Source organism: Trachypithecus francoisi, unplaced genomic scaffold, assembly GCF_009764315.1.
Source record: "Trachypithecus francoisi isolate TF-2019V2 unplaced genomic scaffold, Tfra_2.0 Lachesis_group5, whole genome shotgun sequence".
NCBI lineage: Eukaryota > Metazoa > Chordata > Mammalia > Primates > Cercopithecidae > Trachypithecus > Trachypithecus francoisi.
The window spans coordinates 10,390,145-10,462,233 of NW_022681470.1; the positions used below are offsets into that span (position 1 = coordinate 10,390,145).

The following is a 72,089-nucleotide window of genomic DNA, read 5'->3' on the forward strand; positions in this document are numbered from 1 at the left end:
GACGAGATCCACCTGCTTCCTCATCCTGCCACAGCCATCACAACCTAACCTAGGGCCAGGTACACCTATAATCCCAGCACTTTGCAAGGCTGAGCCAGAAGGGTTACTTGAGGCCAGGAGTTTGAGAACAGCCTAATCTCATAGCAAAACCTCATCCCTGTAAAAATTTTTAAAAGCAACGAGGCATAGTAGTGTGCTCCTGTAGTCCCAACTACTTGGGAGGCTGAGATCGGAGGTTCACTCGAGCCAAGGAAGTTGAGGTTTCAATGAAAGCGCCACTGCACTCCAGCCTGGGTGACAAAGTGGGATCCTGACTCAAACAAAAACAAAAAGAAAAACACAAAAAAACAAAAACAAATGCTCAAGTCCAGCCTGGAAAACAGAAAAAACTCTCTCTCTCTAAAAAAAAAAAAAAAAGAAGAAGGAGGAGGAGGAGGAGAAGGAGAAGGAGAAGGAGAAGGAGAAGAAGAAGGAGAAGAAGAAGAAACCCCCTAGCCCATACCTGACAAAATATAAAACATAAGTCCCCTGAAGCTTAACTTAGAACCCAAATCTATTGAGATTAAAGTCAGTCATCTAGGCAGAATGGGGTCTTAAAATAAAAACTAAGTTGAATGTTCTTGTTAATAATTTGAATGTGAAAATAAAATTGTCTAAGAGAATGTCTGAGTTTGTTGACCTGATAGAATGTATTATTTACATTTAATAAGTAGTATCTCCCTCTGAACTTGACTTTCTGAAAACATATTTAATAGCTGGAATGATTTTACCCAGGATATGCACAGCATTAAAGAGTTTCTCCCTTCAAAGGGGGGAATATGTCTGCTGAAAAAAACTAGAATATATCAAAACACATCCATCCTGAAAATAACCCAAAAGCAATTAAGTTCATCTTTAACTTTAGCTCATTTGATTCACAAAAGAACTGCAAGAAAAATTCCATGGCCAGCAAAGTCCCACTAGCTGGACCCCTCATTTCCACAATCCAATAGCACCATATGCTTCCTCCTGTGAATGGAATTTCTATTTTCTCTGCCTCTTAAAATGACCTGGAAGTCAAAAAATTTCCTATGAGATGATGTAAGACAACCACTCTGCCTGGATCATGCAGTAATTACACGTTCCCAGCAGGCTTCTCTGCCTGCTCGTTTCTTCACTCAAAAAGTACAATGCTTGACAGATGCAAAGTGGTTATGCCTCTCTGCCTGCCTCCCTCCAGTGAAGCTCCTGGGAGGACACCCTGAAAGTGATTGAATGTCCTCTCCGAAGACAAGGGCTTCCTCAGCAGCCACAGTGAGCTTGCTGTCACACCCTGGATTATAAAGTGTGAATCCTCTATTCTCTGAAAAGCTAATGCTTCCCAACTACCACCCTGATCATAACATTATAACTTTTTAAAAAGTGTTTTACAGTTCAGTAAATCACTTCTATATGTCATCTCATTTCTCCTCACAGTTTAGTGTCCTCATGAGAAAATAAATGGACTAAATCCCATGGCAGGTAACTAGTAAAGGGACACTCAAAGCTTAACCTTCCTGTGTCCTGCCTGATGTTATTCCACCGCAACGTAAATGTAAGCACGTGGTGTGATGGTTAATTTCATATGCCAATTTTGACTGGCCATGAGGTGATTAGATGTTTGGTGTTGAGACGCTAGGTGATCAGATGCTAGGTGTTTCTGTGAGGCTGTTTTCGGATGAGATAAATATTTCCATCAACAGACTGAGTAAAGCACATGCGATGGGCTTCTTCCAAACAGGTGAAGGCCTGAATAGAACGAAAAGGCTGACTCTCCCTCAGATAAGGGGGGACTCCACCTGCCTCAATACTGGGACATCATTTTTTTTCTGCCTTCCTACTTGAGATGAGACATCAGCTTTTCCTGGGTCTCAAGCCTGCCAGCCCTTGGGCTAGAATTTACACTACGAGCTCTCTTGCTTCTCAGGACTTTGGATTTGAACTGGAAAAGTATCACTGGCTTTCTTGGGTCTCCAGCTTCCTGACTCACTCTACAGATCTCGGGGCTTGTCAGCCTCCATAATCACATGAGGCTCTTCCTTACAATAAATCTCTTTCTCTGTATATGTGTATATATACATATATACACATGCATACATATATACACACACATACACATACACACAAATATATATATATTTAAAATTGTGTGTGTGTGCGTGTGTGTATAATTGGTTTTGTTTCCCTGGAGATCCCTGACTAATACACATGGGAACATAGTTTGGAAAGCTGTAACCAAATAGGTTTCCCTTCTTTGGATGCTGTACCTCCTTATCCATGGCCTTCCCTATTTCTGTGCCTTGTGGGGAATTGCCAGCCCACTGTCTCCAGCTGATGGAGGGCGGCCACTGTGCCGTGTCAGTGTTAATGAAGTCTACGCTCCACCAAGAGTCAACTGCTAACCTTACCTTCAGGTAGGAAAGATTCCAACATGCTCTGCTTTGGTTTCTAATTTCTTGAATGATGCATTTGTATTAGCCTACAGAACTCACATCATCTTGTAAACTTGTTTTGTTTGTTTGTTTTGTGTGTGTGTTTGTGTGTGTGTGTTTTTTTCTTTTTCCTGAGACGGAATCTTACTTTATCACCCAGGTTGGAGTACAGTGGCACCATCCCGGCTAATTGCAACTTCTGCCTACTGGGTTCAGGTGATTCTGCTGCCTCAGCCTCCGAGTAGCTGGCATTACAGGCATGCATCACCATGCCTGGTTAATTTTTGTATTTTTAGTAGAGACAGGGTAGCGCTATGTTAGCCAGGCTGGTCTCAAACTCCTGACCTCAGGTGATCCTCTCACCTCAGCCTTCCAAAGTGCTGGGATTAGAGGTGTGAGTCACTGTAATCCTGGCCATTATTGGGTCTTACATTTTAGTTTTCCCTTCGTAGCAGCAAACACCAAAATATCATATAGTGGTGAAAAAATAGAGAGCTTGAGAAAACCAGTTTTAATATCAACTTCCCTCACTTACCAGTTATTTGCCCTTGGTAAACTGCTTCTAGTTGAGCTTCAATTTCCTCCCATGTGTAACAGTGTTAAGTATGTCTCCTTTGCAGAACTGTTTTGAAAACTAAATGGAAATAACTAAGGTAAAAAGCCTCACATACAAAAGAAACCAAAAGAACACTGGTTCCTATCCTTTCTCGACAGTAGTTTTGAGCAAGTTTCAGGTATGTTGCTTGCTCTGGAGACATTTAATAGCTATAACTATTTTTAAATTAACTTTAACAGCACCTTGGGTTTGAAAATTGAAAAACAAAAAAGTTGACTAATAGGTTATTTTTGTCAGTGTTACCGTTTCGTGTTACACTACTCTTGTGTCTTAAAGGCAAATCAGGAAGAACAACTTATAGTTTGTTTTTATCTTATGCCCTACTTATCATTAAGAGTTCTTATGTTTATTGTTGTAACTTGATACAGATTTCAGTGGTAACCAAGTTCAGTGAGTACTGTTTTTCATTTTCTTGGTGTATAAAACAATATGCTCTGTCTGTATTGTTAAAGTTAAAATTAATTCTCATCATTTACTTCCCCTTCTGAGACCTCGGCTAGAATCAGTGTGAAAATGTTCCTTTTTTATGAAAAGATTACACTTTATAGGAGAGATATATAGAAAGAGTTCATAAAATTTAAAAAAAAAAGTCCGTGAGACAGGAATTGTAGTTGGGAGTTTTTGTGCTGTAGGGAAGTCAGAGTCAGGAACATACAGCCATACCTACAAATACTGAAGGATTTTTTCCTTTCTCATTCAACGGGATATAACTATATTCATCCAAAAAATGTTAGTGATGCTTTGTTATTTTAAATCAGTATTATTTGATCAACACACACAGTTATTTCCATTTTTCATGGCTTTCCCAGTAAAAAGTCTTAGGATCTTCTTACCACCTTGCATGTGGAGGGGTGCTCAGAGACTACCCTTCATTATTTCTGAAGCTTTGCCAGCTACAGGGAAATGAGTTACTCTTAAATTGTCAATATTTGCTTCCAGAAGTATAAAGGTGAAAACTGGATTTTCCAGGGTTGAGTATACATACTTTCTGTTCTGAGAAGGATTCCTTGGCAGAGCTGTCCTGGCCACTGAGAAGTAAGTCAAGTGTGGAATCACTGTCCATGGGGGAGCCCCAGGCACTTGTGAATGAGTCCAAATGCAAATGTTTCAACTAATCAAAGATGAAAATTATGCAAATAACCCATTAATGGCTTGAATAGATTTCTGCAGAAAATATATTTGTATGTTAAGGTATTTTTCCACCCATTTCTATTTATGAGGACCAGAAAGAGAGAAGGAAAGGGGAAATCAGAAGAGAAGGATCTCTCTGAGTAGTAACAGATCCCAGCAACTTGGTAACAGAGAAGAGTAAGAAGCATGGCCTTTGGACTTTAAGGATGTCTGTGTCCAACAGAACAATTCCTTATAAATCAGGTGATGGATCCTCTAAGGCTATTCCTAAATTCCATTCAGTCTGCCTTGACATGGCTGATGTGGAATAAAGAAAAAGGACCTCTGCTTGCCTACCAGAAGTAGAGACCAGGGTAAAGTGACTCAATGAACAGTAGCTTACTCTTCCACGTAAAAACAAGAAGAGCGGTAGGCAGTAAGGCATTGCTGGCACAAATCTACCAGGCCACCAGGGACAAAGGTTGTTTCTATCTTTCTGTTCTGCCATGCTCAATCCTTGTCTTCCACCCTCACATTTGTCCCATAGTCACAGGATGGCTGCTGGCATTCCAGACATCAAGTGTGCATTCAAAGTAAGAAGAGGAAAAGCAATTAGCAAAAAGAGAAAGCTTCCCAAGACAGTTAATTGCCTTTTATATATTTCCCCACTCAAGGAATTCTACTTACGTTTCATTGACCACCTTAGCTACCAGGCGTGGGCTGGGAGAACTAAGAAATATATTGTTTTCCCAAATCAGTCTTCTGTTAAAAAGGAAGCAGGGAGGCTGGATATTGGGTAGGCAACAGTTTCTTCCTAGCTTGTGCAGCTTCCTCCGAGCATGAAGGAATAAAGATAGAAGCTCAAGATAGTGTCAGAGCTCAGGGAGCAAATAGGACAGGGTATTTCCCATGAAGCCAGCAAGACCTCAGACTTCTCCAAGCCTATGAAGCTGAACGCAGAAGAAACATTTAGAATGGGATGACCAGGCAAGTATCCATTTTTCACAGCCCAGAGCAGCACAGGAGCTCAGCGTTTCCTATGTGAGTGAGGACAGATTAGCTCCAAGTTCTAAACGCCTCCTGCCCCCTGCCCACTATTTCCCCATAGGACCAAGGTTACTGTCCTCAGTGATTTGGCACCAGCTCTAGTCTTGGGCTGTGTTTAATCTGTGGTTCAGAAAATGCCCCACATGAGCAGTTTTGGAAATCATTCGACACATGACATGAACTCAATCTCTGTCACATATTCAGGTGTTGAATAAATATAACTTCCTTCCCTTTTTTAAATTAGAAACTCCATTCTATCAGAGTGGATACAGTTAATTGCAATCAATGTGTATTCTCTTTGCCTCAAGTTAGCCTCTAAGATCCAACAAGAAGATATGCGAGCACAGGAGTATTTACAATAAAATATGCCCTTTAACCAGGACAATTTACAAATGCTAAGTAAGGACAAGGGAAGAGTGCCTGATCCATCTTTAGAAGGTCAGGGAAGATCATAGTGGCAATTAGTTTTAATTTTATACTAATATCCAGTATTCCTTTCACCTATAACTATCTGAATCTATGATCTCACAACCTCCAATGCACAAATATTTCAGTCTAAATTCTAGAAATTCAGACCAAATTATTTTTTCTTTCTTTAGCTGAACAATTTTTCCTGGTTGGGTTGCATTACTTAAGAAAAAGGTTACTCTACACATGGACACAGGGAGGGGAACAACACACAACCCCCGGAGCCTGTCAGGGGGTGAGGGATAAGGGGAGGGGGAGAATTAGGACAAATACGTAAAGCATGCAGGGCTTAAAACCTAGATGACAGGTTGATGGGTGCAGCAAACCACCAGGGCACATGTAAACCTATGTAACAAACCTGTACATTCTGCACATGTATCCCAGAACTTAAAGTAAAATAAAATAAAGAAAAAGGTTACTCTAAATGGGTCCTATGGCGGTGTCACCAGGCTCTGATTGATATCTTGCAGATAAGCTTTGGCTTGCAGGGTGGCTTTTTTTTTTTTTTTTTTTTTTTGAGATGGAGTCTCGCTCTTTCGCCAGGCTGGAGTGCAGTGGTGTGATCTCGGCTCACTACAACCTCCGCTCACTGCAACCTCCGCCTCGCGGATTCCAGTGATTCTCCTGCCTCAGCCTCCTGAGTAGCTGAGATTACAGGCGCCCGCCACCACGCCTGGCTAATTTTTGTAATTTTAGTAGGGACAGGGTTTCACCAAGTTGGCCAGGATGGTCTTGATCTCTTGACCTTGTGATCCACCACCTCGGCCTTCCAAAGTGCTGGGATTACAGGCGTGAACCACTGCGCCCAGCCCTGCAGGGTGGCTTTTACAAGCACAGCTCCAATAATGTCTTATGCTTATTTAGTGCTTTTTTGGGTTTCAACATCTCTGATCACACTCTGTTCACACAAAAACCATGTTAAAGTAGCAAGAAAAATGCCTTTTACTCTATTATGCAGTTCTGCTAAATGTAAAAATCATAGGCAGATTAAGTAATTTATCTAAGGCCAAAACATATGTAATTGGTAACATATTCTGATTATCAAGTATTTTAATAAAGTCAGAGAGCTCTAGAAATGTATGGTAGTGATATAGTGTGGCAGTTCACAGCCAGTACCCTGGAGCCTGAATGCCTAGGCTGATGACTCAATGCTACCATTTATGACCTGTGTGACTTTGGGCAAGTTACTTAACCTCTCTGTGGTTCAGTTTCCACATCTGTGAAATAAGGATAGGGTTGTGTCATCAGGATTAAATAGATGTGTATCTGTACATTAGTGCCTGCCAGAAAGTAAATGCTTGTCAACTAAAAGAGTCAAACTCTGCAAGATATTTGAAGAGAAGATTTATTCTGAGCCAAATATGAGTGACCATGACCCATGACATAGCTGTCAGGAGGTCCTGAGAACATGCGCCGAAGTGGTTGAGGTGCAGCTTGGTTTTATATTTTTTTAGAGAGACATGAGATTTCAATCAAATACATTTAAGAGGTGGGACAACTCAAAGTGGAGGCGGGCGTGGGGCTGTAGTTTTTGGGGGGCTTCCAGCTTACAGGTAGATTTTAAAATGTTCTGGTTGACCACTGGTTGAGTTTCTCTAAAGACCTGGCATCAATAGAAAGAAATGTCTGAGTTAAGATAAAGGACTGTGGCGATCAAAGCTCTTTACAGAAGAAGCTTTCAGGTAGCAGGCTTCAGAGAGAATAGGTTGTAACGTGTTTCTTATCAGACTTGAAGTCTGTATTGATGTTATTGCCAGAGAGGTGTATGAGTCATGTGAGACCCCCACTTCCCATCATGGCCTGAACCAGTCTTTCAGGTTACATTTTAAGAATGCCCTGGTTGAGGAGGAAGTCCATGTAGGTGGTTGGGGGAACCTCAGAATTTTATTTTTTTCACATACTATATACGTATTTGCTATCTATTATGAATTTGTATTGAGTATAACAAATTTCACTTATTTTACTTTTTCTTTTATATCCCTCTACAAGTGTGCTAGAAAGTAGTATAATCAATAGGTTATAACCTATTGGCTTATTTTGTTGCCTAGCTCCCTTTATATTCTAAGAAACAGATTTTCTCAAGATACCTTAAAGTAATAGAGACTTTACAGATGAATACTCAGGGATGTAAAGAAACAAGAAACCTTCCCATAAATTGGATTACCTAGTATCATGCAGAACAGGAAACCCATTGAGGACAGTGGAGGCCAAGGACGCTCAAACCATGTTCCCTACAAAAACAATTAGTTCCACCATCCCCATGGCCCATGGTTTCTATACATGGGCTCCTATTTCTGGCTGAAACTAGGATTGCTTCAATTTGGCTGTTCTAAACTGCTACATTCTCTTGGGTCTCCCATTGCAAATTCCAAAGAATAGAGACAAGATTTAGCTTATCAGTCACTATCCAGGATACAGAATTCTGCTGACAAATTTCTCTCACCAAATGTCCTCATGTTTCATTATCATATGGCTACTCCAAGACAGACCCAGGTCCCTAGTCCAAACAATGGTGGCCACAGTATCCAGATTATGTCACAAAGCATAGCACATTTTGAGGAAAGAAATCCTCCTGCAGCTGCTTTTATGAGAGGAGAGCTGTGTACGTGGCAAGCACTTTAAGATATCACTGTTTCCACACACTGTTACTAAACATGTTCTTTTGTTTTGGTTTGTTTTGTTTTTTACCTATTTGCAAATCTGTTCCAATGGAATGACTCCTTAAGTTAAAATATAAAAGACTCTTAAGAATTGTCATTTGAAAGGCCTTAACACGTCTTGAGATAAAGCAACACGTTAACAAAGAGAAACTCCAGGGTGGGCTTCTCTGAAGAACAATGCAGGGGGATTCATCTTCTTTCAGATCTCACTTCTGTTAAGGATCCTGTACTGCAATTGTTCAGTCTTTATGTCCAACCTTTAAAGGCATAGGATAGATGTTACAGCATATCACTTTCTTTTTACAGACTGAAAAATATTCTCAAAAGAATTTCTTTCATGGAAAAAGAGGTCTTTTCCTTCTGGAGTGAAAAACACTACTTGCATTGTGAGAGCCTTCGTCTTAAAACAACATGAGGCAGGAAATATAGAGAAATTAATTTCCTTTTAGCTGTTCAAAACTGGAACACTTTTAATATTCTAGGGCTATCAAAAATGTCCTAGAATTGGTTTAAATTCTTGATTGGTTTAAATCTTGGTTTAAATCTTGACCAATAAAAAAACACTGCTAGTGTTTAACAGACCCTGAGTGACTTTGTCAAAATATTAATCTACTTTGCTACCGATTTTGGGAATGCATTTTACAAAACATAATTCTTTCTTCCATCCTTAGAAGCCAAACCACAGAGATTGAAGACTCGCCACCCCATCCTACTCTTCGACAGAGACTAAAATGACCTTTTTCCACTATGGGGAACTACATCATGAGTTTGGACAGCTGGCCAAAACAAACCCTCTTTTAAAATATTTAGATTTTTCATGGATGACCATTCTTGGTACGCACAAAAAAGGAAGGAATCCAATTCCAAAATTCATGTACCCACTGAAGAGGGTTCACCTTTGTATTAGCCAAGACTTTCAGTTGCAAGTGCCAGAACCAAATCACCTAAAAACAGCTTAAGAAAATAAACTGTATTTAATGGAAGGAAACTCGGTTATCTCATATAACCAAAGGAATACTTCAGCATCTAAATGGAATAGACAGATGTCTCATGGTGGCTGAAAGTAGGGTCTGACAGGCCACCAGCACACTACATATATGTTCATTTACCTTCATTTACTGTCTCCGCTTTTCTTGGCTTCTAGGCTTTGTTCTCTCCCTCACAAAGGAGGAAAACATGGCCTCACACAAAGCATTCCACCTCCACCACTACCACCAGCACACACCCCTTTCCAAATCCCATCCAGAGACTCCTGGTTCAGTTGCCCACCATCAGCCAATGAGCTATAGGCAAAATCAGGGCATGCATCCATTTCTGGGTCAATCCACTGTGGTTAGGGACTTAAAGCATGTCAAAACATGGTAATCCCCAAAACACTGGAGGGAGAAGATGTTTCCTAGAATACATTAGGTGTTCAGAAGACGAGAGTGTACTGAGCAGACAAAGCAGATTTCTGCTCCAACCTCGAAAATAAAAGACCTCAAGGCTCAATGTGAAACCAATTTGACTCTGGTGGTAACAATTAACTGTGTGGATTAGGAGAAACAATTTGTTCTCTCCACTTGGTGCTACCATAAGCATTTCTTCTTTTCGTTGCCAAGAACTAAAAGATGCCCACCAAGAAAACAACTGTGGGAAGTAAATTTTTAATAATATCAAATAAAATTGTGTATTTTCCTCTAAGCCAATAAACAAATACTATACCAAATGCCTATAAACACTAACATATTACTGTCATTTTAAAATATCAAGCAACTGTCCAAATTCGTATACCACCCTTGGTTGTCTTGCATGTCTCTGGCATCCTCACCAGCTTAACCAGTTACTTAAACATTAGAAATCTCAATTTACCAGTAGAGTTCATGGTTATATAAGGATTTTAACCTCTGTTTATTTCTCCCAGCTCCACCATCTCTACCTGCTCCTTTGTGGTAAGAACTAGGAAAATCAGAAAGTGTTTCTCAATGGTTTTTGTTCTTTGTAAAAAAACAAGATGGGCCACTTTAGATTCTTCTCAAAAAAGAAAAGACAAGAATTCTAATCTTTACAATAAACACAGCATAACATTGGAAGGGAAATTGATTCCCAGTTTTTAAAAAGTGAGAAACATAAAACTCAGACGCCATAGTGACCAATAGTTTGTAAGCCTAAATAAACATTTATCTCTTGAATCTCAAGTAGGTTTAATCTAACTTGGTTTTCATATATTGTTGCATTATTTTGTATTTTTTGGAAAAATAGGTATAGAGGAAAAAATAAATCTTTTTGATCATACTAAAATATACTTAAGATAAAATTTACCACTTTATTTCTAAGTACATGTTTTCGTGGTGTTAAGTACATTCACACTCACATGCAGCCATCACCACCATCTATCTCAGAAAGAGAAAGAAATCTCACATTTAGTAAAATCTTACCCTTTCCCAAAAGACCATTTTCCAATATTGTGGTTATTGAGAGGAAACAATCGTTTTTTTCTCAAACATTTTAAGGACAGTTCCAGAGAGGGTCATTCTCCTACCCTTCTCCAAATTATTACTTGGCACCAGACAAAAATGCATTCTGATCAAGTTGCCCCATCTTTATGTTGGAAATCACATTGCTTACTTTTTGAAAGCTCCAAATTCTTAAAGGGATACATGCATTCTCTCGCTTCAGGTTTCCACCAATACATGTCAGTTAATTACAATTTTATGTTGGCTCTGACAGGCTGCACTGTTGAGCAGGTTCCCACACAAAGTATTGATGGGAAAAGAAATGGAGCAAAGGCATCAATTACAAGGATAGATGATGCCCTCTTCATGCAGTAAGGAATTAACTTCTGAATCCTAAATGGCACTCAATGCAGAACCGTGAGGAATAACAAAGAGATAATTGATCCATCTTTCCTCTGCATTTTAAAACATACATAATTGTTTATTGGTTGACTGGATTTAGCAATCTCTCCTGTCAAGTAAATATCCGAGCTGTCCTTTAGAAATTAAACCAAAGAAATTAACATCCCTCAAAGCTGTTGCTGTAATGCATTTCACACTCAGTAGTCCACAGATTTAACCTGCTTGGGTGATGACAATGTCTTAGCCAACAGTGCTTACTAGAAATAACATATTGTAACCATTATCATGCCAGTATACTAAAAGGTATATTGTGTAAACTCATTTCAGTTTTTCCCTAGAATGTAATGAGAAAATGGCATGATAATCTTTATAAAAATTGTATCCTGTTTGCCATCCTGACCTCCAGTTTCTGATAAAAAAAAATAACATTCAAAGTCACAGGAATAATTGCAGAAATTAAATAGCTGGGTAAAATGAGAGTAGGAAGGATAATGTTTTTTTCTTTGCTTTTGTTTTCTGGCTGGAGGTTCGAGTCTTCTTCTTAAGCCAAAACGTTGTCTCCAACTAAAGCAAGTGTGTACCCAAATGCTGATTATCATCAGCATTTTAACATTCTAGCATTATCCCAGTTGCTTTTGTTACTTTCACAAACAGGCAGCTGAAGCTATTACAGCCTTGGATTTCAACAAGGTGAACTTGCAAAAACAATAGGAAATAATTTGCATGATTGTGCATGGATTTCCCCAGGAACACAGCACCCCAAAGAAAAGAAGTACTCAGGAAAAATGCCATTTTTGTTTAAAACTTGGGCATTTTCTTTTTTATCACCACAAAGATGCATTTTTAGGATTATTCACCCATCATAAGTCTCAGAGAACTACAGAACACTGGAGTTAGAATGTTATGCAGGTCAACCCTAAATCCCTCATTTACTGGTGAGAAAATGGAGACCCAGAGATGAAGAGTGACCTAACTAGGTCACATCCAGCAAGAATGAGAACAGCAGAACTTGAATAATTATACGAGTTATTTCCAAAGCACCATTCCTCCATGTCACCACGTCCAGCCTCAGGTTTGCAGTGTATTTCCTTGAGTCCCAGCATGCAGGTTGGGTCAATGCTAATTAAGCTAGTGCAAGGAGAGTTAAAATCATCAGCCAGCCTCACTCACTGCCCCCCATCATTCTGACCCAACTACAAAGCAAGGTGGGACTAAAGAGAGGCTTGAAGGGTGGAGCTAACGGTGAAAGTGAGCCCAGGAACAGGTTTAAGGCAGCTGGGGAGTCTCAGACCCAGGGGCTGGGGCATCCTAATCTGAGTTCAAAGGCTGGGTCTTTCATAAATAAGCATTGCCTAATTTCACTGGCTCTCGATTCATATATATATTTATATATATATGAATGTTTATATGTTATATGAATATAAACATGAATATACATATGAGTTGTACTTTATCTGAATATATACATATGAATATATATATTTGGCCTGGCATGGTACTGAACATCTTCATTTTCTGCCCTGGGATTCTCCTGACACCACAGGCATGGAGAAGAAGCTCTAGAATGGCAGGAACGTGAAGCTCAGAAGTGAGGGGAGTAACCCCTCCCACAGGCAACCTTCACTTTTCAGGAAATGGGAGCCGAGCAGGGCGCACGCTCCTCCTCACATCCTCTGGCAGACAATGCTGGGAAGTACTCTGAGGCTTCAAGGAGTCCTGGTAGGATTTAGCTTTCAGCCTGCAAATTCAGGAACAGCCCTCCCATGGGTTTTAACTCTTTCCTGCTCTCCCTCTCTCCTGCTCCTCACTCCTACACCTTGAGCTTCTCTGTTTCCCACGTAAACCACCTGCACACAAGTTCTTTCCTCGGACCACGTTTTCAGGGCAACTCAGACTGAGACAACCTTTTCCTAGCTGTGTGATCCTGAGAAAATTACTCATATTCTCGCAAATTCCATTTCCCCCTTTCAAAGCGACAATAATAGTACATTCAGAGAACTTTTGTAAGGACCAAAGAAGGCTCTGTGTACAAAAGGACCTAACCCTACCTGGAGCAGCTCTTCCTGCGGTGGCCCCATCTTGATTATGCCACTATTCCATCTGCTTGGGACAAACACGTCAGTCATCCTTCAGCTGTCTCTCACTCACATACTGCGCATCCAATTTTGCAGCAAATCTGCAAGGTCTTAACCTTCAAAATATGTCCAAACACCACCTCTTCTCACCAACCCCACAGCTACCACCCCCAGCGTAAGGTCACATCATTCCTCTGCCTACATTATTGTAATAGCTCCAAAGTGGTCTCCCTGGCCCTACCCTTGTTTTCCTAAATATTTTCCCTTCAAAACAGCAGCTATTTTTGAGCATAAGCCATGCAGTTAACTCCTCTACCCTGAAGACTCCTCTGATTCCCTCCTCCATCCCATTCAAAGCGTCAGCCCAAGTCTTCCTGACAGCTTATAAGGCACCACAGGACCTGACTGACTCCTTATCACCTCTCAAACATTCACCTCTGTCTTCCTGCTCCACTCTGTTCTTCCATGTGGCCTCATCCATGCGTTTACGCTCCTATCTCTGCCCATACAGACTATTCCCTCTGCATAAAAAGTTCATCCACTGCAGATCCACACAGCTAACTCTCTCACATCACTTAATCCTCTGCCCAAATATGACATGTGTCAAAAATTTTTGTTCTGATCACATTCTATAAAATAACACATACCCTGACCTGCCAAACTCTCTGACTCCTTACCCTCTACTTGTTAAAATAAAATTGCATCAGGTAAGATAAGCAAATAGAAGTTGATTTTATTCCAGTATTATTGCCAACAAAGGGAAGGCAGCACAGCCCAGCTCTAGATGAAGTGAAGGGTTGGAGAATCGTTAAAATCTGGGATGAGGGACCTTAGACCACATCTGTTTTTGCTAATTGGCTTTACCCAAAGGAAAAGTAAATTTTCTCATGTCCTTGTGACAAGAGGCAGTTTTACAACTTGGAGCAAGGTGCCCCACCAAGGCTAGGCTCTTGCCTTCTCATAGAGGCTAGTAGACAGGGATGCTGACTTCCTTGACAATTGGATTTCAAAGAGATGGTTCCCAGGTCTTTGAAAAAGATATTCCTAGGTTGCAAAACTGGCAGAAGGCATTTATAATATCTCAAAAAGTCAGATAAGGAATTTACAAATTAAACACATTTTCAAGAAAAGGGAGATTAGGGAACAAAAGTCAGGAAGAAGCCTGTCTAAAGCTGAATCAAGCTGAGGGCAGCATTAAGGTTGTCTTGGGCACGTTAGCACCACTGTATACATCATATGTCTGCCTGCCTGTTTCCCCTCTCTTCTCACTAAAATTCAAGTTCCAGGAGAATGGATGTGTTCTGCTTTGTTTTCTGCTCTACCACATCACCTATACTATATATAGTATTTGCTCAGTTAATAGTAAATGCACAGAACATTCCAGAATATTACAAATTTAAGTTTTAGAATTAAGTCATTTTCTTTTTTCAGTGGTCTCATTAATGATAGCACTTTTTTTTTATATAATCAGTTTTTCTTCTCTACAATTATTTTGAGATTACATTTTCTGGGAGCAATTTAAAATGTCTTTCCTAGTCATGACTCAGAGCCATTTATTGAATGTGTATGTCTGTGTATGTGTGTGAGAAAATGTGTGCATATGTACTGTATATGTATATACACACGTAATAATTCAATATGTACATTTTATGCACAAAATATAGTAAACATATATTTTGCATATATAAACTCACACATATTGCATTATTTTCATCCCTAAGCACATTCAACAAAGTCTCAATAAAATTTACAGACCAAGTTTTAAACTTACCCTCATCTATTCCATACCTTTTTTCAACCTTTTCCCTTCCCAGGCTGGCTTTTCACTACCTGGAAGGCACTAATGAAACAATTTTCAAAATGTTTTAAATGCACTGGGTTGGAGACAGGAGAGTCTGCCTCTGAAGCCCAAAGCAGTCAGAGTGATGGGACTCTGGTGGGTTTCGCAGAGATAAACTGCAGATTTCTAGTTCGTAGATAAGGTTACATACCAGAAACCATTTACTATGCCTTTGTAACAATTGCATGCTCACATTTTTTCTTTTTCTTTGTTTTTTTGTTTTTGTTTTTTTTTTTTTTTTTTTGAGACAGAGTCTCACTCTGTTGCCCAGACTGGAGTGCAATGGCACGATCTCGGCTCACTGCAACCTCTGCCTCCTGGGTTCAAGTGATTCTCCTGCCTCAGCCTCCCAAGTAGCTGAGATAACAGGTGCCCGCCACCACACCTGTGCATGCCCATATTTTAAGAGACAGTTGGCCTGGTGTAGTGACTCACGTCTGTAATTCCAGCACTTTGGGAGGCCAAGGCAGGTGGATTATCTGAGGTGAGGAGTTCGAGACCAGCCTGGCCAACATGGTGAAACCCAGTCTCCACTAAAAATACAAAAAAATAGCCAGGCATGGTCCCGGGTGCCTGTAATCCCAGCTACTGAGGAGGCTGAGGCAGGAGAATTGCTTGAACCCAGGAGGCAGAAGTTGCAGGGCGCCGAGATCATGACACTGCACTCCAGCCTGGGCAACAGAATGAGACTCTGTCTCAAAAAAAAAAAAGGAAAAAAAAAAAAAGATAGTTCAATTTACCACTTTCTGAAGTGTATTGATAGTTTCCCTTTATTTTATGTAAAATATAATCATGATACATACTTGTCCCATCCAGGCAGTGCTGGCCACCACACCATGCAGCCACCCTGCCACAGAGAAGACACCGCAGCAGGCTATCCCCTTGCCCCAAGGCGAAGGTGGTACGATTGCCACAGGTCCACCTGTAGGGCATCTAGAGCAACAGGCAGAAAAGAGATAATAAACACAGCTGATAAAGGACTATCTGGAGAAAGTGAAGCCTAACTTGAGATCCATCTGCCTTCCTATCCTAGTTCTGAAAATGTCAGATATGTATGTAATAGCCAATATAACTGATTGAGAAAGTAAGGTCTTCTTTCCCAAAATGAAGGTAAATTACTTCCATTACCTTGCTGACAAGGCGTGGGATGATGATTGAAAACATAACATAGATAATTCCCAAGGAGCTTGCTTACCAAGAGGCATTTGAAATAAGCAAGGCGGAGATGGGACCCACACAAACAAGTTGGTTGCCTGGGGCTAGCTCTTAACTTAACCGGATTTTACTAGGAGATTTTTTTTTTAAGACGGAGTTTTGCTCTTGTGGCCCAGGCTGGAGTGCAGTGGCACGATCTCAGCTCACCGTAACCTCCACCTCCTGGTTTCAAGCGATTCTCCTGCCTTAGCCTCAGTCTCATGGGCCACCACATCCAGCTAATTTTGTATTTTTAGTAGAAATGGGGTTTCTCCGCCTTGGTCAGGGTGGTCTTGAACTCCTGGCCTCAGGTGATCTGCCCGCCTTGGCCTCCCACAGTGCTGCGATTACAGGCATGAGCCGCCATGGCCGGCCACTAGGCGATCTTTAATAATGCAGAACTTGCTCACACACTGACCAAAATGCCTTCCGACTGAACGAAAACTCCTCATCATTCAGGCCTTAGAATCAACCAAACTTGTAGCAAGTCAGACCATACAGGAGAAGAATGTGCTACAACACAGGGAGAGGAAACTAAATGCATTGGGGGGCATCCTTCTCCGCAAGAAACCCTCTAGACATCTCTATTCCTTATTTCACTGGGATTTCCTGCAGAAAAGAAACCCATTCATGTGTATGGAATTAGCTGTTACAGTCTTTTTCTCATTGCAGCTCTGGGAGACTCCATGCCTTGATTTGTGCTTGTCTCAGTCTTTCTGGTTTATAGTGACTACTGTAGAAAATTATGAATAACCTCATTTCATATAAACATAAGTAACTTCCACACACTTACGTAGAAGACTAAAAATGCATCTGATATTTAAGGAATCTGGACTAGTTCTACAAGTGACTGTGTTTGGTATTACTTCAAATACATGGAAATCTAGCTCATTATAATTAAAGAGTGTTCTAAATGATTTAAGAATTTTTACATTTCCTCCCTTATTATTTTTCAGGGATTTCCTTTCAGTAAGCAACTCTTCCATAATTCTAATGTATTCCCTTGTAACAGGAATCCAGAATATTAGACTGAATGGGAAAGCCTTTGACATTTCTAGGCTGGGAATGACAAATTGAAATGCCTCCTGTATAATATATGTTACAGAGATCATGGATATTTGTGACAGCAGAGTTTTCTAATTTACTTTTTATTTGCTGCTGTTTAAGTTAAAAACTTACCTCCTGCCTTTGAAGTTCTCATATCCACTTTACTATGTAAAAGCAATAACACATCGCTGCCAGAATACAAGCATTGCTTTTGGCAGACCAAAGTGCATATCACTTTCTAATAGACTAGAAAGGGCAAGTTAATTAAAGTACACAGGTCCAAGTCTAAAACTTGAGTATTTTTCTATGGATATTTGTGTGCAGGTGGGAAGGTGTCCAATCTGTCCAGTGATGGCCATGGAGAGAGGTGACCACCATTGAATGCTGCTAAACATCGTTTGTAGTTTAAAAAAGCCTTGGGTAAATGTTACACCCTATGTAACAGCAGAGTAACGTAAAAGGATACTGCACACCAGAAACCATTTACTATGTCTTTGTAACAGCTGCGTGCCCATATTTTAGGGAGTAGTTTAATTTACAGCTTTCTGAAGTTTATTGATAGTTTCCTTTTATTTTATGTAAAATGTAGTCATGATACCATGTTTCTGCATGATGATACACTTGTCTCATGATGCCTTGAAATGTATCAAATCAGACGATGTTTCTTCCAGGAAATGTTTTACAGTGGATCAGTCTCAGGGCTATCTATCCCTCAAAGGTAAATGACATCTGGTTAAGTGTTATATGGAATAAAGTGGGTATTTTAAAACTTGAAAAAAAAAAAACTGGGTTACACGAAGTTAATAGGTTTCTCTACTGCACATCTGTTCAGAGCCCTTTATACACTAATATCTCAGGTGCATTGCAAATTCCCAAAGTGGAATATAGTGTATAGCTTTTACCCACACTCTTCTTTTGAGAAACAGTTTCTCATAGGACATACTCTGTGATGCACGAGAAACATTACTGGAGTGTCATCATGGTGCATAGCTTACTACTTATTTTTTATAAAAATGAAAAATGCCTAGTTTTACCATGTATTCCCAAGACCAGCCTTTCCACTTCTCTGTCTAGAAAAACAGTTGCTTATTTATCAAGCTTTGGTTTCATATTTGTAAGCTCTTGCATTCCACATGAGAAAGTGAGTGTGTTGCATGTTATCTTGAGTGTGAGAACTTTTCGTGAAATTTCTAATGTCTGCATGAATTTATTACAATAAGTATTTCTGATATTTCTCTTCAAAAAATCAATGATTTTTGTTAATATGTTGATTATATTAACTTTCTACCATATATTTCCCATATCTTCCAATTTGGAAGATAAGCCACTGGCCTACGATTTTACAGATTCCCTCTTATTTCCCTTGTCAAGGGGCCAATGGTGGTTTCTGATTTCTACCAAAATCTGATTTCTAACTGTATCCTTCAAGGTCCTCCCTAATCCAGCCCCACTCTGTGGCAAATACAAACATATTTTTAACAACTTCTCAACAAACTGACAACTCCCCCATCCAGCTCACCTCTTGCCTCTCTGAAAAGCAGCCATGCTTCTTCCCATCTCACCTGCTTCACGCATGCTTCAGCTGGGAATTGGAGCCCCTGTGTGTATTTTGGGAATAGCAGATTTATTATAGGAATTATACATTACATAATGGTGAAAGGACCTGGGGAACCTAACCCCTAGGAGGGGGAGTCAGGAAATAAGAGTAATTCTCACTAATCAATCCATCAGAAGCGTAATAATCAGGCTTCCAGGGGATCTCAAGAGTGTTATAGACTGACGAATGTAACTCTTGAAAATTCATACGTTAATACCCTAACCTCCAATGTGACGATGTTCCGAGGTGGGGTCTTTGGGAGCTAATTAGGTCATGAGGATGGAGACTTCATGATAGAATTAGTGTCCCTTATAAGAAGATAAAAAGAGAACAGCTCTCCCTCTCTTCTCTCTTCTCTGTCTCTCTCTTTCTGCCATATGAGAATTCAACAAGAAAACAACCATTTGCAAGCCAGGAGGCAGGCCCTCACCAGGAACCAAATCAGTTGGAGCCTTGGCCTTGGACTTCCCAGCCTTCAGGATTATGAGAAACAAATGTCTGTTGTTTAAGCCACCCAGCCTATGCTATTTTGTTGTAGCAGCCTGAGCAGACTAAGACATAAGCAAGACTAGCTGCCAAGATGGGACAGGGGAGGGGAGCTCATTGAGAGGCCTAGAAGTTGCCATCTCTGTTTGGCCACAGTCTTTAGGGCTTATTGACATGTGTCTGTCTGGTGGTTAGCCCAGGGGTTGCTGTTGGTCAGTAGGGTCATAGTTGGAAAGCCAGTTGAGCATGGAGTAAAGTGTTGGGAGATGCCGTCCCCTGCTGAATCTGCCTATATTCACTTTCTGAGATGAGTGGCTGCTTCTTCCCTTCCTTTATGGCTCTCTAATCCAGATATCTTCAGGGAAGGGTGTTCTAGGAAAAGTAGTTTCCAGCCTTAGCCAAGGTGACCCAGCACAATCCTGCACAACCTGCTCCTTATCAACATGGCATTCACAAACACCTGCTTTACCCATGTTTATCTTCCAGATAAGAGACATGAGCAAAATCACCCTTCCACCCAATATGATGCAACGACCCTTCATACAACCAAACACATACTCATACCCCCAAAAGAGGATACAAAAACATGCACTTTGTCCATCCCTGGTTAATGTTTACTGCTCTTATCACTACCTTTGTTATCCTGTATCTTAAATATTGAAATACAAGGTTATCCATTATTAATACACCACGTTAGATAAAAAGAAAATGGAGGATGGGGAGAAAAAGAATTGGCTAATATATATATACACACAAGTATATTCATATTATAAGAAGGAAAAATACTCACAAATACTTTAGACCTTTTTAAAGAACTGGAAATGTTTTAAAATTGGATGAATATTTATAAAGTTGCCACATTTTCTTCTACCCATTCCATGTTCCTTTTATATTCAGCAGGAATGCTCCGGTTCCCTGCCAGATGGGGGGACCCAAACCTTCACTCTTGAGGACTTGTGTCCTTTGTTGGCATGGTTACTGATATGCTGTGGCTGTGTCCCCACCTAAATCTCATCTTGAATTGTAGCTCTCATAATTCTCACATGTTGTGGGAGGGACCCAGTGGGAGATCACGGAATCATGGGGGTGGTTTTTCCTATACTGTTTTCATCGTAGTAAATAAGTCTCACCAGAGCTGATGGTTATATAAGGGGAAACCCCTCTTTCTTGGCTCTCATTCTGTCTTGCCTGCTGCCATGTAAGAAGTGCCTTTCATCTTCCACCATGATTGTGAGGCCTTCCCAGCCACGTGGAACTGTGAGTCCATTAAACCTCTTTTTCTGTATAAATCACCCAGCCTCAGGTATGTCTTTATCAGCAGCATGAAAATGGATTAATACAGTTACCATGGGACAACAGGGCACTCCGAGGCCTCCTGATTATCTTAACATTTGAGAGACTCTTCCCTGTTGTGCCCCCAATCCCTCTTGAATTTGCCCTTGACAGTGAGAATCAATCAACTCAACCAATTTGATCATCCCCTTCACATCTGTAAATTCAGCAGGAAGATCAATCTAGTCCCACATCCAGAGATGTCTGAAATTTACTGACTTATTTTCTATTCTATTGATAAACTGACTGGGTTCCATTTTTTGAAATTACGTATCTTTGATAAATTTAATGTTTTTGAAAGTCATTAAATAAAAATGACATCTGCTCACATATGCTTACTGCAGTACAGTTCACAATTGCAAAGATATGGAATCAACTTAAGTGCTCATCAACCAATGAGTAGATAAAATATGATACATATACACCATGGAATATTACTGGGTCATAAAAAACCAAAATAATATCATTTGCAGTGACTCATAAAGAACTGGAGGCCATTTTCCTAAGTGATGTAACTCAGAAATGGAAAATCAAATACTGCATGTTCTCATTTATAAGTGGGAGCTAGTCTATGGGTATGCAAAGGCATACAGAGTGGTTAATGGACATTGGAGACTCAGCAGGGGGAAGGGTGATTCGGGGGAAGGGATGAAAAATTACCTGTTAGGTATAATGTACACTATTTGGGTGACAGGTACATTTAAAGCCCAGATCTCACCACTACAAGATTAATTCACGTAACCAAAACCAATTGTACTCCTAACGCTATTGAAATAAAATTTATCTTTAAAGTTAAGGTTTTTGATATAGAACTATAATATCAATTATAGCATACTGCTTTCTATTGGTATTTCAGGTTATCTAGGGTATATGTATACATATTTTTTCTTCTACTGGATTATAATTCTTTAAGGCCTTTTCCCTCTTTATTTCCTAGAGAGGTACTTTCATTAACAAATCCTTTTAAGAAGTATTTAAAAAGTCATTGGAATTCTCTGTGCTTATGCAATGCAACACATTCAAAGTGCAAAATTTTAGGAAGAAAACCTGATACAAATATTGCAACCTTAATTACTTCTGAATTATTCATCCAGGATACATATTGTTCCCTGGAAGATTTTGCCTGTGTCTTAGCAGCCTAAGCTGATGGGGACTTACTAAATGAAAAGTAATCTGATAGCATATTATGGCTGGCAAAACAAACATAAATAAAAGCTGGATTTCCACTTTAGGTAATATAAGTATAAATTTTTAAATTATCTTCTCCACTGATTCCAGGCTTTAAAAGATGATTGAAAACCCTACGAGTATATTAATATATATTCCAGAGATTTCACTGTCTATCTCAAGTTTCCTGTGATAAGAACAGGCCAAAGACACAACTACATAGATTAAAAAAAAAAAAAAAACTGTCATTAAATAATTGTTTAGAAGTTTCACTCATCTTAAGATTCTCTAGGCCAAGGGCTATGTCTTACCAGTCTCTGTAATTCTGTTTTTTAGGACAGTACCTAACACAAAGCCATAACTCTATGAGCAGTAGTATCATTGTTATGATTGTGATTATTCTTTTCTAGAACTAAAGTCAGCATAACAGTGTTGGTAACAAGACATCTAGTCATCTCAAATGTTTCTTTTTCATTATCAGAAATTTCTTTTATTATTATTTTAGTTCCAGTTCCCCCATGGGAAACAGAGTCCATGGAGAATCAGGTGCAATGGCCTTAATGGGGCAGCTCTCAGTATCAACCTGGGAGAAGAAAATCGGCAGGAGAGGAAGCCGAGCTGGGATGCCAGGCTTCACGAAGGCCTCACAACAGCTTCAGCAGAGACCATCTGGAAAGGCCCCCAGAGTTGCTCTTCCCTTAGGCATGAAGATGTGGAACTCACAGAACCAGGCTTTTGGATGCAAGCTGCTTAGGGTGGGGGCCTCCCTCAAGGAGGCAGCCCCCTTTCATCAAGGCAATGCCTAGAGTAGGACTCCACAGAGGGACTTCTAGCCAGCCAGTCGCAGGGGAACAAGCACCTTCATCCTGAAGGGAGAAAAGGACAGGGTACTACATCCTTCAGTACCTTTTCTATCTATATGTTCCAAATAATTTCCTCCATTGTATTTTGTTTTGCATGGTCAGAGCTTGCAAGTATACAGTTTTGCATGGGACTTTTTGGGTTGTTGTTTTGTTTTGTTTTGTTTTGTTTTCTTAGAGACAGAGTCATCCAGGCTGGAGTGCAGTGGCACAATCGTAGCTCACTGCAGCCTCAACCTCCTAGGCACAATTGATCCCCCTGCCTCAGCCTCCCAAAGGGCTAGGATTATAAGCATGAGCCACCGTGGCCAGCTGTATATTTTAAATTTTTCTAAATTAGCCAAAATCTGTTTTTCAGTTACTTGAATTCTGAGCTGTCCATAGGTATATTCTCTAATAGGGTAAACATGATCCTTAAACATTATAAATTGCAAATGTTAAACAAAGTTTTGAGCAAATTGGAAAATGTGGCATCACATGTAGAACATTATCAGCAAATGACAGCACATGCTTCTCCTAGAGAAATGGCTCAGCCTTAGACTCACGTATCTCTTTAATATGCTTCCATTTCCTTTTCAATAATGATTGAAAGAGGATTGTGTGTAGTTCATTTTATGGGAAGGAGGACAGGCAGGCAAGGGCAAGGGAGTGAGTGAAGACAATGAATACTTATGGCCTTCTTATTAACTGTTCAGTCAAGTAAAATTCCGTAGAGCATGTTCAGCATCTTCTAATTCATCTTGTTCTACAGTGAAGGAATCCATCAATAGGATACTATAAAACTTCCTTCCTTTTTCTTCCTATCTTCCCTCCTTTCTTCTCTTTTTCTTTCTCCCTTATGTTCTTTTGACTTAAGATATAAAAGTTGGAAAAAATATATATGCCTCAATTTTTTGCAGTTACCAATTTTTTTGCCATACTTATTGTTCATTATTTACTCACTTATTTTTATTTATTTTATTATTATTATTATTAGTTTGAGATGGAGTCTTGCTCTATTGCCCAGACTGGAGAGCAGTGGCGCGATCTCAGCTCACTGCAAGCTCTGCCTCCCGGGTTCACACCATTCTCCTGCCTCAGCCTCCGGAATAGCTGGGACTACAGGTGACCGCCACCATGCCTGGCTAACTTTTTGTATTTTTAGTAGAGATGGGGTTTCACCGTGTTAGCCAGGATGGTCTCGATCTCCTGACCTCGTGATCCACCCACCTCGACCTCCCAAAGTGCTGGGATTACAGGTGTGAGCCACTGCACCCTGCCACTTATTTGTTTTTAACTCACTCGCATCTCCAAACCTCTCAGACAGAGGTCAATGCCTAATACATTCAATATGTTTGACTGAATTTGCAAAATATATGGAATGTGTGTTTGTTTGATTTGTGCAAATTTTACTGTAGATCTTGCTATGGTTTAAATGTGTCCCCCAAATTTTATGTGTTGGAAACTTAATCCCTGATGTAACAGTGTTGGGGAATGGGCCAATAAGAAGTAATTAGGTCATGAGCACTGAGCCCTCATGAATGGATTGATGTCCTCACGGGAATGGGTTATTACTAGACTAGGTTGCTTAAAAAGCAAGTTCAGGTACCCCTTGCTCTTTTGCTCTCACCCTCTCTCTTGCCCTTCCACCTTCTGCCATAGAATGAGGCAGCATGAAGGACTTCACCAGATGCTAGTGCTATGCTCTTGGACTTCATAGCTTCCAGAACCATGAGTCAAATAAACTTGAACTGTTTATAAATTACCCAGTCTATGATATTCTGTTATAGCAACACAAAATGGATGAAGACAAATCTCATTCTCTTTCTCCTATTCATTTTTCACTCAGCACCATTTTCTGAAAACCAGCCTTCCCTCCTGGCTACCACACATAATTCTGTAACTTACACATTTTTTTTGTTGTTGTTGATATGTGCAAGCAGTTCCTTGGGGATATATATGTCGGAATGAACTTAATATATCACAGCATATTTACTCCTAGCTGAACCATTCTATGCCACCTCCAGTGTATAATGGGATATTCAATTATCAGATGGGTCATAACTTACAATTTCAGTCAAGACTTTAGTGCCCAGAATACACATACACACCAGGCAAGAAATAGTTTCAAAAATGATGATCTCATTGTACATAAGCCTGATATTTTAAGGGAAAGCTAGATTTAGTTCTTTTGGGAAAGAAAAACACACCTCTTTTACTTGCCTAAAAGTAGAGAATTTTTACACTTAGAAGTAAATTTAATTTTCCAGACATGATTTGCCTTTTGCTATTATCTGAATGAGACCTCCAAAATTCATGTGTTGGAAACTTGTTGGGAAGTGGGGCCTTTTAGGAGGTGTTTGGGTCATGAGGGCTCTGCCTCCATTCATGGAGTAATGTCATTATAAGAAGGACTTGCAGGAGTGGATTCTCCCTCTTCTGCCATGTGAGAACACAGAATGCCTCCCCTCTGGAGCATGTAGCAACAAGTCCTGATTTTGGAACCAGTGTCCAAACCTGCCAGTACCTTGGTCTTAGACTTTCCAGCTTCTGAAACGATGAGAAATAAATGTTATTTATAAGTTACCCAGTTTCCAGTATTCTACTATAGCAGCACAAAACACACCAAGACACCTTTATTTCTTTTACGTGGTTGAACAAACAGGAAACCCCCTTTTCTAGGAGAAACTTCTTTCAATATCCCCTAGATATCTAACAAAAAGGCTTCTCTGTTATTTCACTGCAGATGTCTTCTCTATCTGCTCTGCTGTCACTATGGCTTGCACTGTATTTTGTCTTTTGGTTTTTGCTTTGGTCTGAAGAATGGTCCACCCAACATGCATATGTTGAAGCCTAAACAATATCTCTTGAGCTCAGGACTTCATGGTTACTCTGAGTTACGACTGTACCACTGTAGTCCACCCTGTCTCTAAAACAAAAGAAATACTATTTTTTTTTTAAAAAAGAAAAACCTAATTGCCAATGTGATGGCATTAGAAGGCAAGACCTTTGGAGGGTGATTACATCACCCCAAAAAGTGTGTTTTGTTATTTGCTGATATACTCACTAATGTTCTACAAGTAGTCCCTTTTGTTTTATTTTTTTGCTGTGACAATGCACCATATCATATATGTTACATGTTTGAAAAAGCTGTAAGAAGCAGGTGCTGTACCAAACTGAAGAATCGTCACACATCCTACACAAGACAGTGATCAAAGGCAATGATTGAAGCTCTCACAACAAAGTGGGATACTGTCAGTTCCAAAGGTCTAAAGGCTAAATCCAGATGGCTTTTTATACACAGTTTCTTATCAGCAGCCATTTCTAGAAGGGCTGTATGGTTCAAAGCCAACACTACTCCAGTCTGAATAACTAACATAAATAATAATCATGGCCAGGCGTGGTGGCCTATTGGGTCAAAGCAGTCATATATTCTTGGTCTTGGATGCACACAACTTGGAAAGACTGCAAAATATATAATAGGGAACTTCCTATTATTATCTCACAGAATATGCCTTATAAATAATGCTTTTGATTCAAATCTAAAACTACTTGCTATTAACATACATCTAAAATCGAGTGATACTCATTTACAGCACCACACACACCCTAAACTGAGACATGCTGTGTGGATTTAGTGCACTTAAAAGAGGCTCCAGAGGCTGGGCAGGGTGGCTCACACCTGTAATCCCAGCACTTTGGGAGGTCGAGGTGGGAGGATCATCTGAGTTCAGGAGTTTAAGACAACCCCGGTCAACCTGGTGAAACCCCATCTCTACTAAAAATACAAAAATTAGCTGGGCGTGGTGGCGGGCGCCTGTAATTCCAGCTACTCAGGATGTTGAGGCAGGAGAATCACTTGGACCTGGGAGGCGGAGGTTGCAGGGAGCTGAAGATCAAGCTGTTGCACTCCAGCCTAGGTAGGTGGTAAGGGAGAAACTCTGTCTCAAAAAAAAAAAAAAACCAAAAAAAGGGCTGGGCGCGGTGGCTCACACCTGTAATCCCAGCAATTTGGGAGGCCAAGGTGGGTGGGATCATGAGGTCAGGAGATCGAGACTATCCTGGCTAACACGGTGAAACCCCGTCTCTACTAAAAATACAAAAAAATAGCTGGGAGTGGTGGCATGTGCCTGTAGTCCCAGCTACTCGGTTGGGAGGCTGAGGCAGAAGAATTGCTTGAACCCAGGAGGTGGAGGTTGCAGTGAGCCGAGATCACACCAGTGCACTCCAGCCTGGGTGACAGAGTGAGACTCCGTCTCAAAAAAAAAAAAAAAAAAAAAAAAATAGGAAAAGAAAAAGAAAGAAAAGAAAAAGGCCCCAGAGAGCTCACTTGCCACTTCTGCCAGTGAAGACGCAACAAGGTGGTACCATTTAAGAACCAGGAAAGGGATCACCAGACACCTAGTTAGCTGGCACCTTGAACTTGGGCTCTCCCACCTCTAAAACTATGAGAAATAAATTTCTGTTGTGTGTAAGCCATCCAGTTGATGATGGTTTTTATACAGCAGCCCAAATTGACAAAGATAGTTCTAAATCACTTATTCCTCATCTCCACATCACTTTCACTCCTGAAAACACTAGACATCTGGTTCTGGGTAGGCATTTCCATAAACTTCTTCTTCCTCTTGAAAAAAGCTGCTGAAGCATTTATTCCTTCAGCATAAGCTGTGGCTTTATCCTGTGCTCCTGCTATGCCTATCATCACTGATTGCATTGGGTTGAATGCATGAGCTGAGTATTTTGAGTTAGTAATATTTTCCCCATCTGCCAAAATGATAGGCTTAGATTAGGAGAATGCCCAGAAATAATGTAACTCAAAAAATTTTATAATTTTATATATTTTAAGGCAATTAATACCTCAATTAAGTCATTAGTTCTGTTGCAATAGGATAATATTGCTGAACTATATTCAGTAATGCTACTTACTCTCTTATATCTAGGAGAAATATAATGAGCACTTAAAATTCTTGTAAGTTTTCTTTGTGGTATGAGCCTCATAGTTCTATTTGAAATCTATTTGAGTTACATACTTTGTAGAGACATAATACTTTTTATGAAAGATAAAATATTATACAGACATCTATTGAGCATTGGTTTCTGTTATAACAAATAATAAATCAATGCATATAACAACTGGTATTTTTTCCTTATTGTTAGAACCAAAATTCCACTATGAATTAGAGAAAAATCTCCACTACAGTTAATACATTTTAACAAATTAAAAGGGCAATTTTTTTCTTAAACGATTTCTTTTCATATATAAAGACAGAACAAGTCTACCACTTTGAATTAGTGTAATGAAAGATCCCAGGGACCTTGGAGTAGATGAATAAATTTCTCATTGAGCAAAGAGTTACATCTGGGAGAAACAGTCTCCTGAGGTTATTTTGAATCAGGTTAAGGAACATAAATGAAAATATGTAAAGTCCATAAATTGTGATAAAATAATGGGAGGTGACTTGGTTAAGATCAATCTTCATGGAGACCATTAACAATTGGATATTTTCTTCCTGTGTACTGTAAGACTGGAATATAAAGTGTTCATGATGATTTTAACAACACAGACATATTTCGGTTTACACTGCCAATATCATAACCAAGAAAGTAGGACAGAGACACACTGGTTTCCATAGAATCTAGAACCCTGCAGAATTGTGATGCAATTCAAAAAAACATTTATTTAAAGCCTCCTAGGTTGCAAGCATATCATTCATTCAGCTAAGATATAGAGAGATTACCACACAGATTACTTTGTGCTAAATGCTTTGGAGAAATAAAGAACAAAGCACCTTTTATTTTCTTGGAGTATTTTTAATCATTTTGTAGGAGGAAATAAGTAGAGGAAAAGTTTGGTGAAAAAAATACTTAAATATTACAAGAAGAAAATATATGAACTATATAAGTCAGTTGACCCTTGAACAAAGAAGGGGCAAGAAGAGAATATATGAACTATATAAGCCAACCTAGATACTCAGTTGACCCTCGAACCAGGGGTTGGGGCCAATCCCTTCACACCCTGCATCTTCATAAGATAAAATCTGCATGTCACTTTTGACTCCCCCAAAACTTAACTACTAAGAGCCTATTGTTGGCCAGAAGCCTTACAGATAACATAAACAGTCAATTAACACATCTTCCTATATGTATTATATTCTGTATTACTACAATAAAGTAAGCTAGAGAAAGGAAAATGTTACTATGAAAATCATAAGGAAGAGGAAATGTATCTACTATTCATTAAGTGGAAGGGGATCATCATAAAGCTCTTCACTTGGTCACCTTCACATTGAGTATGGTGTGAAGGACACTCAATGTGAGGAGTATTGAGGAGGAGGAAGAGTAGGGGTTTGTCTTGCTGTCTCAAGAGCGATGTCAGAGGCAGAAGAAAATCCATGTGTGGACCCATGAAATTCCAACATGTGTTGTTCAATGGTGAACTGTATACTTAAGAGACGTCACAATTCTAATTACCCAATACATATAAACATATATATGCCTGAGTCTCCAGAACCTGTTAAATATATTAGAAATTTGTCTTAAGTGAAGGTAAATAGTAACATAGAACATACAGCATTCAGCATACAAACTCATTGCATTAATAGCAGGGTTATACACATAGCACAGATCTACTTCCTTCCTTTTCTGACTGAATTTTTACTTCATTACATTTCCAGATCATTTCCTTTTATCTTTGATCTTTCTTACTTGATTTTAAGAATAGTTCTTAGGAAGGAGTGGGAAGGAGCAAAGATTTTTCCATAATGTTCCAGTAAAAGTGCCTTTTTTTTTTTTTTTTTGAGACGGAGTCTCGCTCTGTCGCCCAAGCTGGAGTGCAGTGGCGCAATAGCGACTCACTGCAAACTCTGCCTCCTGGGTTCAAGCAATTCTCCTGTCTCAGCCCCCTGAGTAACTGGGATTACAGGTGCGTGCCACGACACCGGGCTAATTTTTGTATTTTTAGTAGAGACGGGGTTTCACCATGTTGGTCAGGCTGGTCTCAAACTCCTGACCTCGTGATCCACCCACCTCGGCCTCCCAAAGTGCTGGGATTACAGGCGTGAGCCACTGCGACCGGCCCAAAAGTGCCCCCATGCCACCCCAAGGGGAAGGACAGGGGACACCAACACCAACTCTACAAGAGCAGGAATCATCTGGGCACAAGATAGCTCACAGTTATCAACCCAGCATTTTAGGAAGCCAAGGCAGGAGGATAGCTTGAGCCCAGGAGTTTGCAACCAGCCTGGGCAACATAGGGGGACTCCATCTCTACAAAAAAATTTAAAAAGTTTTCAATGATGGCATGTGCCTATTGTCTCAGCTACTTGGGAGGTAGAGGTGGGAAGATAACTTGAGCCCGGGAGTTCGAGGGTGCAATGAGCTGTGATCATGAAACTACACTCCAGCCTAGATGGCAGAATGAAACCATTACTCAAAAAAAAAAAAAGCAGAAATCATGGGTGTGTCTTTGTGACACAGTATATCTAGGCCTCTAGGCACATGATAGAAGGGCCTCTCTGAAATGATGTGCTATTATATGCACCTATTTTTATTGTGGAGTTACTGAAATTACTCTAGCTACTAAATGAAATATTAGGAATTCAAACTCACATTTGGATCATTAAAAGTTAAAATACTGATGAGTTTTTCTATTTTTTTCTTTATTCCAATATGACAATATCTCTAACACTAAAATTAGAGCCAAGTTTACAAATCCCGGGAAATAATCAGGAGACTTCACAGAAAAGAAGAAAATGGTACATAAAAGTGACTTTTGTAAAGAATAAATGAATTTCACTAATAATCTAATGTTTCTCAATGACAGAGACATTGAATTTCTTATTATCAAAATAACATCATTATCAGAACGGTTATAATATTAAAAAGAATTTCCCAGGAAATACTAACTCATGAACCATTGTTAATATAGAACAATATTCAATAGTAACTAGATGACATTATGAGATTTCTCCATTTTACAAAAATGTCAAAGTCATACACATAATGATGAGTTTTTACAATGGAGACATACATAATTCCATGAACAATCTTAAGGTTTTAAATTTCCAAATAAAAGTATGTTATTTTAAAAAGTGTATAGGAATCTACTGTTTCCTCATCTCCAAAAGGCAGCAAAAGAAACAGTTGTTTAGGAAATTGTGTGGTTTTGGTTCATTCTTATTTTTTCCATTGGAATAGGAATTTATCTTTCAAATTGTTTTCACAACAAGCTTCCTGAGTAAAGGGGTCATGTGTGTGTTACTGACTTTTATGAAACTCATGAGCAGTGACTCTCATGAGGACATTACAGGGTATTAGAGTTTTGTTCTGTTCTTTGTTTTTATGGTTATCTGTTTATTTGCTTAGTAAATTCAGAGGTTACAGCCTCTGTTCTCATAATATTGGTTCTATAATTTTCCATACACAGAATTCTGTATGGCCAGGAACCTGGAGAGTAGATACATCTCAGGTGAGCCTTACTTGGATCTCATGTGTTCTTGAAGGAGCAACATGTTACGTGAGAACACGGAAGAAAGGAATCGCATTTGTCTGGAAGGTGAAGAAGTGAAGCCGCCTCCAATGCTGATACACTCCCATCTCAGTCTTGTAACTTCCATTGTCTATTCAGTCTGTCCTATTGCCTATGTTTAAATAGCTCTTGGAGTACACTGACCAAAAAATAAAAAATAAAAAATCAAAATGCATTGTCCTCAAGATTGGCTAAGCACTCATTGTATTAGTTTCCCAGGGCTGCTGAAATAAAATACCACAAACTAGGTGACTTATAAAAACAGAAATGTATTGACAAATTGTTCTGGAGGGTAAAAGTTTGAAGTCGGTATGTAAGCAGGGCCACACTCCCTCTAAAACCTGTAGAAGAGAATCTTTCCTTGCCTCTTCTAGCTTCTGGTGTTTGCCGGCACTCCTTGATGTATCCTTGTAGATGCAACTCCCCGGTCTCTAACTGTCATCACATCGGTCATTGTAAGAACATCAGTCATTGGATTAAGAACTTGCCCTACTCCAGCATGACGTTATCTTAACCCATTACATCTGTAACAACCTATATCCAAATAAGGTCATATTCTGAAGCACTAGAGATTAGAATTTCCATATACTATATCTTTTGGAGTGATATGGTTTAGCTGTGTCCTCACCCAAATCTCCCCTTGAATTGTAATAATTCCCATGTGTCAAAAGCAGGGCCGGGGGAGATAATTGAATCACGGATGCTGTTCCTCCACACTGTTCTTGTGGTAGTGAATTAAGTCTCACAAGATCTGATGGTTTTATAAATGGGAGTTCCCTTGCATATGCTCTCTTGCCTGCCACCATGTAAGATGTCATTTTGCTCTTCCTTTATCGTCTGCCCTGATTGTGAAGCCCCGCCCCTCGAGTCCACTAAACCTCTTTCCTTTATAAATTACCCAGTCTCAGGTATGTCTTTACCAGCAGCGTGAAGAAAAGACAAACACATGGAGAAACACAATGCAACCTAAAAACTCATAAAACTCATTGTCTCTTCTTCCTTGTATAGCCATACTAGATTTTCCAGCCTCCTTTGCAGACAGGGGAAGCCATAGAAGCCATTCTATTTAATGGAAAGAGGGTAGAAATTATTTACAACACTTCTCATCTAGACATAAAACCTCACATAGAATCCTCCAAGCTTTCTTTTCTATATCACCTGTATACAAAAGTATGAGTTTTGATTTTTCTATCACAGCATATAATACAGTGGTAATCATCCAGGGCTGTTAGGGGAGCTATTTGTAACTTTTTGCTTCACTATTGTTATCATTAGCTTCGATCTTCAAGAGCACCTCATGTTAACAACATGTCTTTTGGAACTCTAGTCAATGTCATGCGCGTCCGTGTGAAGAGACCACCAAATAGGCTTTGTGTGAGCAACATGGCTGTTTATTTCACCTGGGTGCAGGAGGGCTGAGTCCCAAAAGAGAGTCAGCAAAGGGAGATAACGGTGGGGCCGTTTTATAGGATTTGGGTAGGTAAAGGAAAATTACAGTCAAAGGGGGGTTGTTCTCTGGCGGGCAGGAATGGGGGTCACAAGGCGCTCATTGGGGAAGCTTTTTGAGCCAGGATGAGCCAGGATGAGCCAGGAAAAGGAATGTCACAAGATAATATCATCGCTTAAGGCAAGGACTGGCCATTTTCACTTCTTTTGTGGTAGAATGTCATCGGTTAAGGCAAGGCAGGGCATTTGCACTTCTTTTGTGATTCTTCAGTTACTTCAGGCCATCTGGGCGTATACGTGCAAGTCACAGGGGATGTGATGGCTTGGCTTGGGCTCAGAGGCCTGACAGTCAACACATCCACATTACACACAGGAATAAGACAGGGGAAGGACAAAACACCATTTGTAGCTGACTATTTCCTTTGAAGACCTGTCCTGACAGCCCAGAACAATGATTTCTGCTTATATCTGGCTGGCTACCCATATCTACTAGGAAATCCGGGAATAATGTCCAACACTAGAGTTCTGGCTGCTGAGTAAGAAGATGAGAATGTCTATTACATGAACAACTACAAGTCTCTTCTATAGAGAAAAAAAAGGAACCAGAACTCGGGGGCTTCTTGACTTAGCCCCACATCTGGAGAGTAGATGTATTTCAGGTGAGCCTTACTTGTATCTCATGTGCAAGTCACTGCTCCTGATCTCATGATGCAAAAGATAAACAGACACAGAAGCCCATGTTCCTTCCACTCAGCAGCTCTCACGCAGGGGTGGTTTTGCCTTCTAGGGGACATGTGGCAATGTCTTGAGGCATCTTTGATGCCCTGACTTGGGCAAGGATACTACTGTTATCTAGTAATATCCCTACTATTTCCTTTGAAGACTTGTTCTGGCCCAGACCACTGATTTCTGCTTATATCTCATTGGCTACCCATTGGTACAAGAGAATCTGGGAATGATCTCCAACACTAGAATTCTGGCTGCTGGGTAAGGAGATGAGAACACCATCTACTTACTAACACCAAAAGCTATGAGGATAGTCCAGGAATGCTGCAAAACACCCTACCAATCACAGAACAGCTCCCACAACAATGCATTTTTGACCCAAAATGTCAGTGTGCTAAGGTGGATCCATTCTGCAAACTTGGCTCAGCATCTGACATCATCTTAGCAAATCCTCTTCTCTTGAGAAGGAAGAGGTGAAGCAAGAAGGACAACAGGCAGAGGTATAGAAATGTGTGCATCTCCTACAGTCGGATCCATATCCAGAAACACACAAGAGCCAAGTCCATGACCAACCATGGTAAAGGCAGCCCCACCAGGGAGGAGCTCCAGAGTCACTCCCGCCTGACCACCACGTGGTTACCTCTTCAGTGCTGCAGTTCTGTATGTACATCCTCCTGGCAGCAGTGAGATGGGAGCTCAGTACTGGTCTACAAAATTATTAAGTTAATTTGAAGGCCACACTATCAACTAGGCTGAAAATTCAATCCATCATCTATTTCTGTCTTAAAGCATACCTAGCTCTGCTGTCCAATATAACAACTCAAGATGACGCGAAACATGAGAAAATCGAAGCACTACATGGTTGCCCCAAATTAGTAAAATAAAAACCCCTGACATTAAATTTCAACATAGAGAATAAAAATTCTAAAAATGGAAGCTCCATTTTCTTTTTTCAAAAGTGAGAAAAAAAATCCCTAACTAAAATATTTTATCCACTGAGGACATTAAATTCCCAAGTAAATTAAAGTTTCAAAATCTTCTCTGCATAATTTTATTACATTTTTTTCATTCTAACCACAATATCCATACTTGGATGCCTAGATGATTTTCTTCCCTTCTTTATCACCCTCAACAGCCCACACCATCTTCTGCTGGAACTGATGCAGCTCTTTCAGAATCTAACTCCAAATTTCTCATATGTCCTATATTCTGAAAACTTCAACATCCAAAGGACATCTAGAGGTTATCAAGTACCAGTTCCACTTTCACAGCCTTTAAAAAGCACTGGCAGTTCTATTGATAGCCTCTTCAATAATTATTACTCTTTCCTTCTTTGTTTTGGGGGGGAGTGACAAATATATAATGACGTGTTCACCATTGTAGTATCATATGGAATAACTTCTGGGCTCTGTCTTTCCTTTCCTCTCTGCCCTCTAACTCCTAGCAGCCACTTTATATATATATAATTATACTTTAAGTTCTAGGGTACATGTGCACAACGTGCAGGTTTGTTACATATGTACACATGTGCCATGTTGGTGTGCTGCACCCATTAACCCATCATTTACATTAGGTATATATCCTAGTGCTATCCCTTCCCACTCCCCCCATCCCCTGACAGGCCCTGGTGTGTGATGTTCCCCTTCCTGTGTCCAGGTGTTCTCATTGTTCAATTCCCACTTATGAGTGAGAACATCTGCTGTTTGGTTGTTTCTCATTGTGATAGTTTGCTGAGAATGATGGTTTCCAGCTTCATCCATGTCCCTACAAAGGGCATGAACTCATCCTTTTTTATGGCTGCATAGTATTCCATAGTATATATGTGCCACATTTTCTTAATCCAGTCTATCATTGATGGAAATTTGGGTTGGTTCCAAGTCTCTGCTATTATGAATAGTGCCACAATAAACATACGTGTGCATGTGTCTTTATAGCAGCATGATTTATAATCCTTTGGGTATATACCTAGTAATGGGATGGCTGGGTCAAATGGTATTTTTAGTTCTATATCCTTGAGAAATAGCCACTCTGTCTTCCACAATGGTTGAACTAGTTTACAGTCCCACCAACAGTGTAAAAGTGTTCCTGTTTCTCCACATCCTCTCCAGCACCTGTTGTTTCCTGACTTTTTAATGATCACCATTCTAACTGGTGAGAGATGGTGTGTTTTTGTGGTTTTGATTTGCATCTCTCTGATGGCGAGTGATGATGAGCATTTTTTCATGTGTCTATTGGCTGCATAAATGTCTTCTTTTGAGAAGTGACTGTTCATATCCTTTACCAGCTTTTTGATGGGGTTGTTTTTTCTTGTAAATTTGTCTAAGTTCTTTGTAGGTTCTGGATATTAGCCATTTGTCAGATGAGCAGATTACAAAAATTTTCTCCCATTCTGTAGGTTGCCTGTTCACTCTGATGGTAGTATCTTTTGCTGTGCAGAAGCTCTTTAGTTTAATTAGACCCCATTTGTCAATTTTGGCTTTCATTGCCATTGCTTTTGGTGTTTTAGTCATGAAGTCCTTGCCCATGCCTATGTGCTGAATGGTACTGCCTAGGTTTTCTTCTAGGGTTTTTATGGTTTTAGGTCTAACATTTAAATCTCTAAACTATCGTGAATTAATTTTTGTATAAAGTGTAAGGAAGGGATCCAGTTTCAGCTTTCTACATATGGCTAGCCAGTTTTCCCAGCACCATTTATTAAATAGAGAATCCTTTTCCCATTTCTTGTTTTTATCAGATTTGTCAAAGATCAGATGGTTGTAGATGTGTGGTATTATTTCTGAGGGCTCTGTTCTATTCCATTGGTCTATATCTCTGTTTTGGTACCAGTACCATGCTGTTTTGGTTACTGTAGCCTTGTAATATAGTTCAAAATCAGGTAGCGTGATGCCTCCAGCTTTGTTCTTTTGGCTTACGATTGTCTTGGCAATGCGGGTTCTTTTTTGGTTCCATATGAACTTTAAAGTAGTTTTTTTCCAATTCTGTGAAGAAAGTCATTGGTAGCTTGATGGGGATGGCACTGAATCCATAAATTAGCGTGGGCAGTATGGCCACTTTCACAATATTGATTCTTCCTATCCATGAGCATGGAATGTTCTTCCATTTGTTTGTGTCCTCTTTTATTTTGTTGAGCAGTGGTTTGTAGTTCTCCTTGAAGAGATCCTTCACATCCCTTGTAAGTTAGATTCCTGGGTATTTTATTCTCTTTGAAGCAATTGTGAAGGGGAGTTCACTCACAATTTTGCTCTCTGTTTGTCTGTTACTGGTGTATAAGAATGCTTGTGATTTTTGCACATTGATTTTGTACCCTGAGACTTTGCTGACGTTGTTTATCAGCATAAGGAGATTTTGGGCTGAGACGATGGGGTTTTCTAAATATACAATCATGCCATCTACAAACAGGGACAACTTGACTTCCTCTTTACCTAACTGAATACCCTTTATTTCTTTCTCCTGCCTGACTGCCCTGGCCAGAACTTCCAATACTGTGTTGAATAGGTGTGGTGAGAGACGGCATCCCTGTCTTGTGCCAGTTTTCAGAGGGAATGCTTCCAGTTTTTGCCCATTCAGTATGATATTGGCTGTGAGTTTGACATAAATAGCTCTTATTATTTTGAGATACATCCCATCAATACCAAATTTATTGAGAGTTTTTAGCATGAAGGGCTGCTGAATTTTGTCAAAGGCCTTTTCTGCATCTGTTGAGATAATCATGTGGTATTTGTCTTTGGTTCTGTTTATATGCTGGATTACGTTTATAGATTTGCGTATGTTGAACCAGTCTTGCATCCCAGGGATGAAGCCCACTTGATCATCGTGGATAAGCTTTTTGATGTGCTGCTGGATTTGGTTTGCCAGTATTTTATTGAGGATTTTTGCATCAATGTTCATCAAGGATATTGGTCTAAAATTCTCTTTTTTTGTCAGGATGATGCTGGCCTCATAAAATGAGTTAAGGAAGATTCCCTCTTTTTCTATTGATTGGAATAGTTTCAGAAGGAATGGTACCAGCTCCTCCTTGTACCTCTGGCAGAATTTGGCTGTGAATCCGTCTGGTCCTGGACTTTTTTTGGTTGGTATGCTATTAATCATTGCCTCAATTTCAGATCCTGTTATTGGTCTATTCAGAGATTCACTTTTTTCCTGGTTTAATCTTGGGAGGGTGTATGTGTCCAGGAATTTATCCATTTCTTCTAGATTTTCTAGTTTATTTGCATAGAAGTGTTTATAGTTTTCTCTGATGGTAGTTTGTATTTCTGTGGGATCAGTGGTGATGTCCCCTTTATCATTTTTTATTGCATCTATTTGATTCTTCTCTCTTTTCTTCTTTATTAGTCTTGCTAGTAGTCTATCAATTTTGTTGATCTTTTCAAAAAACCAGCCCCTGGATACATTGATTTTTTTGAAGGGTTTTTTGTGTCTCTATCTCCTTCAGTTCTGCTCTGATCTTAGTTATTTCTTGCCTTCTGCTAGCTTGTGAATGTGTTTGCTCTTGCTTCTCTAGTTCTTTTAATTGTGATGTTAGGGTGTCAATTTTGATCTTTCCTGCTTTCTCTTGTGGGCATTTAGTGCAATAAATTTCCCTCCACACACTGCTTTATATGTGTCCCAGAGATTCTGGTATGTTGTGTCTTTGTTCTCATTGGTTCCAAAGAACATCTTTATTTCTGCCTTCATTTTGTTATGTACCCAGTAGTCATTCAGGAGCAGGTTGTTCAGTTTCCACGTAGTTGAGAGGTTTCAAGTGAGTTTCTTAATCCTGAGTTCTAGTTTGATTGCACTGTGGGGTCTGAGAGACAGTTTGTTATAATTTCTGTTCTTTTACATTTGCCGAGGAGTGCTTTACTTCCAACTATGTAGTCAGTTTTGGAATAAGAGCGATGTGGTGCTGAGAAGATGTATATTCTGTTGATTTGGGGTGGAGAGTTCTATAGATGTCTATTAGGTCTGCTTGGTGCAGAGCTGAGCTCAATTCCTGGATATCCTTGTTAACTTTCTGTCTCATTGATCTGTCTAATGCTGACAGCAGGGTGTTAATGTCTCCCATTAATATTGTATGAGAGTCTAAGTCTCTTTGTAGGTCTCTAAGGACTTGCTTTATGAATCTGGGTGCTCCTGTATTGGGTGCATATATATTTAGGATAGTTAGCTCTTCTTGTTGAATTGATCCCTTTACCATTATGTAACGGCCCTCTTTGTCTCTTTTGATCTTTGTTGGTTTCAAGTCTGTTTTATCAGAGACTAGGATTGCAAACCCTGCCTTTTTTGTTTTCCATTTGCTTAGTAGATCTTCCTCCATCTCTTTATTTTGAGCCTATGTGTGTCTCTGCATGTGAGATGGGTCTCCTGAAAACAGCACGCTGATGGGTCTTGACTATCCCATTTGCCAGTCTATGTCTTTTAATTGGAGCATTTAGCTCATTTACATTTAAGGTTAATATTGTTATGTGTGAATTTGATCCTGTCATTATGATGTTAGCTGGTTATTTTGCTCATTAGTTGATGCAGTTTCTTCCTAGCATCAATAGTCTTTACAATTTCGCATGTTTTTGCAGTGGCTGGTACCGGTTGTTCCTTTCCATGTTTAGTGCTTCCTTCAGGAGCTCTTGTAGGGCAGGTCTGTTGGCGACAAAATCTCTCCGCATTTGCTTGTCTGTAAAGGATTTTATTTCTCCTTCACTTACGAAGTTTAGTTTGGCTAGATATGAAATTCTGGGTCGAAAATTCTTTTCTTTAAGAATGTTGAATATTGGCCCCCACTCTCTTCTGGCTTGTAGAGTTTCTGCCAAGAGATCCACTGTTAGTCTGATGGGCTTCCCTTTGTGGGTAACCCGACCTTTCTTTCTAGCTGCCCTTAATACTTTTTCCTTCATTTCAATTTTGGTGAATCTGACAATTATATGTCTTGGAGTTGCTCTTCTCGAGGAATATCTTTGTGGTCTCTGTATTTCCTGAATTTGAATGTTGGACTGCCTTGCTAGGTTGGGGAAGTTCTCCTGGATAATATCCTGCAGCATGTTTTCCAACTTGGTTCCATTCTCCCCGTCACTTGCAGATACACCACTCAGACGTAGATTTGGTCTTTTCACATGGTCATATATTTCTTGGAGGCTTTGTTCATTTCTTTTTACTCTTTTTTCTCTAAACTTCTCTTCTCACTTCATTTCATTCATTTGATCTTCATCCACTTCATCCCTTTCTTCCAGTTGATCGAATCGGCTACTGAAGCTTGTGCATTCGTCATGTAGTTCTCCTGCCATGGTTTTCAGCTCCATCAGGTCATTTAAAGACTTCTCTACACTGGTTATTCTAGTTAGCCATTCGTCTAATCTTTTTTCAAGGTTTTTAGCTTCGTTGCGATAGATTTGAACTTCCTCCTTTAGCTCAGAGAAGTCTGATCACCTGAAGCCTTCTTCTCTCAACTCATCAAAGTCATTCTCCGTCCAGCTTTGTTCCATCGCTGGTGAGGAGCTGCGTTCCTTTGCAGGGGGAGAGGCACTCTGATTTTTAGAATTTTCAGCTTTTCTGCTCTGTTTTTCCCCATCTTTGTGGTTTCATCTACCTTTGGTCTTTGATGATGGTGACGTACAGATGGGGTTTTAGTGTGGATGTCCTTCCTGTTTGTTAGTTTTCCTTCTAACAGTCAGGACCTTCTTCTGCAGGTCTGTTGGAGTTTGCTGGAGGTCTACTCCAGACCCTGTTTGCCTGGGTATCAGCAGCAGAGGCTGCAGAACAGCAAATATTGCTGAACAGCAAGTGTTGCTGCCTGATCATTCCTCTGGAAGCTTCGACTCAGAGGGGTACCCAGCCATGTGAGGTGTCAGTCTGCCGCTACTGGGGTGTGCCTCCCAGTTAGGCTACTTGGGGGTCAGGGACCCACTTGAGGAGGCAGTCTGTCTGTTCTCAGATCTAAAACTCTGTGCTGGGAGAATCACTACTCTCTTCAAAGCTGTCAGACAGGGACATTTAAGTCTGCAGAGGTTTCTGCTGCCTTTTGTTTGGCTATTCCCTGCTCCCAGAGGTGGAGTCTACAGAGGCAGGAAGGCCTCCTTCAGTTGTGGTGGGCTCCACCCAGTTCGAGCTTCCCGGCCGCTTTGTTTACCTACTCAAGCCTCAGCAATGGCGGGCGCCCCCTCCCTCAGCCTCACTGCCACCTTGCAGTTCAATCTCAGACAGCTGTGCTAGCAATGAGCAAGGCTCTGTGGGCATGGGACCCTCCAAGCCAGGTGCGGGATATAATCTCCTGGTGTGCCGTTTGCTAAGACCGTTGGAAAATAGCAGTATTAGGGTGGGAGTGACCCGATTTTCCAGGTGCCATCTGACTAGGAAAGGGAATTCCCTGACCTCTTGAGCTTCCTGGGTAATGCCTCACCCTGCTACGGCTCACACTCAGTGGGCTGCACCCACTGTCCTGCCCCCGTTGTCCAACAAGCCCCAGTAAGATGAACCCAGTACCTCAGTTGGAAATGCAGAAATCACTCGTCTTCTGCGTCACTCACGCTGGGAGCTGTAGACTGGAGCTGTTCCTATTCGACCATCTTGGAACTGCCCACCCTCAACTCTTTCCTTCTTGTTGGCAAGCCTCTGAATTTGTTCCAATATTCGACCTTCTCTATGAAACCGAGTGATTTAGAAGATGTGAATCCAAACCTCAGTCATATTTCTCCTACTGTGTGTTATCATATCTCTCTGTGCTACCTGATTCTGAGATGGTTGACTTGTAACTATGAGAGGGGCTAACCATGATATTGGTGAAGGCTGTGTCAGTAGAGGTTCATATGGAGAAGTAAAACTTGTATGAGTTATATAGAACAGATAATTTATTATAGGAATTAGACGTTCCTCAATTCTAGGAGAAGCAGGGGAAATACACATCCAGAAAGGAATTGTTAGGGGATCACAGAGAAGTAATTAACCAGAGATCATAAAAGGGAGCTGGTGGAGAGATCCATGGAAAGTTACTGCTTCTGCATCTAGTGGTGGGTTTAAAGTCACTGCAGGTAATCATTTAAAAGGAAAAGCTGAAAGTGAAGTGAGAAAAAGCAAAGCCAACACTGGAAAACACTGTTTTCCATGAAAACAAACTGAAATCTGCATCTGTCTCTCATAGCATTCAAATTCGGTTTTGTGCATGACCTACAGAAGGTCGGGCCCTTTACCAGAGAGATGCACACACATCTGTCCCAAGGCTCAGTGAAGCTGAAGGAAGAGATACCATCAATGTTGAAGAAGCTGTGTGCTGTTCCATGCCGATAATGTGAGCTGGCAGATCGAGACAATGTGCACGACCAAAAGCAGCCACTTCTAAGTATAGTGACTGTTGCTTCATCTCTCACATCTAAATCTCATGCAAATTTATCTTGAGGTCAACCCTAGTCTAGAACTTCAGAAGGGAAGAAACTCTCAGAAACATACTTCCAACTTCACTAAGTTACTCACAGTACACAAACCACCATGATAGAGGAACAGAGAGAAGGAAAGAAGTTTGGCTCTTGTTTACATCACTGAGCTCTGCACAAACCAACAGTGAGACCTCTTCTATCTCCAGATTTCTTATTTATCAGAAAATACATCTTTCTTATTGAATAAGCTATTTTGAGTTGTGGTCTTCTGTTACTTGTAGCCAAAATCATCCTAACCAATAAACCAATACACTTCATAATCTAAAGACACATTGTTACCAGCTACAAACCATAACAGAAATGTAGTATTATCTGGAAGAACAGGAAAAAATAAAGAAATAAAAGATAAATTACTCTTGCATAATAATTCAATATATATCAATCAATGTTTTAATGTTTGCTCTACACCCTATGAATTTAGAGTCAAATAGAAGAAAGCTCCCAACAAAAGTGAATCATGATACTATGCGTTCTATATCTTTAGGAGAAGACCATCCATCTGCAATTTCAGAGATCTAAATTGATGTCCCTGTATCAACTAAGATAGATTCTAAGGTTAAGGAAACAAAAAGTTACCTACTGGCCAAGGGCCTGGGGCTCAGCTGGCACGGCAACTCCCTAAATTTTTATAGCAACAAAAAAACCTCACTCATGCTGAACTGCCTAACAATAGGAGCTATCAGGCAAAATGTCATACCCTTCCTAACTGATTTACGACCCAGGCCACTACAACTCAGATTGGACAAAGGACCTGCCTTACAAACATTCTTTCCTGATAAACAACCACAGACTGCAAGCCAGTTTTCAGCCAGCTTATGGAGACTGTACACAAGCTGTATTTGCATCCTATAGTTTACCTTTTCATACATCAAGCCAAATTCCTCTTCATTTTAATGCTAAAACCCCACCCCAAAGTGAGCATGGGATGTATGTTACATATATGTTATTCATTGTGTATGCACTCAGCTTCCTTCATAAATATGTACAGATATTCCCCCAAACCTGCTGAATATGTTTGACTCTATTGTGTAATACAGACCCCATGAGACATAAAAGCGAATTCCTCCTTTCCCTCTTTGGAGACAGAGCACTTTTGATTCACATCAGGAACTGTCTCTTCGCTACTTGCAAACTGATATCACCAATAAAGCTCTTCTTTCTATTTAGCCATCCTGGTGGTCCTTTGGATAACACACCTATACATGCTTCCTCTTTTATTAGAGGATGGCATTTAAAGTACCCCTGCCTTCTGAAACACAATAATATAAATGTTAAATGGAAGAAACTGAAATCACCAGATTGATCACATGTTTATAACAAGGAACAGCCTATATATTTAAATTACCTTCACTTCTATTTTATTTTGACTCCCTGAGTTCCTAGCACTATAAAGCCAGATGGTGTAGAGGTCTACTTAGAAGTTCTATTGTGAGAAGAGTACTCCAAAACTCTCAGGCAAAGTCTATGACTTAGTATTTCTTACAGTTCAGCCCTTTAATCTGCATTTATATTTCAACTAGGATGATAACTATATTAGTTCATTTTCACACTGCTATAAATAACTACCTGAGACTGGATAATTTATAAATAAAAGAGGTTTAACTGGCTCATGGTTCCACAGGCTGTACAGGAAGCATGGCTCAGGAAACTTATAATCACAGCATAAGGTGAAGGGCAAGCATGCACATCTTCACATGCCTGGCAGGAGACAGAGAGGGAGCAGGGGCAAGTGCTACACACTTCTAAACAACCAGATCTTGTGAGTACTCACTATCACCAGAACAGCAATGGGAAAGGCCACTTCCATGATCTAATCACCTACCATCAGGAGCCTGCTCCAGCAGGGAGGATCACAATTTGACATGAGATTTTGGTGGCAACACAGAGCCATATTGCTAACCAAGGCATTTTTGTCCTGCTGCCCCAGCCTCTTGCTCTGGTTTCAAAACAGTTCATTGGCACTAGTAAAGGTAAATATGCTCACCCCTTTGTTTATGAGCATATGTATGCTGTAATGAAAGTTGATCATATGAATTGGGTCACTCTTGTTGCACTCAACTAAAATAGTACCCTGAATACAAAACATTGTTCCAAGAATGCAGTTTTCTGCAAGCCTGACTGCTGAAACTGCTTGTATTAACCTAAAATCAGTTTTATCTATAGCTTCCAGGATAACTTGTTACAACTCTAGGACTAATTTTTCCATCATCATTGCTCCCAGTTGAAGCTTGCAAGCCCACCAAACCTTTACTAGTACCAATGAACTATTTCAAAGGGCAATACCTAACATTTACCTTTTTCATAAAACCTCTAACCTTCTCTTTGTTCTTCAGATATACCACAGACCACCAGTCAGCATGTATACCCCAAATTGCAATTATTTTTCTCAAATAAAACATTAAATTTAGAGATTCATCTTCACATTTTTGTTTTGCCTTTGACACTGCATCATTAGGAAAAGTTTTCCTTTGCCCCCATGTTTGACCCAGTCAGAGAGTTGCTGTCAACAGACACCTAAACCGAACTGAACTGCAGCAGCTGATGCTTCAGAAGCCATTCCCTTAGAGGGCAAAATGAAGGTTAATGTGTCATTTGTGTGCTGCTTGCCTTGTCTTCCCTTCATGTTTTAATTTTCCCAGTCTTGGGTATTTTTTTGCTATTTTAATAGCAACAGAAACATGCATTTCCACCACTTGTTCTCTATTCATGGAAAATTATACAGTATTTAATTTACCTCTATTCTTCCTCTACCCCTTTCAAGCAGATATAACCAAGGTCCTCCTCCAAAAGAAATGTAATCTGTTTCTCTTATTGGCATGCCATCCTTCTCTTTCTGTTTCTCACCCTCCTAAATTGTCTGCAAGAGAAAAACACCCTTTTTTCCTGAGACCGTGTTTCCTACTAAAGCCCTTTCCTTTTGTCAAACTCTGAAGTTTCAGATTCTTACAGCAAATTTTCCCTCTGCCTAGGAGCAAATTTGATTTCAAGAGCAAAGCTGATACGCCATAGAGCTTTTTAATCTCACTGGCTTTTCATTTTATAATAATTTTATTGAGATGTTCCCAAGATGAAATACATCCTTTAGAATGAAACCCCCCCCCCCATTTTTTGTTATCTATGCATTGATAAAATATTTTATACCACGGTAATGAACCTGACATATGACTCCAAAGCATAATTATAATCTGTTCTAAGATCAAAATATGGGATGGGAGAGAGGAAATATAGCATAACAGGGAATGCCCTAGGCTTGGACACAGTTCACAACAAGGTAAAGAGAAGCCTACTTTTGCATAATCAATCATAAGATTATCATTGTCTTAAGATCCTGTATATACCCACTTCCTAAGTTTTAAAAGAGACTTTCCTATCCCTAAGGAAGCCATCTGACTTTTCCATGTTAGATTCTACCAACACAATATATAATTAACTGCAGTCAAATATTCCTGGTATGCCTTCCCTGATTATAAGGTAAAAAAAAATGTGTTCTTAGCCAATACCATATTCCTGACAGTTTATTGCAGTTTTAGACAACTTGCCTGGATGCCCAAAATAATCCCTTTCTGCTTATACTAGCTTTGTTCACATTTAATATGACTGGAGATAAAACAGAGGAAGAGGAGGAGGCATCTACCAATCAATCTGGAACACCAATTTCCACCAGTTAGTAATTTTCTGCCAAAGTTCTAGAGCATCATAATACATTAAACAGTGGAATAGGATGATACTAAATAAAACATTTGCAGGCATCTATCTCTTTCATCCCACTACCACTCCAAATCAAAAGGCATTAAAGTTTAAGGTGGGGTTGGTAGATTGATCTAGAAATCCCCCCATCCATGGATGCTTAAACCATGTAAATAACTACCACCCTTCCTTTATCTTAGAGATAATTCTATCTGCAAGCCTCCATGTCTTCATCAGCTGTGGTCAGAGGAAGGTCTTAGAATTGTTTCTGGCTCTGGGAAAGTTCTTCTCATCCCCATGACACTTGACACTTGGAGCCTCTCAACCATTTTATTTGTTTGTTGACTTATTTATTTATTTTGCCTTGGAATTATTAGGAGTAATTACATAACGTCATTTTTGTCTGCTTATATTAATTGCTATAGAAAGAATCAACTTCTGGAATGAGGGAGTGAAGACCTCGGTGGTGGACTAGTCTCTTGCAAAACAATAAAAATGTTGAGAAAACTAAAATTAACCATTTTTGGAACCTTAAAATTAAACAAAGCCACAGAACACACTTAAAAAAAAACATATATGCAAGAAAAACTACTGAACCTTGGTAAGACAGTGGGGTCTTTGATGTTTTGACATGTGGCTATTTCCATCACTCCTCCTTCCCAAGCTCAGTGGCCTGATAGCCTGATGAAAAACAAGCAATCTCATAGCTAACAGACAAGATTGATCCTGTTTGGTACTCCATTAAAAGCAGCATTTCCACAGCATAGTCAATACTTGTCTCAACTTCCAGCTACTCACAAAATCTCCATTCCTGGGGTGTTGTGGCTATTTGACTTAACTCAGAGTCCAGCTCAGCTGAAATTCTAAAAAGCCCTACTCCCGGAGCATTGCCAAAACAATAACAATTTACTGACAACATTGCAGCTGCCTTGAGCTGTGAAGTCAGTTGGTGCAAACAAAACCCTGGCCATAATTTAAAAGCAGCTCCTGGAAAACAAGATAAGCATAAGGAAGTTTTAAAAACTTCAATATATTCCTGGGGATCTAAAAGGATGATTGCATGTGCAAGGTTGTATATATGCTCAGAAAGACCTGGGACAGGAAAAGCCTGTCATCACCCCTGCCTGAACTTGGGGTCTTGAGAAGACAGAAACTGGGGGCTAAAATTGTCTTTAAAACTTACTGAAATGTGCTTGGAGGTGCAGCAAGATGGTGGAAAAGAAGGTTCCACCAATTGTTCCTTCCACAAGGACACCAATTTAACAACAATCTACACAGAAAACAAAAAACAAAAAAAGAAAACAACAACAAAATAACAAACAAAAAACCACCATCATAAGAATCAAAAATTAGGTGAGCACTCATAGTACCTGGCTTTAACTTCCTACTGCTGAAAGAGGCACAGAAGAGATAGAAAAGACAGTCCTGAATCACCGACCACACTCCTCCCCAACCCCTGGCCATGGCAGCTTGCTGCTGAGAGCATCTCGGGGTGCTGGGGGAGGTGAATATAGCAATTGTGAGGCACTGAACTCAGAGCTGTCCTGTTACAGAAGAAGGGAAAATCGGACCAAACTCAGCTGACACCCACCCACAAAGGGAGAATGTAAATCAGTCCTACCCAGAGCAAAATCGCCTGGCCCAGCAGACAGAACATGAGTTCCCACAAACCTCGCCACCGAAGGCTACAGCGTTCTGTCTCCAAGCAAACTTGAAAGGAAGTCCAGGCCGTAACAACGGCAACTGTTAGGCGAGTCCTAGTGCTGAACTAGGCACAGAGGCAGTGGCCTGCTAGGGGGCAAGGAGACACCAGCTGGGGTAGGCAAGGAACTGCTGGCATCACCCCTCCCCTAACCCCAGGCTGCACAGTTCACAACTCAAAAGAGACACTTCCTTTCAGTTGAGGAGAGAAGAGGGAAGAGTGGGGAGGACTTGGTCTTGCTTCTTGGATACCAGCTCAGCCGCAGCAGGATAGGGCACTGGTCAGAGTTGTAAGGTCCCTGTTCTAGATCCTAGCCCCCAGATGACATTTCTAGACACATCCTGGGCCAGAGGGAACCAAATGCCTTGAAAGAAAAGACTCAGTTATGGCAGCATTCATCATCTGCTAACAGAAGGGCCCTTGGGCCCTGAATAACCAGCAGTGTTACCCAGGTATTACATCGAGAGTCTTGGGTGAGCCTCTGAGACCTGCTGGCATCAGGTGAGACTTGGCACATTACCAGCTATGATGGCTATGGGGTAAAACTCCTTCTGCTTGAGAAAAGCAGAGGGACTAGTAAAGGGGACTTAGTCTTGCATTTTAGGTACCAGCATGGCCACAGTGGGGTAGATCGCCAAGCGGGCTCTTGGAGTCCTCAGTGCCAATACTCGACCCTTAGATGGCATTTCCGGACCTGTCTTTGACTAGAGGGGAGCCCACTACTCTGATGGGTGAGTCCCAGGCCAGGCAGCATTAACCACAAGCTGATTTAAGAGATCTTGTCCTAGAATAAATGTTTCTAAGTACTTCAATAAGAAACAAAAGGGAGGCCGGGCGCGGTGGCTCAAACCTGTAATCCCAGCACTTAGGGAGGCCGAGACGGGCAGATCACAAGGTCAGGAGATCGAGACCATCCTGGCTAACACGGTGAAACCCCGTCTCTACTAAAAATACAAAAAAAAAAAACTAGCCGGGCGAGGTGGCGGGCGCCTGTAGTCCCAGCTACTCGGGAGGCTGAGGCAGGAGAATGGCGTAAACCCGGGAAGCGGAGCTTGCAGTGAGCCGAGATCCGGCCACTGCACTCCAGCCCGGGTGACAGAGCGAGACTCCGCCTCAAAAAAAAAAAAAAAAAAAGAAAGAAACAAAAGGGTATTAATGAGCAATTAGTAATCACCCGAAGGTATAAAACTCACTGGTGATAGTAAGTACACAGAAAAACACAAAATATTACAACACTGTAACTGTGGTGTGTACGCTATGCTCATACTAAGTAGAAAGACGTAACAATGGGCCAATCAAAAATAACTACAACAAATTTTTAAGACATAGTCGGTAATATAAGATATAAATAGAAACAATAAAAAAGATGGGAGGATGAATATAAGATGCAGAGTTTTTATTAGTTTTCCTTTTGCATGTTTATTTGTTTATGTAAACAGTGTTGTTAACATGTTAAAATAATGGGTTATAAACTAGTATTTGCAAACCTTATGGTAATGTCAAACCAAAAAACATACAATGGTTTATTAGTCCATTTTCATACTGTTATAAAGAACTGCCCAAGACTGGGTAATTTATAAAGGAAAGAGGTTTCATTTTCTCACAGTTCTCATGGCTGGGGAGGCCTCAGGAAACTTACAATCATGGTGGAGACACATAGGCCCCAATGCAATATAGCGGGAGCTTTCAACACCTCACTTTCAGCATTGAACAGATCTTCCAGAAAGAAACCCAACAAAGAAACATCAGACTTAATCTACACTGTAGACTAAATTGGTCTAATAGATATTTACAGAAAATTTAACTCAAGAGCTGCAGAATACACCTTCTTTTCATTAGCATATAGATCAATCTCAAGGATAGACCATATGTTAAGTCACAAAACAACTCTCTTACAGCACTCAAAAAATTTTAAATAATATTAATCATCTTATTTGGTCACAATAAAATAAAACTAGAAATTAAAAACAAGAGGAATTTTGGAAACTATCCAAATACATGAAAATTAAACAATAGGCTCCTGAATGACCAGTGGTCAGCAAAGAAATTAAGAAGAAATCTGAAAATTTTTTTGAAACAAATGATGAAAGAAACACAATATACCAAAACCTAAACAGCAAAAGCAGTACTAATAGGGAAGTTTAGCATAAGTGCTACATCAATATAGAGGAAAACCTTCAAATAAACAATCTATCATGCATCTTAAAGAAGTAGAAAAGCAAGAGTAAACTGAACCCAAAATTAGTAGAAGAAAAAATTAATAAAGATCAAATCATGAATGAAATAAAAATCAATACAAACATCAATGAAACAAAAAGGTTTTTTTTTTCAAATATTAAGCAAAATTGACAAATCTTTAGCCAGACTATACAACGATCAAATCAAAAGGGGTTAAAGATCTAAATCTAAGACTTCAAACCATGAAACTGCTACAAGAAAACATTGGGGATAATCTCCAAGTCATTGGTCCAGGCAAAAATTTATTAAGCAATACCCCACAAGCACAGGCAACGAAAGCAAAATGTTTCACATCAAGTTAAAAAGCTTCTGCAAAACAAAAGATATAATGAACAAAGTGAAGAAACAACCCACAGAATGGGAAAATATATTTGCAAACTACCTATTTAACAAGGATTAATAACCAGAATATACAAGGAGCTCAAACAACTCTATAGAAAAACATCTAATAATCCAGTCAAAAAATGGACAAAAGATTTGAATAGACATTTCTCAAAAGAAGACATACAAATGGCAAACAGGCATATAAAAAGGTGCTCAATATCACTGATCATCAGAGAAATGCAAATCCAAACTACAATGAGTATCATCTCAGCCACCTCAATTAAAATGGCTTATACCCAGAAGACAGGCAATAACAAATGCTGGAGGGGATGTGGAGAAACGGGGACTCTTGTACACTGTCAGTGGGAATGTAAATTAATACAACCACTACGGAGAACAGCTTAGAGATTCCTCAAAGAAACTAAAAATAGAGCTACCATATGATCCAACAATCCCACTACTGGGTATATACGCAAAAAAAAAAAGGGGGGGGATACCAGTGTATCAAAGACATATCTGCACACTCATGTTTGTTGCAGCACTGTTCACAATACCAAAGACTGGGGAGCAACTTAAGTGTCCATAAACAGATGAATGGGTAAAGAAAATGTGGTACATACACATCATGGAGTACTATTCAGCCATAAAAAAGAATGAGATTCAGTCATTTGCAATAATATGGATGTAACAGATCATTATAAGTAAAATAAGCCTGGCACAGAAAGACAAACATCGCATGTTCTCACTTATTTGTGGGATCTAAAAGTCAAAACAACTGAACTCGTGGACACAGAGAGTGAAGAATGGTTACCAGAGACTGGGATGTATAAAGGGGAGCTCCAGGAGAGGGCAGGATGGTTAATGGGTTCAAACAAAGTTAGAATGAATAAGACCTACTATTTGATAGCACAACAGGGTGACTATAGTCAATAATAAGCTAATTGTACATTTGAAATAACTTAAAGAGTATAATTGGTTTGTAACTCAAAGGATAAATGCTTGAGTGGATGGATACCCCAGTCTCCATGATGTGATTATTTCACATTGCATTCCTGTTTCAAAACATCTCATGTACCCCATAAATATATACACCTACCATGTACCCACAAAAATTAAAATCTTCTACTGATCATTGGCTGACCACTAAATCATACTTGGTATCCTACTGAAATTAACACACTATTAATCTGAATTAAATTATTTTACATTGAAATACTAATTGTAATCTCCAACTTCTAAGAGAATAACAAAAACTATAGTAAAATAAGCAACAAAGAAATTAAAGTGATATTAAAAACATTACCCTAAAAGTATCTATTCAATACAAAAGATGACAGTAATCAAGGAGTAGAGAAATAAAAAAGATACAAGACACAGAAAACAAATAACAAAACGAAAGAAATATAGTATACCAGTAATTTTATTAAATATAAATGGATTAAATATTCTAATTGAAGGAAAGATTAAAGAAAATAAAATAAATAAAAATTTAAAATTACAACCCATGATCTAGAGACATACTTTAGATTCAAAGACCCAAATAAGTTGAATGGGAAAAGATGGAAAGTATTACCACGCTATCACACAAGGAGTAACAAAAAGATGGGCTTTTAGAATAAGATCAGGCAAAATAGACTTTAAGACAAAAATTGTTAAAAGAAACTAATGACATCTTATAATGATAAGAGGATCAAGTCATCAGGAAGAAATAACAATTACAATATATGTATGTACCTAATAACAGTGCCCCAAAATATATGAGGTAAAATATACAGAACTGAAGGGAGAAATAGAAAATTCAACAATAATAGCTGGGGACTTCAATACCTTACTTTCAGCAATGGATAAAACACACAGGCCAATGATCAACAAAGTAACAAAAGACCTGAACAACACCATAAAACAACTAAACTGAACAGATATATACAACATTTTACCCAACAGAAGCAGCATACACTTTTCCTCAAAATCATGTAAAACATTCTTCAAAATAGATTACACGCTAGTCCATAACACAAGCCTCAATATATTGAAATAATACAATGTGTTCACTGACCTAAATCAATTAAGTTAGAAATCAACAACGTAAGGTTTTGGGAAAATTCACAGTTTTGAAAATCAAAAACACACTTTTAAATAACCAGTAGATCAAAGAAGAAATCACAAGAGAAATTAGAAAATATTCTGAAGCAAATGAAAATGAAACAGAAAATGCCAAAACTTTTGAGATGCAGCATCAGTTATTGAAGGTAAATATATAGATGCTAACGCCAATATCAAAAAGAAGGAAAGATCTTAAATCAGTAATCTCACTTTCCACATTATAACACTAAAAAAGAAAAGCAAATAAATTCAAAGCAAGCAGAAAGAAGACAAAACTTAGAGCTGAAATAAATGCAATAGAGCAGAGATGAAAAATCAAGAACATCAATGAAGCCAAAAGCTGGTTCATTGACAAGAGCAGCAAAATAGACAAATCTTTAGCTTAGGCTGACCAAGAAAAAGAAGATTCAAATTTCAAAAACCAGGAATGAAAGAAGGAATATATCTAACCCATTAAAGAATATAAAGGATTATAAGGGAATCCTAGAAATAAATGTTTTTCAAAAAATTAATTAGATAACAGACAAAATGGACCACATCCTGGAGAGACACAAAATACAGGAACAGACACAAGAAGAAATATGTAATTAGAGTAGATTTATGACAAGTAAAGAGATTGTGTTAATAATCTTGAAGCTTTCTATAAAGAAATGCCCACCTCCAGATTAATTATCCAGAACATTTAAAGAATTAATACCAAGTAACTATCTTCAATCTGGTAAAAAAAAAAAAAAAATCTACCAAAAACCCCACAGCTAACATCATACTTAACAATAGAGGATTGAATGCCTTCCTCCAAAAATAAGAAAGAAGCAAGGATGTCCACTTTTGCCACTTCATTCAACATTATATTTGAGATTCTAGCCAGGAAATTTAGGCAAGAAAAAGAAAAGTGTGATCGGTGGCTCACGCCTGTAATCCCAGAAGTTTGGGAGGCCGAGGCGGGTGGATCACCTGAGGTCAGGAGTTCAAGACCAGCCTGGCCAACATGGTGAACCCCTGTCTCTACTAAAAAGAAAAAAGAAAATAGTAAATCTATCTCCATTTGCAAGTGATATGACCTTTCATACAGAAAATCCTAAGGAATCCATAGAAAAAAATTGTTATAACTTATAAATGAGTATAATAATATAGCAAAATATAAGATAAATATACAATAATAAATTGTATTTCTATATATTAGCAATGGACAATCTGAAAATTAAATTAAAAATATAATTTATAGTAGCATCAAAAAGAATAAAATACTTTGGAATAAATTTAACAAAAACAGTACAAGACTTGTACACTGAAAATACAAAACATTGGTGAAAGAAATAAAAGAATGTCTAAATAAATGGAAAAACATCACATATCCATAGAATAATATTGATATGACAATATTCCTTGTTATGAGTTGAATTGTGTCTTCTCAAAAGTCATGTTAAAGTCCTAAACCCTGGCCCCTGTGAATATGACCTAGTACAGTTGTCAAATTCATCTACAGATTCAAAGCAATTGCTATCAAAATTCCAGTTGCCTTTTCTTTGCAGACATAGACATGCTAATCCCAAAATTCACATGAAATTAAATGGGAATCAGAAAAGCCAAAGAAGAATGATGTTGGAGGATTCGTACTTCCTGAGTTCAAAATTTACTATAAAAATACAGTAATCAGAACAGGGTGGTAATGACACAAGAATGTACATATAAAACAATGGATAAAATTGAGAGCAAGAAATAAGCTTTCCCATTTATGGGCAATTGATTCTCAACAGAGTTGCCTGGACAATTCACTGAAGAAAGAATAGTCTTTCCAACAAGTGATACTTGGACAAATCTACATAAATAATGAATTTGGATCTCTGTCTCACACTACATCACAAAATCAACAAAAAGTAAATCACACCCAAGCATATGAAATACATCTACCAGAAGAAAAAATGGGAGTAAATCATCATGAAGATGGGGTAGGAAATGGCTTCTGAGATAAGACATCAAAATAAAAAGAAATAAAAGGAAAAAAAAAATAAATTGGACGTTATAAAAATTGAAAACTTTTGTGCTCCGAAGGACACCATCAAGAAAGTAAAAAGACAAAGTACAGAATGGGGGAAAACATTTGCAAAGCATATATCTGATAAGGTATACGTAGCCAGAATATACAAAGAACCTTTACAATTCAGTAATAAAAACATATATAACCCAATATTAAAATAAACAAAATATTTGAATAGACATTTTTCCAAAGAAGATAAACAAATGGCCAGTAAAGACACTAAAAGATGCTGAACATCATTAAATATTAAAGAAATACACATCAATACTACAATAAGATACCATTTTATACCCAGTATGATGGCTACAATCAGAAATACAATAATAAGTGTTAGCAAATATGTGGAGAAAATGAAACCCTCATACAATACTGGTGGGATTGCAAAATGGTTCATGCATTTTAGAAAATAATTTCACAGTTCCTCAAAATGTTAACCAAAGAGCAAATTCCTGGCTTAATCATTTCAGTGCTGATCAATGATAAAAATACAACCACAGTAGTAGTAGCACACACAAGCTTTATTTAGGTGGTGCTTTTGACAGGTTTGCATGTGAGCGAAGCCTTGCATGGTATGAAGCTTTTCAAAAGCAAAGGCCTGCAGGCTACCACCCAGAAGAGAAGGGTGAGGGAAGCTCTCTAGGGAAGAAGGAGATGAAGAAGATTTGGGTCTAACTAATGTCATTGCACAGGACTGAAGGGAACTGCTGGATCAGAGAACTCTGCAGGGCAGCAAAAACTTGGAGTCCTTTATAGCCACAGGGTTTATCTCACCTATAGCTAACAGATATTAGGTACAGTTTTACAAAGCATGCAAAGCAGGCAGTCTCTAAATGGCTAAGTCTGCTGACATGGGTTATATTTAAAACAATTGGATGTATACAGATTTTACTTTGGCACTAAAGGGCTTTTGACCTAATGGGTACCTGTTAAGAAGATTTAAACAATGTAAGTTCTGATATGATTTGGCTCCATATCCCCACCCAAATCTCATCTTGAATTACAATCCCCACATGTCAAGGGAGGGATCTGGTGGGAGGTGAATTGATCATGGAGGTGGTTTTCCCCCATGCTGTTCTTGTGATACTGAAGGAGTTCTCACTCACAAGATCTGACAGTTTTAAAAGTGGCAGTTTCCCTGCACTCACTCTCTTTTCTGCCACCATGTAAGATGTGCCTTGCTTCCCATTCACCTTCTGCCATGACTGTAAGTCTCCTGAGGCCTCCCCAGTCATGCAAAACTGTAAGTCAATTTAACCTCTTTTGTTTATAAATTACCCAGTCTCAGGGAGGTCTCTATAGCAGTGTGAAAATGGACTAACACAGAAATTGGTACCAGGAGTGGGGCACTGCTACAAAGATAACCTAATAAAGGGAAAGTGTCTTTGGAACTGAGTAATGGGCAGAGGTTGGAACAGTCTGGAGAGATCAGGAGAAGACAGGAAGGTATGGGAAAGTTTGGAACTTCCTGGAGACTTGTTGAATGGCTTTGACCAAAATGCTAATAGTGATATGGACAATGAAGTCCAGGCTGAGGGTCTTAGATGAAGATGAGGAACTTGTTGGAAACTGGAGTAAAGGTGACTCTTGCTATGCTTTAGCAAAGAGATTGGTAGCATTTTGCCCATGCCCTAGAGATCTATGGAATTTTGAAATTGAGTGTGATGATTTAGGGTATCTGGCAGAAGAAATTTCTAAGCAGCAGAGCACTCAAGATGTGACATGATTTTTCCTGAAAGTGTACAGTTATGCTCACAAAAAGATGGTTTGAAATTGGAATATATGTTTAAAAGAGAAGCAGAGTGTAAATGGAAAATCTGCAAACTGACCATGTGATAGAAAAGAAAAACCAATTTTCTGGGGAGGAATTCAAGCGGGCTGCAGAAACTTGTGCAAGTGTCTGCAGCTCATGTAAGAGACCTTTGCAGCAGCCCCTCCCATCACAGGCCCAGAGGCCTAGGAGAGAAAAATGGTTTCCTGGACTGGGCCCAGGGACCCACTGCTCTGTGCAGCCCTGGGACATGGCACCCAGCATCCCACCTGCTGCAGCTGTGGCTGAAAGGGGCCAAGGTACAGCTTGGGGCATTGCTTTAGAGGGTGTAAGCCCCAAGCCTGGGTGGCTTCTATGTGGTATTGGGTCTGCACATGTGTAGAAGACAAGAGTTGAGATTTGGGAACCTCCACCTAGATTTCGGAGGATGTATCGAAATGCCTGGATGTTCAGGCAAAAGTCTGCTGCAGAAGTAGTGTCCTCATGCAGAACCTCTGCTAGGACAGTGTGAAAGGGAAATGTGGGGTTGGAGCTCCCACATGGAGTCCCCAATGGGGCACTGCACAGCAGAACTGTGAGAAGAAGGCCACTGTCCTCCAGAACCCAGAAAGGTAGATCCACTGACAGCTTGCACTGTGTGCCTGGAAAAGCCGCCAACACTCAATGCCAGCCCATAAAAACAGCCAGGAGTGGGGCAGTACTCCGCAAAGCCACGGGGGTGGAGCTTCCCAAAGCTGTGGGAACCCACCTCTTACATCGGTGTGCCCTGTATGTGAGACATGGAGTCAAAGGAAATTTAATGACTGCCCAGCCAGGTTTCAGAATTGCATGGGGCCTGTGGCCCCTTTGTTTTGACCAATTTCTTCCATTTCAAGTGGAAAATTTACCCAATGCCTGTACCCCCACTGTATCTTGGAAGTAAGTAACTTGCTTTTGATTTTACAGGCTCATAGGCATAAGGGACTGCCTTGTCTCAGATGAGACCTTGGACTTGGACTTTTGAGTTAATGTTAGAATGAATTAAGACTTTGGGGGACTTTTCGGAAGGCATGATTGGTTTTGAAATGTAAAAAGGACATGAGATTTGGGAGGCAGCAGGGGCAGATGATATGGTTTGGTTCTGTGTCCCCATCCAAATCTCATCTTGAATTTTAATCCCACCTATCGGGGAGGGCCTGGAAGGGAGGTGATTGGATCGTAGAGACAGTTTCCCCGATAATGTTCTTGCAATAATGTGAAAATTCTCAAGAGATCTGATTATTTTAAAAGTGGCAGTTTCCCCTGCACTCACTCTCTTTCCTGCCACCATGTAAGGCGTGTCTTGCTTCCCATTTGCCTCCTGCCATGATTGTAAGTTTCCTGAGGCCTTCCCAGCTATGCAGAAGTGTGAGTCAATTAAACTTCTTTTGATTATAAATTACCCAGTCTCAGGGAGTTCTTTATAGCAGTGTGAAAATTGACTGATACAGGGTCAATATGCCCAGTCTATATTTTGCACATTTATATAACATTTACCACACAGTCAATCAATTCCACCACTAGGCATGTACCCAAGAGAAATGAAAACAGATGTCCTCATTAAAATGTATACATAAATGTTCATTGCAGCATTATTCATAATAGCCAAAAAGTGAAAACCATCTGAATGCCCATGAGTTTATGAATGGATGAACAAAATGTGGTATATCCATACTACAGAATATTATTCAGCAATCACAAATAGCAATAATAAAACCCAACATATGCTACAACATAGATGAGCCTTGAAAACATGCTAAGCAATAGAAGCCAGTCACAAAAAAACACATATTTTATTATTCCATTTATATATTTTCCAAAATAGGCAAATCTACAGAGATAGAAAGTAGCTTAGTGCTTGCCGAGGCTAGAAGGTAGCAGGATATGGAATGACTGCTAATGGGTACTGGTTTCTTTTTGGGGCAATGAAAACATTTTAAAATTAGATTATGTTAGAGCTTACACAACTCTGTGAATATGCTTTATTACAAACCATTGAACTATATATTTTAGTAAATGTTGTGTGTGAATTATATCTCAATAAAGCTATTAAAATTGCCATAGAAAGCCCAGCACTCCAAATTAATCATTCATTCCTTACATTTAACTCACCTTTTGACTTCATAGATGCCCTATTTTACCCCATATCCTATGCCCTTTCCTCACTTGAAACTCCTTCATTGTGCCCTCTGGAACACAAGGTCGGTCATCCACAAAATCTTTATCCTCATCCTTTTCTCTCAACATTCTCCTCAAGTTCTTGCTCTAACTAAAACTTGCTCTAGATGGGGCACTACTTGCCCTCCAACTTTTTCAAATGATTTCTATTTGGTCTTACACATTTCATACCTCAGGACTTGGAGATGTCCCTATATCATCAATGTTCTCAGCTATGTGAACAAAGAATTCTTTTTAAGCATGCACTTTTAAAAGATTACTTCAATATATAGGACTGCCACTAACATTTACAAGTCTGGGAATGGATACAAGTCTGAGAGCCCAGCTCACAGCCACCTTCCATCCTCTTCCCAATCCAGGCTCCACCCCACGTAACAAAGGGGCTTTATAGGTACTTGGGTGCACACTACAGCCAATCTAAGCTCACTCCACCCCATTCCCTTCAAACAGCCATTCTTTTGCTACCCATGGGGCCTATCATCATCTATCTTTGAGGGGATGGATTCAAGAAACAGGCTCACCCAGGCACTGGAAGCCAACTCAGGACCATTTGGGCAGAGAACTGCAAGGCCTCACATACCAGGTGTGAGTCTAGAAGGGTTTACCAGTTCTGAGTGACTTCTCTTCTTGGCCCATGGAATCCTTACTCTACAGAGAGGGACATGGCAGGAGGAGGGCCACCTCTGCGCCTTGTAAAATGTGAAACCCAAAACAGGAACTTCACTTATCTGACTCTGAGGATGATACAATCATTATATCACTGTATGCATACAATTACTTATAATCTAAAAATTTAATGTGGACTTACCCTATATGTTGACTTGTTTTCAGAGTGAAATGTCCTTCATCTTTGAACTGGTCAATGTTAAATGTATTCAAAACAATTCTTCTTGAGTTTCATCTGCTTTCCTTGCTGGTCTGTTCTGTTGAAAATAATATTTTTGGAAAAATACATGAATAAATGATTTTCCAAGCAAAGATATAAAACTAGTCCTCAAATAGACAAACACATGTTCAAAGCCACTTATCATTAGAGACATGCATATCAGGGCAACACTGAGATACCAGTTCTCATCTATCAGATTGGTATAAATTTTAAAATGTGACAGCACACTCTTGTTGGAGAGCCTGCAAGGAAGCAAATGTTACCTTTCTTTTTTTTTTTTTTTTTTTTGAGACAGAGTCTTGCTCTGCCGCCCAGGCTGGAGTGCAGTGGCCAGATCTCAGCTCACTGCAAGCTCCGCCTCCCGGGTTCACGCCATTCTCCTGTCTCAGCCTCCCGAGTAGCTGGGACTACAGGCGCCCGCCACCTCGCCCGGCTAGTTTTTTGTATTTTTTAGTAGAGACAGGGTTTCACCGTATTAGCCAGCATGGTCTCGATCTCCTGACCTCGTGATCCGCCCGTCTCGGCCTCCCAAAGTGCTGGGATTACAGGCTTGAGCCACCGCGCCCGGCCCAAATGTTACCTTTCAACGTGGGAATCAGACTTCTAGGAATCTATCCTGATGCCACACCTCCCACAATTCAGAAACATATATGAGGACCATCCAGTGAGCAGCATGGCGGGACCCAGCAACCAGAGCTGCCCCGGAACAGAGGCAGCCACCGCCGTTCCAGGAGCCCAGCGGAGTAGGCCATGGCCTTGTCGATGTTGCTGAATGGGCCTCACTGAACAGGCTGAAGGAGGAGGACAGAGCTCCTCACGGAGCTCTTCGTCAAGGCTGGCAGTGATGGTGAAATGACAGGAAACTGCCCCCTTTCCCAGAGGCTCTTCATGACTCTTTGGCTCAAAGGAGTTGTATTTAGTGTTAGAATTGTTGACTTGAAAAGGAAGCCTGCAGATCTGCAAAACTTGCCCCTTGGGACCCACCCACCATTTATAACTTTCAACAATGAAGTCAAAACAGATGAAAATAAGATTGAGGAATTTCTTGAATATGTCTTACGCCCGCCCAAGTACTTAGAGCTTTCACCAAAACACACAGAATCAAATATTGCTGGAATGGACGTCTTTGCCAAACTCTGCATGCATGGATCAAGAATTCAATGCCAGAGGCTAATGAAGCACTGGTGAAGAGTCTCTTGAAAACCCTGCAGAACCTGAACGAATATCTGAATCCTCTCCTTTCTGATGAAATTGATAAAAATAACATGGAGGTCATTAAGTTTTCTCAATGTAAATTTGTGGCTCGCAATGAAATGACATTAGCTGACCTGCTGCCCAAACTGCATACTGTCAAGGTGGTGGCCAAAAAATATCACAGCTTTGATATTCCAAAAAGAATGACTGGCATATGGAGCTACCTAGCTAATGCATATAGAAGGGATGAGTTTACCCAACACCTGTCCCCATGGTAAGAAGGTTGAAAAAGCCTATAGTGATGTATCCAAAAACTCAACAAGTAAAATCACATTTATGATCGATATGTCTTTATGTCTTGCCTTAATATGCTTTTCCTAACAGACTGCTCCTTTTTCTACAGAGTAGAAATTGCATTTTGCAAGAACATGCAGTTATTCAAGGTTACGGTCAAGGATAGACAAGCAAGGTATAGTAGTTATCCTAAAGTATACACTCCAAAGCCGTATTATTTTAAAATCCTTTTACCCTGCCTGCCCCTCGTACCCATGTCCCCCTCTTCTCAAATTTGGAGGCTACATCACAAACTTTTCACTTTAAATTGAAAGATTCTCCCTGGGGCATGAAAGCTTAAGGAAATGAATAGCTCCTCCTTCCTCAGGCCCATCCCAAGGCACAAGGCCACTTGTGCCAGCAGCGTGTGTGTCAGCAACACAGCAGAAGCAGGAAGAGAGCTGGCTGGAAGACACGTACTCGCTGAAGACCGAGAGAGAGGCCATCAGGGTACCACGTAGCAGTTACATCAGACTGAGACACTTCCTGTTACAGGAGACTACAAAACCCCTGCCCCGTCCTCATTTGGTGCTGATGCCATTTTAGGCCTCAGCCCCTCTGCACCCAGGTGGTCATTAAAAAGAGTGTGTTGCTCCACTCCACCTTGTGTTGTTTGTTGGCGCACTCTCGGGGTTCGAACCAATACAAGAGAGTTGTATAGAGGTAATTTGCCATCTCTTAGGAGGCCTCAGCATTGTGCCCATTAATATAGAGGGCAGAACTTTTCAGGTGCAATGTTTAATATTAAAATAGTAGCCATGCCTTCATCAGGCAGCCCCAAACTGGTGCATAATGCATGGTACCAAAAATTTACATAATTTTTAGAATTTTGTAAAATTTAGTAAAAGTATATAAAAAGATTGCTACTGTATCAAAAATATTGTTTCAATTTAGTTTATCCTGGATATGCACTAAAGAATATTGCCACCAGAGAAGAAAGCCTTCTACAAAAAGTCACTACAGTAGACTTGGCTATTTTGCTTTGTAGGTAAGTTTTTACTTTCGCCTAAAAGCATTTATCCTTCATACCAATTGTAACATCTGACACAATGTAGATGCTAAAAGTTTGGAGGGAGTGTTTTCTCAAGACCTTCCTCAAGCATTTTGTCCTTATAAGATAAACTGATGCGTACCTTATACTCTCTCTAAATTTATGTTTGTTATACGTATTGTGCCCTGTACCATTCATTTGGAATATTATTGCTTTCTTCCTTTAGTTTACATAGCTCATTTTTAGGTAATCAAAGAGCTTGCTATTATTTGTAGATCTCTTGAGCAATACTACATAAACTAATATGTAGTTGATTTAGCTATAGCAGTAAAATGATTAGTAATGTAAAAATTAACATTTACAGAAACTAACCGAAGGAATGACTAAGGTTTAACCAAATATCACGTAAATTTTTGTTTCTAAAGCATATTTAATATAGACACAGATTACCAACAGACTACCAACTCTCTCACCCCATTTATCTTGTGTAGAGGATTGTTCATTCTTTTTGGACTAAATTATAGTCATGGCAAATGTGTATTTACTACAATCTTGCCTGATCTTACTTATTGCACTTCCTTGAGTGAAATTTGTTTATAACCAAGCTGAGGAACAGCACTCTGCCTCTTTGTGTTTTGTTTTGTTTTTAAGGGCTTTTTGTTTTGCTTTTAAATTGAAGTCCTAAATAAGAAATTATTTTTCCTCTAACAAGGGAGGATGAACTTGCTAACACTTTGCTATGTATTTATTCTTTATATTAAAAAATTAAATTTTCTAACTACTCCTCCAAAGACTGTGGTTGTGACTATAATACATTTTTACTTTTTTTTTTTGAGATGGAGTCTCGTTCTATTGCCCAGGCTGGAGTGCCGTGACACGATCTCAGCTCACTGCAACCTCTGCCGCCCGGGTTCAAGCGATATCCTGCCTCAGCCTCCCGAGTAGCTGGGAATACACTATGCGCCACCACGCCCGGTTAATTTTTGTATTTTTAGTAGAGACAGGGTTTCACCATGTTGGTCAGGCTGGTCTCAAACTCCTGACCTTGTCTGCCTGCCTCGGCCTCCCAAAGTGCTGGAATTACAGGCGTGAGCCACTGCGCCCAGCTCATTTTTATAATTTTTGATACCTAACTTATATAGGAAGTACTATTTCTCCTAGGCTGTTTTTTGTTGTTTTTTTTTTTTATTTTAAGTGTATTACTTTGAAATCACAATGTTTTCTCCCTTTGACATGCTAACACTTAGAAAGCACTGGCTTTATGGAAGCAGCTTTTTATAAGCATACTTCATTTTTTGAACCTATCAGTAATTAGCTTAATATAGAAAGATACAAAAAGCTCCGTATTGTATCTATTTGGCTAAGGGAGATTTCTTTGCCTTACCTTTCTTAAAACTCCTTATTGCCGATCAAAGTTTGAGCACCCATCCTTCTGTAATAAAAGATTGGATGATGATTTATCTGGTTCAAGGAAGAAGCACTATGCAGTTATCTATTGAGAAATTATTTTGCAGTAGCTTTAGTGAGTGACACTGTCCCATCTGTACAGTACACAGGCAGGCATTATCACTCTTCACCTACTCTCAAAATAGTGGCAACTTAGCATTCATTCCAGTGATACTGGACCTTGCTTTATAGTCGAATGTATAAAAAAGATTCAGCAGAGGTGAGATCTGTTCTTTCCAGCGAATGGTGGACCAAGTGGTGCAGAGTGGAGGGCTACCAGAGGAAAGAGCTTCATTCTTCAAAACAGAGTGATGAAAAGCACATTCTGAAATGCAAAGTATTTTCATTTTTATTTACTATCTTCATTGTTTTTTATTTATCCAGTGATTACACTTGGCCATTTATCTAGATGTTCAAGGAAGGCAGGTCTATTATGATTATGTTGAAGGCAGAATTATTTTTCTCTGTAGAAAGACAGATATTACTTTATCGGGGAAGTCAGTCAAATGCAATGAAAACTGGCAAATGGACGAATGCTAGTAAAAAGTGTGATCCTACAACATGCTTTCACCTCCGTGTATGTTTATGGAAAGATTATAGCTTAAAATCTTCCGAAATTTGGGACATAAAAGTTTTTATGGTAGGCAATTCATGTAGTGTATGAATTAACATAATGGAAAACATCTGATTCTATTTTTAAACCTAACAAATCATTCCCCTTCATTTAAACACCTTGTTTTGTTTTACTTAAATGAGGAGATTGGAGTCTGAATGGAAAGTCTCGTTGTTTTCCAAGGGATTCTGAGAAATTTTCGTATTCAACAGTTGAACAGCACTCTACTGTTCTAGTTGATAAAACTTCTCTTTTTTGATGTAGATGTGAATTTTCTACACAATTCTATTGTCTTCTTTTACTAGGAGTGTTAACTTTTGTGGTAACATTCAAATAAGATTTTATTTCTTGGTAATTCTGGCTTACAAAATTTATCTTTAAACCCTTAAGCAATCTATATATAATTAAGAGATTTCTGACATTTATTCTTACACTAAGTGAATCAGTTCTAGGATTTAGGCATGTTAGCTTTATGTGTGTTGTGTTTTTAATATCTCCAGAGTTACATGTAGATAGCTTTTATATCTGTGCACTTAAAAATCCCATTTAGAAAATATCTACAAATTGAAATGGAGAGGAAATAGAAATTATTTTTCCACGAACATTTTGACACATTTCATCAAGTTTATTGATTCACCAATGTCTTACATCAATTTGAATTAAGCATTGAATTCAAAGAGAAGGGAGTATTCATTGTTGATATATATGGGTTTTTAGAAACTCCATCTTTTATAAATAATCAAGGTGTGGGCCGCACAAATTATATTTTTATCATGGAAAACATTTCAACTCCTCAAAGCATAATGTTGAACAGAACTGGAGCATTTTCTTTGGAATTTCTTGAAGAGGCAAATGAAAGCTTATTATTGAATACATGTATTTTCTTGGAACATCAAAATCAGTGTATATTGTTAGCAGCTATTGCATTTAAAAATAAAGTATATTTTTACTACACAGAAATATATATGAGTGAATTTGCACACTGCAGTGTTTTATATAATTACAAAACATCAGAGGAATATTGTTTTAATTACACAAAGAACCTAAATGTCCATACATAGGAGAGTGATTCAGTAAACCTCCATGTAATGTAGTATTACACCTATAAAGAAGGATGAGGAAGATCTCTATGAACGGATATCAAGTGATTCCTGTGATATGATATCAAATGAAGGAAGTAAAGTGCCCATATTATTGTAGACTACCCTTCATGTAAGAACAGGGTAGAAGAACATAGACATGTATCTGTTCATTTCTGTAAAGAAATGCCGGAAGTATAAACCAGAAACTAAAAAGAGTAGTTACCTATGGAGGGCAGGTGTTAACAGGATGGAAAAAAAAGAAGAAACAGGAATGGGGTAGTGACAATTCTTTGAATATTCTTGTTGCATAGCTCTAATTCTTTTTTTTTTTTTTTTTTTTTTGAGGCGGAGTCTCACTCTGTCGCCCGGACTGGAGTGCAGTGGCCGGATCTCAGCTCACTGCAAGCTCCGTCTCCCGGGTTCCCGCCATTCTCCTGCCTCAGCCTCCCGAGTAGCTGGGACTACAGGCGCCCGCCACTTCGCCCGGCTAGTTTTTGTATTTTTAGTAGAGATGGGGTTTCACCGTGTTAGCCAGGATGGTCTCGATCTCCTGACCTCGTGATCCGCCCGTCTCGGCCTCCCAAAGTGCTGGGATTACAGGCTTGAAATTAACTATTTACATATTTTGGGATATTTTATAATATGTGAAACCTGATAGAAGCTCTAATTCTTAAAACTTCTATCAGGTTTCACATATTATAAAATATCCCAAAATATGTAAACAATTAATTTCAGCCGGGATGGAGAAGGAAAGACTCAACATAAAATAATGCAGTAACAAATAAGCCTAAATGAATGAATACCTTAATACCACCAAAGATACTGAGAAAGAAAAGAATTAACCGAACAAAATATCTTTGGAAAACAATGTTTTAATTGGACATTGTAGGGCTAAAGCCAAAGAGCTCTATACAAAAAAACTGTAACCTAATTAGTAACTTTGGTTCTCACAGGATTATGGTTTAGCAATTCTAAAGCCATTTTATATTTATGCTGGGATTGAACAAGTAAGTAAATATAGGCGATAATTAGAGCCAAGTTTCTCATTGTTTGGGGACATATTCCTTACAAATAAAGAGTGAGGAAAGACTGGAATGAAATGTGTGGTGTGGGGGTTGGAATTTGAGGTATCAATTTGAAGAGCAGCAGGATATTTTCATAGTGTCAAAGTATCTCCTCCAAGATATTTATTAATTACAAAGGGAAAAGAGAAACTTCACAATTAAGAAATCCAGCAGACACCACCTTAACCAAGCGACTAAGGTTAACATCACTAGCAGTAAGATATATGAATACCATGTGCCCTTGATACAGTATACTAGGAACAGCACAGGCTGTGACATACCTGTCAACAGTGCCTTACCTCAATCCAATCATGAGAAAACATTAGACAAACTAAGTTGAAGAGCGCTCGGCAAAGCAGCTGCCCAGCACTCTTCAAAAGTGTCAAGGTCACGAAAGACAAGCATAGGCTGAGAAACAATCATATATTGAAGGAGACTCAGGACAAATCATAACTAAATGCTATTTGAGAACCTGTATTGGATACCAGCATAGAAAAAGGACATTCGTGGAAAAGTTGGTGAAATTTAAATAAGGTCTACAGTTGTGTTTACACTACTGTGCCATTGTTAATTTCCTGATTTTGATCATTGTGTTGTGGTGACAAAAGATATTATTAAGGGGAGTTTGAAACTCATTTCCTTAGATACCTGTTGGCTGGTTTATAAATCAGTTTTAAAATTTGCAAATGTAACCAACTTAATTATTTTATACCTGAATATTTGATGATTGAGATGGAGTCAAGACTGTGTCACCCAGGCTGAAGTGCAGTGGCAGGATCTCAGCTCACTGCAACCTCCACCTCCTGGGTTCAAGCAGTTCTCCTGCCTCAGCCTCCCGAGTAGCTGAGATTACAGACACCCACCACCACACTCAACTAAATTTTGTATTTTTGGTAGAGACAAGTATCCACTTTTACACTCCGATTGGTTTCTGGGCTCATGAGATTTTGAGATCTAGCTCGGAGTCCTGGAATTCCTAAAATTCTGTGGATGCAAAAGTGGAGAAGGACGCAGCAGCTAAAGAGAGGAGAAATGTGAGAACAGTGGTATTATCTGCAAAAATGCATCTGTAAATTTAAAGGCACTAAGACAAAACACTTCATCCAAATTAATTAACTGTACTACTGGAACCTGAAAGTCCATCATTCGCTATTAACGCTTTTTTAAGTCCATCATTAGCTACATGAGCTAGATGTAAAGTCTTTTGTTCTTTATTAAAATGTGAGACGAGATAACACATGAAGTCATCATCAGCTATTAACACTTCAGTGTGTTTGTTCATGATGCTCTTTAATGTGAAGACTACATCCTTAGAATAGAATCCTGTAGGAATAGGGTTCAGGACATTCATGCTTTAGAAAGTGAAGGATACAGGGACTGTACTCAAACATCAACTCACTTGGATGGCATCTGACCCCATCTGGACTAGGTGGCCATCAAATGCTACACTCATCCTCCTGGAATTTATATGCTATAGCATTTAAGCACTGTTACTTAATGTCTGCCTCCCTGACTCCCTGGTGGCAGAGTTTTTCCTCCATTTTAAACATTTTATTTTTAGAACCTAGGATGACGCCTAATAGTTACAAGCATACAATATTACATTGTTAAATGATCAAGGGAAACATTTCATAGGCCTTAATCTTTCTAGTATAAAACATCAAATACATTTCATGTAGAAGATCTCTTGGTAGCTATTAATATTGTGAAACTGTCTTTGTTTTAAACACATTCACACTCATTGTGATGAATGTATTTTAAGCATATTTATGTGAGCCATCTTTACATATTCAATAATTCATTTTCTAGTAAACACTAAAACCTATTAAATCAATAACACTGATTTATGTATATATATATGGATTCATAACCTAAATATATTTATATTTTATACACATATTTATTTGCATGCTATAAAATATAAAATGTAGATATATTTTTCTGTAACTTAATAGGTATCTTTGCCAATTCAGAAAACAAATTTCTGTTCCAGAGCTGCCCTACTTAGGCATCTGTTTCCTTTAGGTGTCTGGTTGAGAAGGTACTCAGAGGGTAGCGGATACTTGGGCAGCGTAGAGACCCATTAGACAATTTTGTGTGGAGGTCAATACAGGAGGTAAATTGTCTACTTTGGTTAGAAGGTGGCTGGTTTATTCACTGAGCCTTGATGACCACAAAAGATAGAGCCACACAGATTGGAGTGATTTGGAAAGTAAGGGAAAAGGAGAAATACTCAGTCTAAACTTCCAGCTACTGCTCAAGAAAGCATTAGGAAATATAAACAAGAAGACCTTCATATAGGAAGAGCTTTACACAAAGTTCTTTTAAAAATGGATTTCTGGGCTGGGTGTGGTGGCTCATGCCTGTAATCCTAGCACTTTGGGAAGACAAGGCAGGTGGACCACCTGAGGTCAGGAGTTCAAAAGCAGCCTGGCCAACATGGCAAAACCTCGTCTCTACTAAAAATACAAAATTTAGTCAGGTGTGGTGGCGGGTGCCTGTAGTCTCAGCTATTCGGGAGGCTGAGGTAGGAGAACTGCTTGAACCCAGGAGGTGGAGGTTGCAGTGAGCTGAGATCCTGCCACTGCACTCCAGCCTGGGTGACACAGTCTTGACTCTATCTCAAAAAAAAAAAAAAAAAAAAAAAGTGAATATCCTACTTCTATCATCAAATATTCAGGTATAAAATAATTAAGTTGGTTAAATTTGCAAATCTCTCTCTTTCCAGTCACAGTTAGCTATACGACCATACAAATTTAAATATCTTATGTGTTGGCTTTTAGCAAGGAAATATGAAACTGAGTATATAGCATTCTCCTCAGCCACCAGCCTGTTGTTCAGTGACACTTCCCTGAACTGTGTTAGACATGATAAAGATTGCAAAGAACACTGCATAGCCTCATCCATGCTCATGGTAAGGAAAACACTGACTGTAAAGCAACAAAGAATACAAACCCATATGGGAGTTAAATTCCATCACAGTCAAGCAATTGTCACCTATGCTTATCCAGGCACTTTATTCACCAGGGCAGAAGCAATGAGGAGCAAAAAAGCAGATGCTCAAATGTTCAAGTCTAAGATTCACACCAACCTCCTCTAAAGAATTCTCCCTCTCAGAAAGTTTGCATAACTATCTAATCCAGTTTCCTTTATTATCAGCCCCCTTTAATTTCCACCATCCCTTTATCTTTCCACATAATTATTTTATCTATGAATATTTGATGACAGTTTGCAAGAAATCCATTTTCAAAAGCTCTTTTCAGAATATGCCTCTGAGTTTAATAATCTTAATGGGGTAAGCCTATTTTTAAGCTGAATAGCTCAAAGCCTTATTATCAATTCAAGTATGCTTATTTATTTATTTGGAATCACATTTCAGCAAGAAGAGTCTCTTAGAGGCCTTTCTTCATTTTTCTGAGCTGTAATTGCAATATTTCCGATGTTTAAAACTAAAATCAAGTTTAAATAATTTTGGAAGTGTAACTTTTTTCCTAGCATAATTTTTTATTTCATCTTTATAAAATGTAACCACAAATGCTACATCCTTATACAGATAAAGTAATTGTCAGGTGTAGCATTGCTATTGAATTTAAAAGAGCTTATGTCCATAAATGAAGATACCTTATAGGATATAAATTGTTATTTTAAAAATGCAACAATTTTTTAGGATGTAGTTAGCTGTACATAGCCAATGAAATGGAGTATAGTGGCTCTTTTTGTGCCTTTGTACAATAGACTATAACAGTCTGAGACAAAGTCAAGGGACAGGGGGAAGGGCTGGAGGATGAGAGAATGGAGGGTAGTTGGTAGAGGATATTAACGGGAAGTAAGGTCTGAAATCAAAAGTGAACAGTGAGTTGTAGGAGCTCTCAGGTAACTGTGGAAAGCATATACATAAATCCCTTTAGTATGAGGTAAACTCCATATATAGAACAGGCTACCCAATGCATGTGAGGCGTGTTGCATATTCTTTTCCTAATCAAATCTGCCTTTTCTTCTTTTCACTTATTTCTGTTGTGAAGATTCGGAGTCACCACAGACTCTGCCTTGCTTCTTACTCCAGATCCCACATCCACATCTCTAGTTGTTTCAATGGGGCTTCTTTAGACAGCTGCCCATTTTACAGCCCACGCCCTATGCTGATTGTTTGTATTTATTTGTCTGCCCTAAGCCTGATTTTTATCACACATACAACCTTATAAATAAATTAAGAAGCAACCCCCTCCAAAGAAATTTACAAGAAATGAAAGAGAATAAAGTCGAAGCAAAAAGTAGCACCATAAGAAGTCACCTTGAATAAATAAACGGCAGTTGAAACGAAATGAACAAAGGATATGCTGGCTCTTGATGTACAGGATGCTCCCATCAGATGTCAGGAGTTCCATTATACAGGATCACATGTCTGTCTTTATGACTCCAGTCCTATTACTTAACTTTGCATTAGGGAATATTAAAGTCATCGTAAAACTCTAAGTGCTACTGAAATTGAGTTTAAGGTTTAAGAATTCATGTACAGGCAATACTAGGAATATTTAACTATAGCCATGTCTCGGAATGTAAATATTTAGACCTTGTTATACAACTAATGTCAGAACCACATTGTAAGCAGAATACCGTTTCTTTCTTCTTTTCTACTCCGTATCTTTTGGGAGAGTCTACAGTAGACACTGGGAGACCAAATCTCCCACTACAACAACTAGATAAAAACAAATGAGATACAATAGTCATCTTTTTAGAGGTATCAGAGATCTGTAGAAGTCACAAAGGTTAGATAAACTAAAATTTCAGTAAGCAGAGAATCTCTTGAATGTGAGCTGTATGCACCTGCCAGAAAAACAGAACCCATATGAGATAGATGTATTAAAAGATTTGTTACAGGAATTATCTTACATAATTATGTGATGGGCTAAGCAAGTCTAAAATTCATAGGGTAAGTGGTCAGGAAGGGAACTCACAAGAACTCCAAATAGAACTTCATGGGTCGAAGCTAAAGCTGTTGTATGTAGGATAATTATTCGTTCTCTTGGGAAAGCCTCAGTTCTGCTTCTAAGGCTTTCGGCTGGTTAGGTCAGGTCCACTTGGATTATCCAGAATCATCTTCTTATTCAAAGTCAACTGATTAGGCACTTTAATTACATCTGCAAAATCTTATCACAACACCTAGGAGTGTTGACTGAAAGACTGGAGACTGCAGCCTAGTCAAGTTGACACATTAAAAAAAAAAAAAAAAAAACATAGTCTGTCCCTTGTTAACTTTGCACTCTGCTAATAGTGCATGTGAATTATTCGACCCATGCTGCAATCACTTCTTACTTCACAGGACTGAAGCACAAGAAGATTCTCCCAAATGCCCTCAAAGGGTGGGTGACTTTAAGTAATTGGCAATACTTGGAGCCTGTCCAGAATCTGCTATTCTCTTAGATCAAGAAGCACAGTCTTGATTGTCCCCATAGTAGAGACCATAAAAGTTTTAAGTATTTATGATTTATAATATTATAGGTATTTGTGATATAGTTCTGTGCTTATCTCTTCATTTTGAGGATTTCCCTTAAGATATAGGAAGGCCAATTTATCTACCTCACTTAATCTCATATAAATGTATTGGGGAAACATCCTTTAGAATGGATAAAGAGGTTTCTTTTTCTCTTCAAAGATGAGACAGAATCTTTTTCCTAGAGAAAATTTACCTGGTGTTCTCCACCAGCCATTACATGTTTTTGGACTATCCCATTTTCTGTGAAACTGCTCCAGTACTAAGTTTATATTCAAAAATACCTGTATAACCCAAAGCCAAATCTCTCAGAAAATGTCTTTCAAAGTTGTCAAATGAAGTAGAATCTGAGGGGGAAAAGGGCTTCCATCATTTATTTCCTTTGGATATACATTTATTGAATATTCTGATGTCCGTTTTGTCAATGTAGAGGCAGTTCGCAAGATCATTTCCAGCTGAATAACTCAGGCTGCCCGGTATTGATCCATGCTTCCTCCTGAGATCTGCACACCTGGAAGTGAGCCGTGCAGACTGCTAAGTCAGAGGCACTGTCTCATCCATTGGCAAAGGGAATGACTCAGCTGTGCATCAACCACGAGCTAGGTTTAATGAACACTGAAGCAGAAAATTTACCATCTGGCTGGCCACGTGCATGCAGTGGCAAGTAGAACTCCATCAGCAGCACTCAACGCAGCTGAACTACAGCAAACAGGGCTGCATGCAGAGCGGGCACCACACCATCTACACCAACCCCTCTGCTTAGCCCTGCAGTCTGTACAGCTCCACTTAACAATGACTCCATGCGGCAGCCCAGCTTGCAGTAGCAGGAGCCTCCATCAGCACCAGTAAAGGCCAGTCTCAATCTCACAGGCCTTCAGAACCCCCTCACACAAGAGGACATACCCCCATGTTAAAAGACTGAACAGGTGTGCATCCAATGTTCTAATCTATCTGCCCTCACAGTGAACTCCAGGTTTTGATACTCTCCAAAAGTGCATGCTCAAGAAGGGGATCACCTAAAATGGTAAGCATTTAATTTACTAAATCCAGATGACAAAGACATCTCTCTT

At 39.4% G+C, this 72,089-nt stretch overlaps 1 pseudogene; it reads left to right on the plus strand.

Moving 5' to 3' along the window:
• Positions 1-2,295: 2,295 nt before the first annotated feature.
• LOC117076325 lies at positions 2,296-60,380 on the plus strand (annotated as a pseudogene).
• Positions 60,381-72,089: the final 11,709 nt, after the last annotated feature.